Source organism: Lytechinus variegatus, chromosome 15, assembly GCF_018143015.1.
Source record: "Lytechinus variegatus isolate NC3 chromosome 15, Lvar_3.0, whole genome shotgun sequence".
Classification (NCBI taxonomy): Eukaryota; Metazoa; Echinodermata; class Echinoidea; order Temnopleuroida; family Toxopneustidae; genus Lytechinus; species Lytechinus variegatus.
The window spans coordinates 23,730,777-23,802,865 of record NC_054754.1 but is presented as its reverse complement, the minus strand read 5'-3'; the positions used below and the strand labels follow the sequence as shown (position 1 = coordinate 23,802,865).

Here is a 72,089-nt window from a genome sequence, read left to right as displayed (position 1 = left end):
TCAGATCAGAATATCAATAATTTTCTGCTTGCGGTTCACGACCACATTATTAGTGTAGGAATATACCCAATTTCCCACCAGTTTTCATGATTTACATGAAAAAAGTGTCCCGTTTTTAGGTCTAAATTTTTTTTTTCGCTCGCGCTTCGCACTCGCATCAAAAATTGTCAAGTTATATACCTATTCCTTTCGTGATAACAAAAAGTGCTAAGAATGGCCATTTCTTTTAGGGCGGAATGTCACAAAAATTTCAGCTCGCGCTTCGCGCTCGCATTATTCAATTGATGAAATATGTATCGCCTTCATGGGTTGACTGCAAACTTAACAGGTCTCTTTTCGATCAGGCCAGAACGTTTATTAAAAATTTCTGCTCGCGCTTGGCCCTCGCAGTAATTATCTAGTTACATACGCTTAAGACTTACGAGATTATTTCATATTTATGTTGTTTTATTAGAATAAAGCTTAAAAGTGCCTGTGAGGACTACCCCTTCAAATAAACAAACAAAAATCTACTTTGAGCGGCCAATAGGGAAAAATGTGGGTGAAAAATTGCCCCCCCCCCCCATTTGGCGATAGCTGGATATGCCCTTTTGACACATACACACACAGAAAAAAAGCAAGGATCCCCAGTGCCTCTCCCTCCCCCCCCCGGGAAAAAACAAATCATAGCTACCGTGACGCAATTGGGAGGGGACCTTGAGGAAAAGGATGAGATACATAATTATTATTCTTGCTAAAAAGGCTGATATGGAGCTTAATGTATCAAGTTTTGAAGTCAGTACACAAAACATATTTTAGTTCCGACATCGAACTTTTATTGTATTGTTTTATTTTACAAGTTGATATTTCTGAGCATCAACATTTTCAAGTCGCGGTGCACGCTCCCATTATTTGAATTGGCAAGAACGTATTCTCTTCTTAGAATGTCCAAATTATAGGTCAAAATATCAATTTTTTCAGCTCGCGCTTTGCGCTCGCATAAAATATTTTGTTAAATATCGATTCTATTCATGATTACCAAAAGTGCCTAGAATGTCAAGATTTCATGTCAGAATATCAAAACTTTTCAGCTCGCGCTTCGCGCTCTCATCACTGTTGTTTAGATGTATACCCATCCTTTTCATGATTATCAATGTCCAAATTTTAGGTCTGACTTTCAATATTTTTCAGCTCGCGCTTCGCGCTCGCATCACTTTTTTTTTAAAAAGACAGATACCCATCCTCTTTAAGGTCACAAACAGTGCTGAGAATCAACATTTTTCACGCTACGCGCTGGCATTATTTGATTAGGTAGGTATCCATCCTTTTCATGATTACCAAAAGTGCTTCGAATGTCCACATTTTAGGTCTAAATATTAATATTTTCAGATCGCTCTTCGCTCTCGTATTAATTGTTTAGATAGATACCCATCCCTGTTTACGGTCACAAAAAGTGCTTAGAATCATAAGTTTTTAGTCGGAATATCAAAAATTTTCAGCTCGCACTTCGTGCACGCCCAAGATCTTTATTTAGATACCCATCTTGTTCATAATGATTAAAAGTTTCCAATTTTAGGTCATTTTTTTTTCAGCTCACGCTTTGCGCTCAGATATTAATTGTTTTGTTAGATACCCACCCTGTTCATGATTACCAAAAGTGCTTTAAATTTCAACATTTTAGTTCAGAAAATCAAAAATTTTCAGCTCGCACTTCGCACTCGCATCAATTATTTAGATAGATACCCATATTTTTCATGACCATCAAAAGTGTTTACACTGTCAAAATTCTAGGTCTTCACATCAATATTTTCAGCCCGCACTTCGCGCTTGTATCAATAGTTTAGATAGTTATATACCTATCCAGTTAAGGGTCACAAAACGTGCTTAGAATCACAAGTTTTGAGTAGGAATATGAAAAAAAAATCATCATAAATTAATGATTATTAAGATCCCATGCATCCTTTTGCGAGAAATACAAAGGGGCACCAAATCAAGTCGGGCCCTGTATACAAAATCATGGATACACGCCTGCCTTATTTGACATGAAATCTTGTTTGTAAATAAAAAAAAAAAACAAGATTTACTTTAGCGAGGACTATACCCCTAAATAAAAAAAATAGAAATCAGGTTTATATGAAATCCCCCTCCCCCCCCGCTAAATTTCGACGCTTCCGCCGCCAATGCCCGGTCCTAGGTCGAAATAATAATAATGAAAATATCAGTCGCGCTTTGCATCATTGATAAAATATTCCCCTCACAATTTTCCTACTCAAAGCTTGAATTAGCGCTTAAATTAATCCTATTTCAGATCGGAATATCAAATATGTTAAGCTCGCATTATTGATTTTCCATGATAAAAATTATTAAGAATGCCCTGATACTAGGTCGCTAAATCTAAAACACTCACATGCATGTTTATTGAGATACGCAGCTTGTTCGTTATTTAAAACATGCTCACAATATCCAGTTTCAGATCAGAATATATAAACAGTTTTCTGCTCGCGCTTCGCATTCTTAATGTAGGAAGACACCAAATTATCCGTTTTTTTATGATTCACAAAACATGAATATAGTGGCTGTATTAGGGCTAAATTTATTTTTTTCCCGCATTGTTTAGTTATATGCCTATCCTGTTCATGATTTTAAAAAGTGCTTAGAATGTCAATTTTTTAGGTCAGAATGTCAAAAATTTTGAGCTCGCATTATTTGATGATCAGCTATAGGCCTACGCATCTTGTTCAGGACCACAAACATTGCCCAGAATGTTCAATTTTTAGGATAAAATACATGAAATTTCAAAAAAATATATATTGCTCGCGCTTTGCGCTCGCACTTTTTAAATAGGGCTCGAGAGATTATTTTTTATATTTCGTTGTTTTATAAGAATATAGCTAAGAACTGATTATTACGAATACCACTTCCAAGCAACAAACAAAAATTAACTTTGAACGGCCGATCGGCCAAAATATGGGTGATTTTTTCACGCCCCCCCCCCCCATGGCGAAAGCCGGATCGGCCCCTGAAGCCCAACCCCTTCAGTTATGGCTAACATATACAAGTTGCAGTGATCTGAAGTCGGATTTATTTATTGGCCCAACCGTCATGACTCTCTCCTGGGCATTGGCTTTGACATGACAAAGAAGGAGTGGGGTTAAAACTCGGCTTGTCAAAACTTACCCCTCTTCCTTCGATGTAAGCCTGCAGCCGAAAGACAAGAGGTAGACAAGAAGCAACACAATCTGCCATGGCGATGTTACAAATGAATATGTTCTGTTTCTTTCTCAGCTTCTTGATTGCGATGATAGCAACAATCGTAATGATATTTAGAAGGACACTCAAAAAGTTTGCAATGAAGAGAGAAATGTTTGTTTCTATCCATCCCATGGTTATATGTTGGCTGTCAATTGTCCGATTACCAGTCCCTTTTTTTCTTCCAAGGAGATTTATCTGGGGATAAATGCAACTCAACTGTTGAGAGACTGAAAGAAAATGTTACTTTTATATCAAAATCGTATGTATTTGAAAGCAGTAGTCCTATCATGCCTATTCGAAGACAAGTCGGTTTCAATAGTTTGCGGAAAAAAACAAAATGGTCTTTTAATACCATAAAGGGTTCTTACTTTGCCTGTCAAGGGCGCGCGTGGGCAAGTTTCAGCATGGGGAGGTGCACATCTTGAGGAGGTGGAACAAAAGTTTGGAAAATCAGCCGTTGAAAGCATAAGAAGGGGTGCAAATTTTGTTTTGCTTTCCAGTGTCGTTTCTGCACACTTAGTCAAACAAATCGGTCAATTTGACTAGACCAGTACTAGTAGTCAGCTGGGTGCAACTGATATGGTAATCACTGATAGATCTAGTCACATTTATGACATCTATTCTAGTCAGAAATAACTCTGTTCTAGTAAATCGACTAGAGAAATAGTCAAATATGACTAGAATAAGAGTTGCACCCAGCTGACTACATTATACCTATATAGCTTGTCATTTTTGACTGATTTGATATTAGAGTGTGCCTCAGCGGGAGTGTGCACGCGCACCCAAGCCTACACCACATATTAAATTGTTTGGTTAATGTTCAAACCTGAATTAAAAAAATACATTTTCTACAAACATCAGACGCATTGGTGGCGGAAGCCAAAAAATTTAGGAGGGGACAACCCAACAACCCAAGAAAAAAAATTGACAAGCAAAAAAAAAAAAAAAAAAAACACACACACAAAAAAAAGGTCATCAACTACAAATTTAGGGGGGGGACCGTCCCCCCTCCTCAAATTTAGGGGGGACACGTCCCCCCCCCCCCCCCCCCCCCCCCCCCCCCCCCCCGCTTCCGCCGCCTATGATCAGACTTCATGCTTAAACTCTTATCTTCGTAAGAGAAAGCTAGATCCTGATCTTTCCATGGAAAGGAAATGAACGGTAGTTATAATAATAATAATACAATCTTTTACCTTCAAGAAGATTTTTTCTTTAATAATTCATCAGAATTTCTCTCAGCATGGTCACTATCTCTCTTCTTTATTGTTAATTCTTTCAACTGGAAGATAATTTCGTGTAAGATGCAGACTCTGCTAGATGCTTTATTATAGTACAACGATCTTTGTCCGTCGCCCAAATCCTCGAGATTTTATAACGTAGTTTTTTTTTCATCTTTGGTAATTATCTAGAGATCAATATTGCCATATCTTTTAATTTGAAGAGCTTGTTCCAAAAGGAGCTAAAAAATCTATTTTGACCAAAATTGCTTTTTTGATACCGGCAAATATGCAACTTAGACGTGGAAATGCAACATAATCCATTTGATTTTTTTTTTGAAAGGTTCGTAAAAATTGATTGCAAGTTTGAGTTTAGTTCCAAGAGGAGCTAAATCCACTCTGCGGTTATTTTAAACTGGTCATTTTTCCTATTTTAAATTAGGTTATGCATTCAATTATCAGTTACATGATGTGGATACAAGTTTACACCATCAGTTCACATTTTGCTGAAAATTTTCTTTTGATAAGCAAAAACATTGATTTTCTATCAATCATGATAGAAAATCAACGACGTCACGTCGGTGCGCTATATTCACTAACATTTTCAACTATTTGCAACATTTTTTGATATTCTTGTATCATATTCTCGAGAACGCCGGTAATATTCATTATCTTGGTAAGCTACATCTGGTGTTATGAACCTCCAAGTAGCGTAATTCTACAAGAAATGTCGAATAAAACCGCCACCAAGAAGAGCAGAAGAAGAGATCTTACGAAGACACGAAACCGAGCCGATAACATAGCCGGTGACTCTGGTGAAGAAAATAGCGACGACGATGGTGGACATGATAACACAATTTCAGCTGGTCACTCAACTGTAGCGGATGAATCCAGGGGCCAGCTCCTTGATAGCACACTGAAGAAAGCTATTGAAAAACAGATTGCCCATTCACTACGTTCATCGAGCCTGATCAAACGCCTAGCAGATGATGTATATGACGTTATAGCTGCAAAGTTGGAAGAACAAGTTGTGGATAAGGTGTACAAAGCTGTCAACCTGGACTTGAAGAAGTACATGGATGAAGTCGAAACTATGAAAAAGAAAATGTCTGAAATGAAGAAGGAAACGAAAATGCTTCAAGACGAGAATGAAGAGGCAGAACAATACAGCAGAAGAAACTGTCTACGACTTTATGGCATTCCTGAAGGACCAGAAGAAAAGACTGACGAGCTCATCCTGGATGTTTTTAACAGCAAACTTGGTCTTACAGTTCCACCAGATGCGATTGATCGCAGTCATCGCATCTCTCCACGTCCGAGGCAAGGTGATGAACAGAGACACGAATCGTCATCATACGCAACTGCTTCAAGGAGGAATCAGCCGAGACCGATAATAGTGAAGTTTAGCAGGTACAACATCCGGAATGACGTCTACAAGGCGAGAACGAAATTGAAAAATGCCAACGGACCGAAAATATGGCTAAAGGAGGATCTCACAGCCAGGCGAGCCAACCTCTTCTGGGAACTTGTCAATAGCAAGAAGTCTAAGTCTTGTTGGACCCAAGATGGAATCATCTTTGCTATCAGATCAAGGGATTCAAAGAAAATCAGGATCAGATCAAGACTCGACTTTGAGAACTTGTAAGAAAACTCAGTTTACACGTTTTTATATATTTTTTATTTATTGCTTATCTTTATTTTATGTCTTCTATTAATTCTGCAAACTTTCCTACACGTGCAGCCACCAGGAATATGAAGTATCCATGTCTAACCTGTTCGAAAGAAGTTAGATCGAATCAAAATGCTTTATTGTGCATATCTTACAAAAGATGGGCCCATCTTGATTGTTCTATGGCAACTCGTGAAATCTTTCTGTCTAATTCAAATTGGATATGTATCCCTTGTATATTTGATGAACTACCTAAAGACATAAATTTTGATAATGATAATGCCGTTGAACACACTAGATTGCCAAACCAAGCCGAACTTCCATTACCTAATTATCATTCTCCCGATGACATTTTCATGAAAGTCAAGTCATTGTCCGGTATCAATATTGCCCACCTTAATATATGTTCATTATTGAAAAACATTGATGAAGTTCGTAATATCTTATCTAGGCAAAATATTCAAATATTATGTCTCTGTGAAACAAGATTAGACTCATCTGTATTTAATAGTGAGATCGATGTTCAAGGTTATAGAGTTGTTAGAACGGATAGAAACCGAAACGGAGGTGGGATTTTGATCTACATTAAAGAAAATATTTTGTTTAATATCAAATGTGACCTTATTGTTGATGGTTTAGAATTGATATGCGTTGAAATATGCATTGATAAGCAAAAACCTTTTATCGTTGTGTATTGGTACAGACCACCAAACTCTCAAAGTGCTGTTTTTGATTTGTTTGAGAAGATACTTGAATCTATTGAATCTTTGTCTAAAGATCTCATCCTTTTAGGAGATCTGAATTGTGACATTGCTAAGGAGCCACCCACTTGCCAAACAAAACGATTGTTGAACTTAGTAGAAGAATACAATTTAAAAACAATTTGTTGATAAGCCAACGAGGATAACACAGACATCTGCAACACTTATTGATGTCATATATTCCTCAAATCATAACAAAATTACTTTTTGTGATGTCATTCCACTAGGCATGAGCGATCACTACATGGTGATCTGCTCATTAGGAAAGCACAAATCCCCATCTGTGTGTCATAAATATGTGTATTCAAGGAATCTAAAGAAAATGAATATAAGCGATTTTAAGAACGATTTAAGCGATGTATGTTGGCAAGATGTTCTTTCTGAAACAGACGCTAATATTGCCTATGAAATTTGGTCCAGTAAATTTTGTTCAGTTTTGAATAAACACGCACCTCTTAGGAAAAAAAGAGTGCGACAAAAAGAAACTCCATGGATAAATAGTGACATATTGACCAAGATAAGGAAAGGAATGAAATAAAAAACCGTGCTAAATCTTCGAAATCTGACAGTGACTGGATATTATACAGAAAACTTAGAAATACTGTCACAGATATGATACGAAAGGCAAAAAAGCAATATATTTCAGAGATAATCTTGATCAACAAAGGGAATAGTTCTGCTATGTGGAAATCTTTACGATGTATGCTTCCTAATAAAAAACACAAGAAGTTAATTCAGAAACTGTCTTTTAATGGTAAAGATATTTTGGGATTTAAGGAAATTGCCACACGCTTAAATGATCACTTCGTTGACCTGGCAGCTAAACGCAAAGAAAGGTTTACCTTCGAAGACAATATGGATCAATACTTAAACAAAGCATCAACCACTTTCAGTTTTAAGCCGATCTCAAGTCGAGATGTTAAAAAACACATCAATGAAATTGCAAGTAATAAGGCCACTGGCCTGGATCAAATTCCAGCACATGTAATTAAAGAAGGTATTGACTACATCATTGCGCCATTGACACATATTGTCAATACTTCTCTGTCCACAGGGAGGATTCCTGATGCATGGAAAAGGGCTCGTGTAACGCCAATCTTCAAAAGTGGTGACAATACTAATCCGTCTAACTATAGACCAATCTCAGTACTCCCGGTTTTGTCTAAAGTCTTAGAAAAGATTGTGTTTAATCAAGTGTATAACTACCTGTCAAACAATAGTTTGCTTGATCCATGCCAGCATGGTTTTCGTCCAGGCCACTCAACAACCACTGCCTTGTTAAATATTACTGATGATTTTGCTAACAAAATTGATCAAGGTTACGTTATTGGTATGGTCACTATAGACCTGGAGAAGGCATTTGATTTAATATCGTCTGAATTACTGTTAAAGAAATTATTTTACTTTGGATTTGATCAGGATGCAGTAAAATGGTTTCGCAATTATTTCTATGGTAGGCAGCAATCAACGGTTGTCAATGGTAATATGTCAGGTTTTCGTACTGTTGAAAGCGGAGTGCCTCAGGGGAGTATCCTAGGCCCCCTCCTCTTTATAATCACTCTAAATGATTTGGTCAGATCTGTAGAACAATGCTCCCTCTCTTTATATGCAGACGACACATGCATTTACTTTGCATCTAAAGAGCCCAGAAATTTAGAAATGACTATTAATAGAGATTTGAAGTTAATTTCTAAATGGTTTTCTAATAATGAACTATTAATTAACATCGATAAGTGTCAATTCATGTTATTAGGATCTAAAGCAAAACTCCGTCTATTTGATAATATAAAAATACAAATGCAAAATTACGAATTGCAAAGGGTAAGCCAATGTAAATATCTTGGTGTAATAATAGACAGCTCCCTAACCTGGACCCCCAAATTGACAGTGTTCGGAAGAAAGTTTTACAGACATTTTATTCTTTAAAACGCATTCGATGTTATATACCCCAAAACACAGCTCTTATGTTGTATAAGGCTTTAATCCAACCGATATTTGACTATTGTTGTACAATCTGGAGAAATGGCAATAAAAGCCAACTAAATCGTCTCCAAGTTCTACAAAACAGGGCACTGAAATCTGTATTAGAAGTAAACAGTAGATTTAGTACAGCGAATATATATGCCATTTTAAAGGTTGATCAACTCAACAAGAGATGGAACAATCAGTCAATCTTCACCATTTTTAAATTGGTCAATAATCTAGCTCCATCTATCCTTTGTTCTCGAATCACACTTAAATCACGAAAATATCTTTTAAGAAACATAGACCGACAAATTCAATTACCGAAGCCTCATTCTAATTATCTAAAGAACAGTCCCATTTATTCAGCTTCTAAATTATTCAATAACTTACCCGCAACAACCCGATTAGAAAAAAACCCGGCTACATTTGCACGTCTCATATCACTTTCTTAATTTAATTCTCCACCCCGATTCACCCTTGATGATACCGCATTATATATCTTCATTTTTTATGTTTAATTTTGACATAACTTTGTATATTATTTTCGTCTATTTATTTTTCATTTTTGTTTACTCCAATTTTACTTTTGCCAATTGTATTTTACCCATGCTTTGATATATTTTTGTTTTTCGTTTTTATTTGTGTATGCTTGTTTTATGTTGATATTATTTGTTATTATCATTTGTCCACGGCCTTGCTGAAAAGCAGCTTCTAGCTGAAAGCAGGCTTTTTAACCGTGATTAAATAAATAAAATACAAAAATAAAATACAAATACAAAATAACAGAATTTTACAATTTTTATTAATATTTTTGGATTTTTCTCCTTTTGGAATTAGATATGGAAAAGATGGCAAAATATTTGTTTTTCTTTTGATAATTTTCAATGGATAAACAAAAGAAAAGATGTGGAATGTACTCTGCTAACCATATTTATGTGTTTCGTGTTCAAATTTACATTTTACTAGGGTTTTGGTTCAAAAGGATCTAAATCCATGACAAATTAAATTTCAAAAATTCTTTAAAAATGAATGAATGCTAGATTTTTGAATTCATGACTTGATTAATCTAAGATGGTGGTACTATCATCTATATATCAAATTAAAACAGCAATGGCTAAGGGAAAATGGTGAATTAAAAACACCAAAAGTGGATTTAGCTCCTTTTGGAACAGAACTCTTCATTTGTCTACGACGATTGTATTTGCATCGTATATAACAATAATTCTCCCAAGATTCCCTGTCTAACCGTAAGACAAGACGGTCGAGTTATAAAGAGAAACTTAAAATGACCTATCAAAGATATCGTTCACTTCCTTTGGCTATTTATATCTAACATTGAATACTCCTTTTAGTGACTCGAAACGAGCATCGTATTATTAAAAAAAATCTTGCATGATAAAGAGAAACGAAACAGACGATGTAATATCAAAAGAAAATATGGTACGAGTTACAAACTGTCACCATTGTCACAGACAGTAATAAATATGAGCATAACAACATGAGGTTGACTGCGATGAAATGAACGATCATTTTGCGAAAATGATAGTAAACAATTTTCTTAAAAGTCTTTGAATGGAAACATCTTCGAATTTAAAATTGTTTTGATTGACAAAAAGCTGATCCTTTCAAAAGGTTTTTCTTCAATATAGTGGATTGCAATTCAAAATGATTTTCATGATAGATCGCCAAACTTTGTATATATCATTAAACTTCACGCATTTTTAAAAAGTCTATTATGATTTAATTCAATTCAATTCAATTAAACATTTATTTTCTTCCGAACGGATTATCATTGCACAGATTATATCCAATATCATATGAAATAACCAGATCAGCAATATAGCAATGAATGTAAATACAGCTATAGGTGCTTGTGTTGGGATACGCCTGTAAGAGTATCCAACTAAACAAAATAATAACAAAAGAAAGGGCTAAAAAAGGTTGAAAAATAGAAGAGAGGAGAAAAAAGAGGCGAGCAAGTAGAAGTACAGTGGGCATAACTGGATGACTTACTTTTCAAACAATATTATTGATGCGAGCGCGTAGCGCTAGCTGAAAATTTTTGACTTATGAAAATTATGAATACGCAGGATGTATATCTCGCTAATACAAATAATGAAAACTCTAATCACGAGAAGCATATTGATTTGAACATGGGATTTTTAAGTACCATGTGAACAGATTATTTATCTCAGTCAGCATTTACTGCGAGCGCGTAGCGCAAACGACATTTTTAATTCGATGATTATAATGACCTGAAAGACTTATGTTAGTGACAAAGATTGTTGGGAACTAACAGTGATTGATGGATGAGAAAATATTCAAAATTTGAAGAACATAAAAGCTGTTTTGAAGCACTTTGCAGCTTTAGTAGGATACTTATGACAACATTTATCCCGTGCCTCCCCATTGGTGCCGCCACTAGTCTGGGGCGGAGCCCCGGGACCTCGTGATATTTTTAAACATTGCAGATGGCCACTTTTTTTTATCAAATCGCGGGTATATACACAACACAGTTGTGGATAATAAACAAAATATTTTGAAGCAGCACTGCTATCTGGTAATATTAGTAAAATCACCAACGAGCGAAACGAGCCAGAAAAATTTGGCCTTTTAAACTGATTTTGAAATTAAATTCTTATTATGTGATAGTAGCTTTAGAAATTTAGCCAAATTAAACATTAAGAGGCTTTTTACTGCAAATCTAGCCAGCACCAAGCTTTACCTCGGTAACTATATAAGGATGTAATATAGGGGGTATACCTAGCCCTTGGCTAACCCTCGGCTAAAGATTTTTTTGGACCTGCCGATTGCGACCATTATTGCATAAAATTAGCAAGCTTATAATAGACGCCATCCACCTTTCTTCTCGTTCTTTATATTTTTCAATCATTGGCAGCCCGGTCGTGTTATTAAGTTCTTTTCTTTTTCTTGCCCCTTTTCTTCATATTCTGATTTTCCATTTTCCCCCATTTCCTGTTTCTTTTTGCCCTTTTCTCTCATTATGCCGCCATTCTTTCAGAATACGAATTTGGAGGTCTATTAGCGCTCCATTAAATGGGTAATTCATGTGAGGAAACTTATGAGACTTTTCAGAATACACCCCCCCCCCTGCTCCATATATGAAGTTTAAGCATTTTTACACCTTTCTGGGAAAAATCGGTCAAACATTGAGGGGTGCCGCCCCCCCCAAAAAAAACACGATATGGTTCAAAAAGGTCATTGACCCCCACCCATTTTCGTCAAAATTGTATATCTCGGCTTTTGCATAAGCTATTTTGATACTTTTATGTCTTTTTCTATGTTAGTTTGGACAAGAAATTTATTTTAACAATGAAAGGAGTATTAAGGTCTTTGGACTCGAAATCTAACCCTTATTTAACTGGGGAGAAGGTAAAAACCGGGTCAGTTTGATCTCTCTCCCCTTCACAAATTTCGTCACTACGCCGCCGCAAGAATTTGTTTTACCTCGCCACTCAGTGACTCCTTACTATATTTACTTTTCTTGGTTTAAATCGATTTATTGTACGCTATTTATGATTAAAAAAACGGTCCCCAAGAAACATGCACAAAAAATTTCCAAAAATATGATAAATTCCCAGTGTATTTTATTGTTTTTAAAACAAAGAAATACACAAGAAGAAAAACCAATAAAATACATATAGGAAATTGATTATGTTTTCGCAATTTATTTTGTCGATGTTTGTTGGAAACCATTTTGCAATCATAGATTGCATAAAATAAATGTATTTAAACCATACATATATGAATTTGGGGTTAAAAACACAATTTGCATTGACTTTGTACAGAGAATCACGTTTTTGAACAATTTGTGGTCTGACATGCACTTAAAAATGTTGCGTAATTTTGAAAACGCGTAACAGGCGTCATAAATTTTGTTTGAAGAGATGTGCAAGGTTTGAAAGAAAATGTCACTGAGCAGCAAAGTAAAACATTTTCTTGCGCCTTTGTAGTGACAAATTCGTCAAGGGGGGGGGGGGTCAAATTGAATTAAACAAGGGTTAAAATCTAGTAAGAAAGACAACATTTATTCATCTTTTTATTATTAAAAATGAATCCCTTCTCCAAAATAACATAGAAATTGATACAAAAATCATTAAAATAAGCTATGCAGAAACCGAGATTTTGACGAAAATGGGTGGGGGTCAATGACCTTTTTGCCCTTAATCATTTTTGGGCGGCATCCCCTCATTGTTTGACCGATTCTTCCGAAGAAGGTGCTAAAATGCTCAGGAGTATAAGCTGCATCTTTGGAGCTGGTGCTCTCTGTGATCTGAACCTTCATGCTATATTGAAATACTAATGGGTACAAAAAATGCATTCAGTGCCTTCTACGCTTTGAAAGGCTGTAATGTTCGACGAGACTCGGGTAGAGTTTACATGGCCCTGTAAGGCCTTGAAGTTGAAAGCATTGCTGTTGACCATTAGCAAGGTTCATAAAGAGAATAACTTAGGAAATAACTTTACCATCTTAAATTTTTTCACCAAATTCAAGATATGTTGGTTATTTAAAGATAGCATGCATAGATGTAGTAATAACGGCGAGCAGAAAACAGCCGTTTTAACATTTTTATTTTTGTATAATAGCTGCATATTACATATAGGGGGGTTGAATAAAAATGAATAAAACGGCTGTTTTCGACTCGCCGTACGGCCGACGTAGGGGAAATGTGACTGCAGCAGTGCGGCGATCCTGGGGGGTGCTGGCGGGGGCATAGTCCCCCCCCCCAAATTTTTTTGACGCACTGAAAAGTGCCCTTTTTACGCAAGAAAAATGCCCCCTCACGAACGAGTACCGTGCCCCTTTCACCTGAGAAGGACCCGTTTTATGCCTTTAGCAAGTGCCCTTTTGTTTTCTAGTAGGTGCCCTTTCACGTATCAGTGCCCCTTACGAAGGTGTTCTGTGCCCCTTTCCCTTGAGAAGGACCTGTTTTATGTGTAAGCAAGTGTCCCTTGCCTTCTTGCAAGTGCCCTTTCTTGAATCAGTGCCCCTTTTTACCCAAGAAAAGTGCCCCTCATGTACGTTGGGTTCTGTGCCCCTTTTATACATTTTGCAAGTGCCCTTTTACCTTTTAATAGGTGCCCTTTCTCGTATCAGTGCCCCTCACGAACGTGTTCTGTGCCCTTTTCACCTGAGAAGGACCTGTTTTTATTTGTTCACGAGTTCCCTTTAAGAACAAGAAAAACAATATTCTTGTTTTTTTTAAATATATGTTACTACCTATGAAGGAAATAAAAACATGTGTGGGCAAGTGCCCCTTGCCTTATTGTAAGTGCCCTTTCTTGAATCAGTGCCCCTTTTTTGCCAAGAAAAGTGTCCCTCGCTAACGTGTTCTGTGCCCCTTTCATACCTGAGAATGACCCGTTTCATGCCGTTAGCAAGTGCCTTTTGCCTTCTAATAGGTGCCCTTTTTACTAGTAGGTCCATGCCCTCAAGAATATGTTCTGCATCCCTTTCACCAGGACCAGTTTTTATGTGTTAACGAGTTCCCTTTCAGAACAAGAAAAACAATATTCTAATTTTTAAATATGTTATTACTTATGATGAAAAAAAACCTCGCAATAATCCCACGTGCCTGAAGTTTCACGAGTCATGTGAGTGGGGTAGATAAGCATATGGTGGAGGGAGCTTGGGGGCTCTTCCCCCCCAAAAAAAAAATAATAATAAATCACGACCAAGAAAAAAAAGAGAAAGGAGAGTTGAAATATCACATTTTTTTAATATGTCAAAATCTATCAAAAAAATTGGATTTTCGTTATAAAAATTTCAAAAAATTGTCTCGCTTGCAAACAACTTCCTAATAAGACATCTAGCCGCCTGAAAATATTTGGCTCATTATGCCACTGTAAATAAGTTGATTTCTTTGTTTAAAGATAGTGCCCCTTTTGAATTTTTTTTTCTTCAAGAGAGGAAATTATTACAAATTACATGAAAGAATAAAAAATGATAATAGGCATTTATACAGTGCCATCTATCTAGAAATATTCTGAGGCGTGATCTTAGTATCATTATCCCGGCTTTAGCTCTAGCTACTTTTCAGCGCTCATGCATTCAAGGTATTAATCCTTCCGGGTAGTCGGGTACCCATTCACCTCACCTGGGTTGAGTGCAGCACAATGTGGATAAATTTCTTGCTGAAGTAAATTACGCCATGGCTGGGATTCAAACCCTCGACCCTCTGTTTCAAAGTAAGAAGACTAATCCACTGGGCCACAACGCTCCACACAGAATAAAAAATGACACTTATACACTGTAATTTTCAATTGTAATATATGACATTTATATATATTTTCTAAATAGGGTGTACTGATAAATGTTGACACAATAAAAACAAACATACATTCTGTATATATTCTAACATAAATCATAGTCCATCCGATATATTGCAACCTGGGGCGTCATAACAAATAAATCTTAACTGTGATTTTTTTTTTCAAATAAAAACATGAAAGTCTGATAACAAATTGGTTTTCTTGAGCAGAGATAGTTTCTATCATGCCCAAATTGATTTATCCCTCGTCTAGGAAGATACAACCTTAAAAAAACATACCCGGTACAACCAATATCAACCAAGGTAGTTTCAGGAGACACGTGAATATAAGTTGAACATTTTCAAAAAATTAAAGATAGAGAAAAAAAAAGTTGATTCACCAGTGGTGATCAGAGTTAACAAATCTAAACAGAATGGTCTATTCTCTACTGCAGGGGTTCTCAAACTTTTTCTTTGAAGGGCCAGATGAGACACCAAGTAAACCTGAAAGGGCCTGGGTGAAGTGGATACTAAGAAAAAATGTGCGCGAAGCGCAAAGACCCTTGTGGTCGGGATCCTAGATGCTCTCTTGTGCAATATGGACCTTATTTTGGGAGCATTTAATCCAACAACTTTATAACAGTTTCATATGGAACGTAGGCAAAATTAGAAAAGACTTCAAAATACAGCGAGAGTCAATATAAATGATAACAAATTTGTAGTACTTTGTTAAAAGGAATCTAGATTGTACCTGTAAATACCTGGTATTGGGGAGACAGATAATATTTGAAGTAACATTATTTTTTTGAAGTCAAAGAAGAATGAATGATAAAGCATGTCTATAGAAGTCTCTAACAAGGATGTCAGTCTCCTAATCACTTTCAATATGGAAAAATTGACAGTCTGTCAGCAACAAGTTGCTTGAACCTTGGCACAAACGGTGCAATTGCCAGACGAAGGCACTGGTGCAAATGTTCACTGGTCAAGCAGGGGCCGCAGAAGCGGGGGGGGGGGGGGCTTCAGCCCCCCACTTTTTTCCAAAACCATGAACAAAAACGTAAAAATTACCATATGATTGTGATTTTTTTGGCATGGCCAGCCCCCCCCCCCCCCGCACGTTGAAAACCGTTTCGCGGCCCCTCTCAAGGTACTTCGGTATGAGTTAGTTCTTTAAAAATGTTAATTGTGGAAAATGCACTTTCGCACCTGGATGTAGATCCAAACATGGTGAGAACAGCGCTGTTCATCTAATAAGAAAGTAGATCGAACAGACAGAATAAGTCCACTAAACTTTGTTTAAAAGTCAATTAATTTGACTGCCATTACTTTTATTACGGTTAGGTCTACACAATGTAACCATATTGAGCCATGTTACATATTGTGACTTAAAAGTGATTTTAAAAAATCCAGCGGAGTCTCGCGGGCCGGATTGGGAAGCTCTGCGGGCCGGATCCGGCCCGCGGGCCGTAGTTTGAGAACCCCTGCTCTACTGAGAAGATATAAACTGATTAAAACTAACTCATGTCAGTCCTAATAGCAACATGTAAAATGACTATACTGTATCTTAAACTGATTAAATGTGAAGTCAAATAGTCTGCCTCTAAGATGGATGTGGCATGTGAGAGATCATATGGCATTTCAGTCATCTCCTCTAGTGTGTGAACTCATATTTCACGGTAAATTTCAAGCATATTGTTTCAGCCCGTCACTCGAACAACTTTTAAACAGATATTTAAAGTTTTAACAACTTGTCGTTAGATTCGAAGCCTGAAAAAACTTGCTATTTTTTTTTTTTTACCGAGTAGCACCATTTCAAATTGTCTTCTGAATTACTATATACCCCTGGGTGTATGGCATGCAAAAACACAACCATTTTGTATTTTATGTGGTGTACATACTAAAGTTTCATTCAAAGTAAATTGCCTGACAAGAGTTTTGATCCATCCATACCTTGTATTATAATAGGGCACCTAATCCTACATACATGCATGATAAGTTCATCAATGTTTGCCCTTCTTTCATAAATCTCCAGGAGGAAATAAATTCACAGTAAACATACTGGCCCGTATTCTGAAGTCGGGTTTAACTTAAACTCAGGTTTAAACCTGTGGTTTAAGTGTGAGAGGCCAAAAGTATCAAAATTTTATAAGTTGTATGTTTCTCATGTTTACTGTGCTCTTTCCTGATTCATCGATGGTGAAGTCAATCATCTATTTGTATTTCTTACACAATTATGAATGAATCGAGAGCCGAATGAGCTGAAGTATGATATCTCTACTGTTTAGTGATTATGTAACAATTGGCTGTCCATACTTAAACCACAACTTTAAACCTAAGTTTAAGTTAAACCCGACTTCAGAATACGGGCCACTGACTCTATCTGCTCCTCACTAGCTACAAGTAAACCAAGAATCTTTCAATTTTCTTTTTCAGTCCTATTGAAAATTGAATTCAGTTGTATTGGAATGTTACAAACACTTAAAGTTGACTTGGTACTCAAATAGATCTACAACAGAAAGGAAAAGAAAATGACAAACAACAGGGCTACAATGTACATGTATGTATACAGTTTCTTCACCTTCCTCCTACTGCCAAATTAGAATAGATGTATTTTTTAAAAACTGGAGGATTTGAGAAGTGTCATCAACTGTCATGGCATATACATATAAAGATAGAGGTCTTCTTTTCTTCATCAAACAGGTACCTGCTCTCATTGAGAAGGGGTCCACGAGACACTAAGGATGAGATTGCATGCACTCTTAACATGAGTACAGGTGAACTTATTTCCTGTACATGTCAATAATGAATTTAATGTAATTTACAAATGCCAGTTGTCGTGATGACTAGGCTTTAGTGATGACCTAAAAATTAGAGTAAAACAAAATTTCCAACAGTGTAGAGAATGTACATATGAATTAATAAAATGGTGCAAAATTACTCTGTTACATGTAAATGTGTAATTGCTGAAAACTTGACAATGTAAGCATCAGATGCTCAGTCCCTTTCCAATCAACAATAATACACTACCCCACATATGCTTATATACAATGTATGTTGGTGACCTTCAGGGAAGTTATTCTTTGCTAATATTTCAGGAATTCATAGCATTACTTGGAAATATATGTAATATACCAAATCTAGATCTTCCATGATATGGTGAGAATTGACCTTGATTTCAACGACTTTCTCCTGAAAGTGCCGTTTGCTACAACTACACATACTTAAAACAATGCAGCACTTAGAACTCCAATAAAAAATAATTGGAAAAAGAAAACAAATTGTCTCAAGTGCTGGTAAATGTAATTGACAAATCTTTGCAAAAAAGAATGGTAGAGAACCTACATTTCCAAATAATGTTGAAAATTCTATTCGACTGTTGGTTACATGTTTGACATTGATATAATCAAAAGGAAGTTACAAGTTGCATCATATGCTTGTTGGTCTGCCTCATCCAGTACAACAGAATTGATTTGCTGTAGTTCCTATGTATCGCTCATCTCATCATGAAACATGCCCCATATCATCCTGATACTACACATGAACACATATGATGAAAATCAGTATTCGACCTTTCTATTACTTAACCAAGACTTTCAGATTTTGATTTCATGTGACCTTGATACTCCTTGCTGAATTACAAAAGCAGAGCCTTGTGTCCGTTCTGCTTTGTTATTGGAAGGAACATGGCCAACATTTAACATGAGAAACATTATCTGTAGTTGATTAAAAGCCATATCTTTGTATATTTGCTGAATGATGCCATCCTTTTCCAAAAAATTTCAAGAGAACTACTAACCTATACAAACTAATATAAAGAGGAAACATGGACACAAACAAAATCAACCATATGTATTATGTATATCTTTCATATAAAGTTTAAAGATCTAAAGCCAAATCATTGTGGGGTTTTTTTTATGACCAGTAAGCGCCCATAATTTTTTTTGGCAAAAAAATGGTGGACCATTAAAATAAAGAAATACAAAAGAATTACGTATTTCTTTACTTCAGCGGTCCACCAGTATAGAAGAAATCGCACAGGTGACCGGCAGCATCAGTCAGTGACCGGTGGACTGCCCACATGGACTTGCACTCATTACAACCCTAATGCCAATAAGCAGCCAATCTACTGGCTGCTATTGCTTCAAGCAGATTCTTTATTATAACAGCTGGCCACTGTATTTTACCAAACCTACTACAGTATATCACATGCTTTATGTATGATTTCATGATCAGTCTTTGTCAGTATTATTAATCACTTCGATTGTCACATTTAAAATGTATTCATTCATATTTTTGTTACTATGTGAAAATGTTAATACATTGATTTATGAATAAATTGCAGAAAAAATGCAAATATTAAAAAAAAAATGCTGGACTTTTTGAGATTGAATTTTTATTCACATGCCTGGTTTTCAGGGTGAGTTCCTCTTATATGGATCTTCAGAAGTGAATGCAATCTTATTGCAATGTCATAAAAGATACATTTATGTATCTTTTATGACATTGCAAATTTGCAATAAGATTGCTATTTCTCATCACAAGTAATATTCACAAACAAGCATGGGTAAATGTGCTCAGTCTGCATGGGAGAGGCCTATGAGTATAAAAGTTAGATTTAATTATCAGAAGAGAAAAATGTCCATGAAATATCTGGATATCAACCCATTGCTTAAACACTAGTTACATTCTAAATACGCACATGTATTGCATACCACAAAATCAAAGGACTCAGAGTACTTATCATTTCCAACATCTTGGCCAAATAGGTGAAATAATCAAATACTAAAGGATAATCAATATACTAATCAAACTTGAAGGTTCTGATGTAGCTCTGGTTTGATGTCAAAGACCATGTTGAATAGATCATTTAGGACCTGCCCTCTAGTTTGGCCCACTCTCTGGTTAATCTCTTGGATCTTAGCAGCGGTCTGGATCTCAATCTCACGTGCCTGATCTCCTTTGGAGCCCAAGTACTGAAAAAAAAAATGAAAAAAAGTTTTATCTTGCATAGCCAGACACCAAAAAGTGGTATGAAAATTAATGCTACATCCATAAAGATATTTGGATCCCTTACAAAGTCTTTTATTCACCTGTAAATATCAAACCTTCCACTGTTAGGAGATATGAATCCTCACAAAAAAAGAGTGTTGCTAAGGCGAGCACACAATACGCCAGCCTGTAATGTGGAAAATGGAGTTATTGGTCAAGCAAGAAAAGTGGAAGGTGGCGACTTCACCTTTGACCTTCTGACCTCAAAATCGATAGAATTGCTGATATCTATGCTAGTATCATACACACCAAATCATATGAGCCTAAAGTTAAACTGAAATTATCGTGTTTACAAGCACTGCAGAAGGGCAAGATGAAAATATGTCACTGTGACTTTGACCTTTGACCTCAAAATCGGATGGACGGACAGACACCGAGCGTGATACCATAGTACTGTACATCCCGTCTAGGATGGGCGTTAAAAAGCCACCATGTCATTTAAAACCTCATCCATTGTCTTAAACTGCACATGTACATAAGCACTGCAAGTGATTTTTAAATCTTTCTCTATTACTGCAGTATATGTAATTTCATCTCTTGCACTCTCCATTTTCTTTCAGAATTACCTTTTGTTGAATTTCTTCAAATTGTGTCTCCCTCTCCTTCTTGTATGCTTCTATTTCCTGTTGTGCTTCTTCTTTGGCTTGTTTTAATCTCCTGGCTTTTCCTGTATACCAAATATGAAAGGAAATACATGTACAAGTTAGTATGTGTACAGGATGACATGACAAAATACATGTATAATACTGAATCTATAAAGCATTGATTATCATGTTTTATTACGCTCAAAGTCAAACACTACTTTTATTTGAATTATCATGTTCATTTCGATTATCGTATGATGCAATGTCTCAATTTTATACATGTATGCAGGCGAGACGAACGTCTTAGAAGGATTTGAATAGAAAATATTACCAAAAAGATTCTTTTTCATGAGTCATGAAAGTATGGTAATTAGTAAATATCTGTTGCTTAGTAATATGCTACAGTTAGACTGTTCTGTTCAATGTGTACACATTGTCAGCCATCCAGAAGGAGTGATCAGTGAGTGTTCCCAAGGCAATACTCATTCAATGCAAGGAATTTGACGTTACAAGTGACTATCAAACGTAATATGGACCTCTGTCAGAAATCTTGCAAGCAAATATACAAGTACATGTAGAGAAATTTGATAAGCCATTTCCAATAATGGATCAAATAAAATCCATTCAATACCTATTGGTATTACTTGGTCTACTTTATCAGATGAATGTGATCACTGAATACACCAGTCACAATTCTTTGACTCACTGTTACCTGTTAAAACCAGAGAACAATAGATTCGGTCCACTGAATCTATTGTTCTCTGGTTTTAACAGGTAATTAGTGAGTCAAAGATATAATGCAGAACAAGCAAATATTTGATTCTTGACAATCCAGTAATAAATATATTAATTCATATCATCTGCATTATAACATTAGCTAAACAGATTGAATTCGTACCATTGCATATGTAGGCCTACATATACACATACCAGGTATTTATTAAGTAATAATACAAAACAAGATGAGGTCAAGCACTTGTTCCCTGCTACCACCCTGCCTGTGGGGAATCTACAGGTAGGACTATGGTATGCCAATGTTGTACAGAGCACACACTTTAAAAAATCATTAAAATATCACTTTTGTGACCAAAATTACTAATTTCCATACAGTTGCAATTTATTTTTCATTAGCAACTTGTGAATAATTTTTGTATTCACCAGAGCGCTCAAAAACTTGAATTTGGGGCATATTTTTTGGTACGCCCTCTATTGGTGGAAAGTAATATGGCAAGAAAATTTTCATTTTTTGATCTCTATTTCTAATTAAGAAAAAAATAATTTAAAGAATCAAATTTGAATAAGAGTCAAGTTGTATGAATAATAGGTGTAATGGAGACTGGCAGTGTAAAAAAATCAAGCATTTGCCCCAAAGAAAAAGAGAAAATAAGCCAAACATTGCCACCCTTATTTTGCCACACGTGGAGATATAAGTGAGAACAAGGTTATATTATAACCTTGTTCATTGAATGAGTGAGGTCAAGTTACTTTACACTCACTTTATAATACTCAATATTTTTTGTCTTACATTTGCAAACAATACTTTGACTCTAATTTTGCATTTTTTTTATTTGACTATGATATTATTATACTTCACACCTCTATCTTATCCATGGCATTGTCATCTTTTCATTCTCTCCTTGACCTTCATTCTTTCATTCACCCTCCCTTCAAATTCTTTATATTTTTTCACAAGTCTAAGTTACTAGTACACTACACTGTGTAGCCTACTTTGACTTTGTTGATCTTTTTAAAATTAAGACCTGGCTCGGTCGATCTGCTCATCCTCATGCAGCGTTCTTTGTTGATTGTCACATATTTCATTTTGTGAAATCTGGTCACCCTGCTTCGAAGGTCTGTGGCAGCCTGCGGCGACCTTCTGGGCTCCGGCCCACGGGCCGGAACTCCGTACTGCCTCCTGGTACAGTGGATCCTCACCTGTCCCAGTCATACACCGTACACGGTCATGACGGTCAAGAAATTTCTTGACCAACGAAAATCATAAAAACATCACGAATATTACAGTTTCAGTTAATTACTAACCTATTCTATCGTATCTGTATTTAAAATGGAATAAAAACTTACGTTTTCTGGCCTCTGCAACTCTCTCGGCGGCCCTCTTTTCTGCCTGTAATAGCTGTTGTATTCCTGGAGTCTGTGCAGCCATTTTTTATTTTATGAATAAACGACTAGTCGTACCGTATAATACTCGTACGTACATCGTACAACCATATGATCACATGATAGCCTTCCATACACAAGACCGGTATTACGCAATCAATTATCGATCTCGCGTCCTGTTAAAAAAAAGGTTTTTAATATATAGGCCTACCGGTATTTAAAAAGGAAGTATGAAATAGACCTCAACAAACTCAGCATTAGTAGGCATACGGAGAGAAACTACCGTTTTACGTCACGTTTCCTGATGGAGTCAGACCTGTTGGAAATATTGGCGTACATATGAGCTTAATTGGGGGTAATGGGGTCCCCCCAGCACTCCCTAAAAAAATCATTTTAAAATTGAATAGATGAAGAAATGGAAAGGAAAGGGGAGAAATATGATATAATTTTCTTAAACTATGTTAAAATCTATATAGGCCTACTTATAAAGCCCTCTAGAAATTTCTGCTCACTCGCAGCATATGTGCTATGCCTGGCCCCTCAAAATTTTGGCTCGTTGCTCTCCTGGTTGGAAAAGACCTTGATCAGAGATGCGGGGGCAGCCTGATCGAGTGCGAGTACGCGAGTTACTAAGCAAGCCCCCTCCCGGCCTCCCCCCTCCCTACCAACTAAGGATGGGTGCGTGACTGATATATATTTTTTTCCAAATCACCATAGATACAACAATTTATTTTACACACATCGAAAAATGCAACTAGAGGTCAAACCTACTTATTATTGGAGTGGTAATCTGAAAATTCTTGTAATAAATTTTTCCTCATAACTCGATCCCCAGAAATCCCCAATGATTGGGCATCCCCCGCCCCCCCCAAAAAAAAATGTCGTGAGTACTTGCAAAAAGCCAAGATTGTACATTATAAAAGCTGTTTGTTTGTATAAGCTGAGCAGGCTACTCTGGATAAAGATTTGTAATTAATAAATAAAAATTGAATAAATTAACAAGCTGGGGTCTTCAGGCATAGACTATATCAATGGAATCATAAATATTTCATTTAAAAGGGACGGATTGGAGAAAAAGAAAGAAAGGATGAGGAAAATTGTAATGAAATAATATGAAAATAATATGATAATAATCTACTCAAGATGTTAACACCCCGTTTTTAATTCATAATGATGCGCAATGTGTTCTGCTCGGGACTCGAGTTTCTGTTCAATTATGTTACAAAAATAATTGTGTTAAGAATGTCCCGTTTTAGCAAACAATGAGGGCGCGAAGCCCAAGCTGAAATTATTGTACATATTGATCAATAGGGAACACTTCAAGGACTCTTCCAGCAATTCACGAAGAGCAACGTTGTCTCGATGGTCACATAATGCGAGCGCGAAGCGCGGGCCAGATATTTTGAAATATAGAATTAGGCCTAAATGCAGCCTAAATTTTTTGTAAAATGAATACGTATCTCATTAATCAAATTTTGTGGAAAATGGCTGAAATGCGACGTTTTAAGAACTGTTTGTCGAAATTCATGAACAGCATACATATTTAAAGCTAGAACAACTCCATCCCACCAAAAAGATTATATTCAGACTTTGAAAGGTGTTAATCATGAAAAAGATGCGTATTATGTCACTAGATAAAACCAAAAATAAAAAGCTCTATAAGAGCGAAAAATATTTGTTGCATATTTATCTGGAAACAGCTAGACGCCATTTAATTATCACGAAAGGGATTATGTATCTCATGAACAGACAATGTAAGCATGGGGTGTGATAGGCCCTATAAGCAAATTATGTTTCATCAAAATTATTAAAATATATTTCTGATATTAACAGTAAATCTTTTCAAAATGAATGAATCTTTGTTCATTTTTCTTCAAATATTCATCATGTTCACTCCACAATATTTATTTCACATTTTTGCACGTAACAACCACTTTTATGACTTGTTCTCTCATCTACACATTCTCTCCAATCACTCTATTTAATGACTATTGGCAATTCAATGTATGTTTGCAAGTCTATAACAATAAAAGAAACAAACGGAAACAGCATTTCAATTAATACAACCATTTAATAGGAAAAACAGATCAAATAAATATATCATACAAATCTATTTCAATTGTACGGATTAGTTCATCCTGCTGATACAAGGATTAATTTATCTTCATTTTAAAACTACATTAGGATAAATTTATCTTAATTTCAAGGCCACATGAGGATAAATTTATCTTAATTTCAAGGCTACATGAGGATAAATTTATCCTAATTTCAAGGCTACATGAGGATAAATTTATCTTAATTTCAAACCTACATGAGGATAAATTTATCCTAATTTCAAACCTACATGAGGATAAATTTATCCTCATGTAGCCTTGATAAAATTAGGATAAATTTATCCTAATTTCAAACCTACATGAGGATAAATTTATCTTAATATCAAGGCTACATGAGGATTAATTTATCCTAATTTAAAACCTACATGAGGATAAATTTATCCTAATTTAAAACCTACATGAGGATAAATTTATCTTAATTTCAAGGCTACACGAGGATAAATTTATCCTAACTTCAAGGCTACACAAGGATAAATTTATCTTAATTTCAAGACTACATAAGGATAAATTTATCCTAATTTCAAACCTACATGAGGATAAATTTATCCTAATTTCAAACCTACATGAGGATAAATTTATCCTAATATCAAGGCTACATGAGGATAAATTTATCCTAATTTCAAACCTACATGAGGATAAATTTATCCTAATTTAAAACCTACATGAGGATAAATTTATCTTAATTTCAAGGCTACACGAGGATAAATTTATCCTAACTTCAAGGCTACACGAGGATAAATTTATCTTAATATCAAGGCTGCATGAGGATAAATTTATCCTAATTACAAGGATACACGAGGATAAATTTATCCTAATTACAAGGATACACAAGGATAAATTTATCCTAATTACAAGGATACACGAGGATAAATTTATCCTAATTTCAAGGCTACATGAGGATAAATTTATCCTAATTTAAAACCTACATGAGGATAAATTTATCCTAATATCAAGGCTACATGAGGATAAATTTATCCTAATTTCAAACCTACATGAGGATAAATTTATCTTAATATCAAGGCTACATGAGGATTAATTTATCCTAATTTAAAACCTACATGAGGATAAATTTATCCTAATTTCAAACCTACATGAGGATAAATTTATCTTAATTTCAAGGCTACACGAGGATAAATTTATCCTAACTTCAAGGCTACACAAGGATAAATTTATCTTAATTTCAAGACTACATGAGGATAAATTTATCTTAATTTCAAACCTACATGAGGATAAATTTATCCTAATTTAAAACCTACATGAGGATTAATTTATCCTAATTTAAAACCTACATGAGGATAAATTTATCCTAATTTAAAACCTACATGAGGATAAATTTATCCTAACTTCAAGGCTACACGAGGATAAATTTATCTTAATATCAAGGCTGCATGAGGATAAATTTATCCTAATTACAAGGATACACGAGGATAAATTTATCCTAATTACAAGGATACACGAGGATAAATTTATCCTAATTACAAGGATACACGAGGATAAATTTATCCTAATTTCAAACCTACATGAGGATAAATTTATCTTAATATCAAGGCTACATGAGGATTAATTTATCCTAATTTAAAACCTACACGAGGATAAATTTATCTTAATATCAAGGCTGCATGAGGATAAATTTATCCTAACTTCAAGGCTACACGAGGATAAATTTATCTTAATATCAAGGCTGCATGAGGATAAATTTATCCTAATTACAAGGATACACGAGGATAAATTTATCCTAATTACAAGGATACACGAGGATAAATTTATCCTAATTACAAGGATACACGAGGATAAATTTATCCTAATTTCAAACCTACATGAGGATAAATTTATCTTAATATCAAGGCTACATGAGGATTAATTTATCCTAATTTAAAACCTACACGAGGATAAATTTATCTTAATATCAAGGCTGCATGAGGATAAATTTATCCTAACTTCAAGGCTACACGAGGATAAATTTATCTTAATATCAAGGCTGCATGAGGATAAATTTATCCTAATTACAAGGATACACGAGGATAAATTTATCCTAATTACAAGGATACACGGGGATAAATTTATCCTAATTACAAGGATACACGAGGATAAATTCATCCTAATTTCAAGGCTACATGAGGATAAATTTATCCTAATTTAAAACCTACATGAGGATAAATTTATCCTTATTTCAAGGCCACATGAGGATAAATTTATCCTAATTTCAAGGCTACATGAGGATAAAATTATCTTAATTTCAAGGCTTCATGAGGATAAATTTATCCTAATTTCAAGGCTACATGAGGATAAATTTATCTTAATTTCAAACCTACACGAGGATAAATTTATCTTAATTTCAAGGCTACACGAGGATAAATTTATCCTAACTTCAAGGCTACACGAGGATAAATTTATCTTAATTTCAAGACTACATGAGGATAAATTTATCCTTATTTCAAGAATACATGAGGAAAAATTCATCTTAAAACCTACATGAGGATAAATTTATCTTAATCTAAAACCTACATGAGGATAAATTTATCTTAATTTCAAGGCTACATGAGGATAAATTTATCCTAATTACAAGGATACACGAGGATAAATTTATCCTAATTACAAGGATACACGAGGATAAATTTATCCTAATTTCAAGGCTACACGAGTATAAATTTATCCTAATTACAAGGATACACGAGGATTAATTTATCCTAATTACAAGGCTACAGGAGGATAATATTATCCTTTTTTCAAGGCTACAAAGGATAAATTTATCTTAATTTCAAGGCTATATGAGGATAAATTTATCTTAATTCCAAGGGTACACAAGGATAAATTTATCCTAATTTCAAGGCTACACGAGGATTATTTTATCTTAATTTCAAAACTGCAAGAGGATAAATTTATCCTAATTTCAAAGCTATAGGAGGATAAATTAGCTACACGATAAATTTATCTAAATTTCAAAGCTACACAAGGATAAATTGGTCTTAATTTCAAAGCGGCAAGAAGATAAATTAATCTCATTAAAAGTTCAAGGCTACACAAGGATAAATTATCTTAATTTCAAAGCCACAGCAATTACACAATTCACCTTAAAATATTTGACAATTGGTTATGTTATTGGGTGGCAACTGACATTTATGATTAAATTTGCATTGGATTTGTAGACAAGAGTAAGTTTTTTTATTAAAGGTCAAGTCTAACCCAGGAAAATACTGACTTAAATCAATAGAGAAAAATCAAACTAGCATAGTGCTGAAAATTTCATAAAAATCGGAAGGAAAATAAGAAAACTATGACATTTTAAAGTTTTGCTTATTTTTTACAAAACAGTGATATGCACGACTAGGTGAGTCAGTCGATGATGTCCATCCATTATACAACATTTCTTTTTTAGATTTGACAATAAGGACCAACTTGACTGAACCATAAACAGTGCTAATTCCACATGTTCAGGGAGGAATTAATCGTTGTATCACTTGACAATGAGAAAATTAGAATATTTCATATAATAAAATACAAAAGAAATAGTGAGTGGATGACATCATGGTCTCCTCATTTGCATACCCGCCAGGATGTGCATATAACTGTTTTTGTGAAATTAAGCTAAACTTTCAAATGTCGTAACTTTTTTTATTTTACATCCAAGTTTGATGAAATTTTCAATGTTATGCTTGTTGGATTTTTCTCGTTTTATACAAACAACTTAATTCCTCCCTGTAGGGATGGACTTGTCGTTTAACTTGTGGCCTGTGGTGCATGTTCAAAATTATGTAAACAACATGAATGCAGCTAGTTCAGTACCTGGTATAACAAATTTGTAAAATAATATGTGACAGCTCTCCTGTCCTGGGCGTTGTGGCTTGCGCCTGTAATCCAATCTGTGGGGAAGTTACAAATTGATGCAGAGTTTCGAGCCCTGGTCACGTCTTTCAGATTGTGATGTAAAAGGTCGGTCCCAGACGTAAATAATCTGATTGATACACATCTGACAAAACTCAAATGCACACACATCTCCTGTCCTCCAGAGACTTCTCACTGTCCTTCCCAATTCAGTTGTTGTACTTCTGGGTTCTGTAATGACATTTAAGAAAAAAAATATTTTAACTCTATACAGCAATTATTTTTTATGTCAAATTTTGAAATGCAAAGGTTTTTCATGATCTGTACTGATGGTAACCAATTTTATTTACATCACATTCACTGTTATTAGTGTTAACCTTAAGATGGGCTCTTGTGGCTACTCCATGGCCAGATGTTTGTATACCCCACCCCCCCAAAAAAATGCAGTTGAACGAGCACAAAATTTCAACAACGGTAGTGTGAGATGTATTCTGCAAAGCGATTTTCTAAACTAAGACAAGGCATAGTATTGATATAGGCGATTTTGTGTCTCACATTATCATCACACATTATCATTAAAATGTACAATAACTCACCTCCATGATCTCTTTGTTTCGCCGGACGGAAACGACAGGCCTGTTGTACACTTCCCCAGTCCTCTCCGATTGAGCAAGTTGCCCGTTGACTTGTAGAAACAAAGTGTAGACTCCGAGTTCATTGTCCCTTTATGGTGTACTCGTCGCTTTCACTCGAACTGCTTGGCTGGCTCTGCAGCTGGGACGGCCGCGCCCGGGTCCCGGGCGGGAGCGAGTAACCACGGACAGTGAACGAGTACGGCACTACGTACCACTACCAACTGAAGAAGATGAAACTCCTAGTTTTAACTCGTAATTAAAAATGTCAATAATAACGCGTAAGAGAACTTCTGAAGAGAGAAACACTCAAACAGTAGCCAAAACGTGATCCAAAACAAAAACAATGTCGAGAAGAGCTATTTTGGCTTAAACAAGGACCTGGTGATCGAGAGCGGTTTGTAATGTCACGATGTGAATGGTGAAAAGGCAAATACCGGTGTACGTGTACGTACGTACCGTACGCTGCCCAATTCTCGCTCACCCTCACAAGCGCGATGCGCACGCTGCTTATTTTGATTATCATTTTAAATTCGTCCCAAATTCCTTATTGTTTTGTATACTCGAATAATTAAGCACCTAAGAGGAGACCATTACATGAAAAAACAAAGTGTGGAAAAATAAAATTAATCCCTTCATAAATCATCGTGAAATACTGCGTTAAAGTGTAAAGTAACCCGATAACTGTTTGAACTTCGATCAATTGCACCGAAACTGCACCAGATTAAGGTTTTTTCAATCACTTTAAAAACTCCTAAAAACAAGTAAAATTGTTATAATTTTATGATGAATGAAAATGTGTGAGTCGCAAGTGAGAGAGGTCCTAGATATGTCAACATGACAAATTCTAAGGAATGAATATTTGCTGTGTGAATGAATTAGCGAGGGCATACCTTGAGATAGAAGCCTGCCCTAACTCCGCTCACCCTGATTGTATATGATAATCATGATTAGAGTATAGGGCCTATATATATAAACGGAATCGTCATATTTTTCAAGTAGACATTTCTTTAGAATCTGATATTTTTGTGTCATTTCCTTTATTTTGAGGGTGCTGAACCAATCCGCTTGTTGCCAGTTTTATACATGCCTCCTTCCGCCGTTGCCATGGCAACGGATTAATATGTTTAAAAAAATAACATATTGAGCCTATATGGTATATTCCCCTGTCAATATTTAAATGGTCCAATCATCATTCTTAGCCTTCCAAAATCAATTTCTAGATATATGCCTATCAAGTCAACAAAGTATTAGTTGCAAAAGATCCATTGTCATGGTAACGGCTTATCTTTCTCGCAGAAAAATACAATTGTTTTAATGTCTGCAGAGACAGGGCGCCGCTTTTTCCGACGTCGACGCGAGGGCAGCGTCGTAAACATTGAAATCTCAAAACAGGATAAGGTTTTCAAATTCATAAGTTTGTAGTAGGCCTATTGATTTCTATAGCTATCATGAAACTTAGAAATAAGGGAGTCAGTGAAAATCCTATAGTGAGTTCCGGTCATGCCACGGTCAAAGGTAATTTAAGGTCAATGAACTTTGGCCCTGTACGTTGGGGGCATTTATTGAATTGTCATCATAAATCAACATTATGGTGGGAAAAGATGAATGGTGGAAAATGCCAAAATCTATATTCGACCAACTCATTTAAATTAAATTTCGAACACAACAGAGTGTTCTGCATGGATAAATTCATTTGAATGCATGGTAATGGTAAGTTGCCACATGGTAACACCTGATTACTTTACTTATTCAACTCGTGAATCTAATATGAAATGAAAATTAAATGTAAACAATGTAGGAATGTCTGAGTTTATTTCAGGTCATAATTCAGTATAGGCCTAGCTAGGGCAGATTATAACTGCATATACGTGAAAAAAAAGAGATCGAGTTTCATATAAATTCAGTCATGAACAAAATTCACAGAGTATTATATTCAGAGAAAAAACGAGACATTTTAAGCACTTTTGTAATGATGTTTTAACTTGCAAACCGAGAATGACTTGAAAACAAGACATGAATAATGAAACAAGCGGGCAATGCGGCGCGAAGCGCGAGCTGAATAGTTATTTTGTTCCAAATGAAATGTATTTGTCGGTCCCCAACTCTCATTTTCGTCTTGTCTTCTTCCTTTTATTTTCCTTCCTATTTTTTTTCATTTTATTATTTTCCTATTCCGGCCTCGATTGATATCCCTTCCGTTGTTGTCCTTTTTGCGACGCGGCCATTTTGTCTTCTTTATACTCTTACATTTTCCTCTCTCACTTCTCCTTCATTTTTTTCTCCCCCTCTCTCTTCCGCTTTTCCTTTAGCTGAGGGTGACGGCAAATAAAAGCCCCTCGGTCGTCAAAGATTTATCATGCTGGAGCAGGCAGATAAGCTGACGTTTACAGAAATGTTGAAGGATAATCAAAAGAATTTGTCAATTATTTCAACACTGTTCACCAGAGGTATCTCGAGATTTAATTGTAATCATTGCCCGGGCCCAAAGTGTTTTGGAAAAGGTTTTACAAAAATTATCTTGCTCTATAACGAATCGTAGGGTCATCAATGCTAAAAAATGAGACTTCGATGTATATCAATTTCAACTCTTATTAAAGACTGCATACCGACGTACAAACAACTTAGAGACATTGATAGGGATAGTTTTGTTTTGTTCGGGATGAAGCCCCTCCCTGGTTCCGCGGCCCCTGCAAGTCTATATTATCGATCGTTATGCTGTTTTTATGTGGCCTATTCATATTTTGATGATTATGATTACTTACTCTGAGTATGAAATTTAGGGATAATTTAATTGGAATTAAACAAGGATTTGATACACGTCACATCAAATAGATGTGCAATTAGGCCTTTGTGATAGCTTATGAGCCTAATGATACGTATATTTCATGTTATAGGCCCATTATCTGTAGGCCTATTTGATTCATATAAATAAAATAAAGAATTTAAATGAATATAAGAAAATGTATCCCGTTAATAGGCCTATAGAAGCCAACTCGGTCAGTAGTTTCCTGATTGATTTGAATAGATGAAACCGTTGTCATGTTTCTGGAGATTTCCTTGTTTTTATTTAAATTGACAAATATATTTTGAACAAATCGAATTATAGAGTGTCTTTTTCTCCCTCCGATTATCTACATTGAATGTGAACTTAAACCAGCGAGTTGATTAAATATTAATTGTTGTTTTTCAAGATGAGCTTTTTTTAAAATGAAAGTCAGTATTAGGGAATCCCCCCCCCCAAAAAAAAGAAATATATATATATATTTATTATCGGACTTCAGTGTTCAAGGTTTATTCACATCAACATTTCACATTTTCAAAAAATCAACAATTCAATACAAACAATAATATTATACAATAAAAGTTTTCATAGATAAAACAAAATATCGTAAAAATATATAATACAAGTATAAAAAAAGTACTAAATGTATTCTTGTAATTGGTTCTAAAATAATGACAAAGAAAGAAAATGAGAGTTGTGGATATGAGGGAGCTAAACGTAAAAGCAAAGCTTGTTGGTTGAAGGCTCCAAATTGAGAATATGCAATATCAATACCACAAGAAAAAGTAGGAAAATAATTATAAGAGTAAACGAAAAGTAAACAAAAAAGGGGATACACGAATACATACTTGTAAATAATGAGTCAAGACAGTGTAAAATCAAAAAATTGGAATTAGAACCTGAAGGACTATGCAAATAATTATTTCTAATAGTAAACAAAAATAATGGAAATCAATGGTAAATAGCATCAGGGGGCAATGAGCGGAAGGGACGAAATGGGGAGGGGGGACTCAAGTTGATTTCTTTGAATGGTGAATGTGAAAAGAGCTTTATAGCGTTTTATTTATAAGATGTAAATTATCAATAATGATATTCTAAGTTAACTTGACTATATTCTATTATATATATTGTTCTTTAAAGCTTTTTGTTCATGCTGACTCTTTTTATCCGCTTCCGATTTTATGTAAGAACTGGACAGGGTCAAATGGTCTTTATTGACTACAGTAATTTATTTGATCCTATCAGTCCAATGGGTGCTCAATCTATACTCTGTTATTATGTTCCACTGAATTTCATATACGTTTCATTTCCGAAATAAATAGATAGATAATTATACACTCATAAAATTCATGAATAGATTAGAATCATATTCATATAATTAGACAATTTGTAATCAGTGAAAAAATTGTCGGGAAAGGTTTTTTTTAATATATTTTATAAAAAATACGGAATATAGTTTGAAGGATAAAAAAAAATGATATAGGCGTAGATCAGTAACAAAAAGCAACAAAAACCCTGAAAATAATTGCACTTGGTGAAAGGAACATTTTATACAGTGTATAGTAATAAAAAATGTAAACGATACATTTTATCACAACAAAACTACACACTTTTTCACTCAGAAGTGCAAGTAAAAAAGGTAGAAAAAAGAAAAGACGGCCTTATAAACTACATGTATGAATGCGCGCGCTAAGTGAGCGGGGTTAGGGCAGTCGTGAGCGGCAATGGGGCAGGCGCAAGGGGTGACGAAAACGGCGAATTACACAGCGGTGCTTTGAAGACATATAATTATTATTCTATGAAACAATTTTCCAGTATTTTTTCTTTCAGATGACATATAGAATTAAGGGTATCGTAGCTAATTGAATGAAACATAAAGGAAAATACGTAAACTGAGCGACGATTGGGCAGCGTACGGTACGTGTAGCTAGCTAGCTAGCTAGGGGCGTTCTTGCGTGACACATCCCCTATTGTTAGAGCGAGAAGGGCTATTATTCTGCTGGTCTCAATAAACTTTTAATCTCCATTCCCTGACTGTGGCTTTTGTTTTGCAATTGCAATGCTACTGCTAGGGTTGCAGCTATTCTACGAACCGAGACCCTTAAGTAATTACAGTATGTCAAATTATTTCTGATATTGCAAAAAATATATACGGTATATACATGTATAGCGATATTCCTTTGCTAATGACTTGAGTATATCCCGAAATCATAATGTGAAAAATGAATTAATATAATATCAACTAAACTACAAGTTTGGGTAACAGTTATAGGCTATCGGCCTATAGCATGGTGCGCCAGAAGAAATTAATATAAGAAATTTACCTTTGGAAAATCATGATATAATATATCATTATTTTCCAATTTCCAAAGTGAAATCTAGTACGAGACATGTTTTGCATATGGCATAATTCTCGGGCGCGTTCAAAATTTTGGGGAAAATTTTTGCTTTTAACGCCTAGGCTCGATCCCGGGGGGGGCACTCGACCAAAAAAGTGGTAGGGGTGTGCCGCGGGCGAGACAAAAAACGGGGGCCCCGGAGCGGGCTTATTGTAAAAAGGAGGGTCCTCGGAACGGGCTTCGGAACTACAATTTTGTGAAAACGGGGGTCCTTGGAACGGATCGCCAGCAAATGAGTACGTGCATAGTGCACCCCTATGGAATGGGCAAGCGTGCATGATGCAGCTAGCGCGGCCTCCGCCGGGAGTGCTCGCACAGAGACGATGGTCGGACAGCGCTCGGCGGCCGCTTTTCACCAAAATCGCAGCAGATCAATGCGACCGGAACGGCGTAACGAAAAATATGCGAAGCTTTGGAGCGGATTTCTGTCTTATTTTTTTCTCGATAAGAAGAAAATGGTATGCCTTGGAGCGGCTTCCTCTGTTCTTTTTCTCAATAAGACAAAAATGCTATGCCTTGGAACGGAAATTTGAGTGTAAAAATGGGGGTCCCCTCCGCGGCACATACCCACTATGCATTATATACTGAGTGCCCCCCCCGGGGCTCGATCGAGAACCCATAGTCGTATTAGGCCTATATCATGATCTGCATCATAAAGATGACATGCGTATATATACGTAGATAGGCCTATGAGCTGTATACATTCTTTGTATTTGAATGTCCGGCTAACTGGCCTACTTTTCACAGTAACATTTTGTTTTACCTAAATACATGCATGAGGCACTAGCGTACCTACGGGGGGGGGGGGGGTCGAGCCGGGGGCACTCTGCCACCCTGACGAGTCACAGCCTATGCAAAGGACGTATCCTTATCCCTGCCCCCCCATCCTCTGACGGCTTGATCGAAAACCTTTTTGGCCCCCTGACGAGCTTAAAACCTTTTTTTTTTTGCTTATCAATTTTTTTTTCTGGTACGAAATCCTTTTTTTGTGATTGAAGACATTTTTATTTGCTTGTCAACTTTTGTGGCGGACGGTTTTGCCCCCCCCCCCCCCCGGCTGTGGAAAATCCTAGGTACGCCACATGTTTTGTGGATGATCTGGAATAAATAATTTAACGGCAATTCGCTTGTGCTCGAGTATAAATGCGTCTGTGTATACATCATACTACTAGTATTGTCAATGTGCCCCGAACTTGTGTTCATGATAGATAGCATATATGACCGTGAGTATGGAAAATGAAATACTGGGCATTAATATTGACCGTCCTTGAAAAAAAATGGCACTGGTAAAAAAAAGGGTTTGTTCAAAAGAGTAAATCCGTGGTCTTGTGATGTTTAAGGGTGATATCTATCATCTCTGACATTAACGTTTTATCATTTTTTATTGTTATTAAAACAAACCTGTGCCACTATTACTTTAGTCATGCAAATTACATGACATTGTCAATCTTCCATATTTTGCCTTTATTCCTTACAATCGAATGGATAAAACCACGGAGTTGGAGTAGATGAACTGCTATATAGCTAGCCTATATACTTTAAAATCTAAATTGTTGACTCGTCCTTCTACATTCAGATCTTTGCATGGGTGTCGATCCCGGAGGTGTGGGTATTAACCCCCCCCCCCCCGTCGTATATCATATACAACGGGGGGGGGGCTATATATCTTGTAGTCTTATAAGGATTGCAACCTCTACAGGCGTGCATGATGTTGGGCTATATATTAGGGACCATGGAAGAAAAGGGGTGAATTTGATCAATATAGGCCCTATATTTATGTCAAAATTTGTTACAAAATTAAATTCTTGCAGTAAAAAGGTGATGTTTGCTCGCTCGCTTCGCCTATTCATTGTTTTCTAAAATAGATTTTGCCTCATAATGTTATGTCTGGACCGCGCAAAATTTACGCATCCCCCCGGCTCTATCAAACTAACAAAAAATCCCTCACAGAGAACAAAAGTTTGGTCTGTCATTCCATTGCCCTCGAAGCAGTGGAGGGGGGGGGGGGGTACTTCCTCGATCCCTACAAAAATGAATAGGGCCTACCGAAAATGTTCTACTTAGGAAATTGGAAATTGAAACAAAATCAATCATAATAATGTGAACAAATACCTTCGATTTCTTTTAGACAATGCCAGAGCGCCCCATGGCATGGACCTAGTCTGCTGGGCAAACCCTTCACTCGAGATAAGGGTCTGAATGTGCAGCCTACTCATGCCTTGTGTACTGAAGGCTGTCTCGCCCTGTATTGGAACAGCAAGTTTTGTATGTGCCAGTCTTTGCGTGGGGACACACTTGTTGATCAAAGTTCGAATCAGGGTCTGTGCCTGCAGACTAGCATGGACCTATCCACGGAGGATTATCTATTGTTTCTGGGGGTGATGTGACAATGCTCAGCACCCCAGTAACAATAGAATACTCCTCCATGGATAGGTCCATGCCCCGTGGCAAGCTCATTCACTCCCTCTCGTTCGAGTTTGTTAAAAAAAAATGTGTACGTTTTTATACCCCTCCCCCGGGAAAAAATATTTACGATCACGGTCATACCACGAACCTTGAACAAAAATCGACACCCAAGACATGGCCCGATTGACAAAACAGCAAAAATTCAAAAGTTTAATGATATCCTGACATTTAAAGATCATCATAAAAAACAAAGAAACATAAGAAAAAAAATAATACAACATAAACATTACATAGTAACAACGAGGTATTAAAAAAAATGAAATATACAAAGAAAAAAACTGCATGCAGTCCTATATGATCCGCAAGTCCGTATGGCCAGGAGGTCCGGGTTCCATCGACCCCCCCCCCTACAAAAATAGGATGAAAAATGTGAAGACAATCGAAGGGAAGGGATTACACTCCCCCTAATGACCCTGCATGGGCCGATCCACAGGTAAGGGAAATTGCCGATCAGCAATTAATAGAAGAGCTATAAAGGTTTTTTTTTTTATTAAATTAGCTTCGTTTATGCTGTTTTGGCAAGTTTGTTTATAGGGAAAGCAGCAATTGAGGGTTGAGCCAGAGTTATCCTGAAACGTTTATCTGATATTCTTTATATTATAACCTTGACGCATTAAATTTTGTAGCGCATTTTATTAATTTTGTATCGCGGATGCTATTATTTCATAGGGGGACCTCAGGCTCTTGGTCAGGGGCCGCGGAACGGTTTTCAAAGTGGGGAGGGGGGCTGAGCCAAAAGTGGGAGGGCTGACCATGCAAAAAATCACAATCTTATGGTCATTTTTACATTTGTGTACACAGTTTTGGGAAAAAGTGCCCCCCCCCCCCCGCTTCCGCGGCCCCTGTTGGTATAGCTTTTACATAGCAGGCCTACTTTACGTTATTCAGATGAGACGTGGATGAATTATATTGCTTGCAAATCATATTAAATCATATTTGATCATTAAATCATATTAAAAAAAATATTAGCCATCGAAAAAATTGTGAAAGGCCTCAACTCTCATCACCAAAATACGGGAAGAGATATACGCTGTGTGCATGGTAGGTCACGAATATGTGACTATTCAAATTAAGAATTGCTATTATAGCTTACATGTCATGTTCAGTCAAAATTTACGCCACATATGGGCTGAGTATTCTTTCACGCCCCTTCGCAAAGCATTTTTGTTCGTCCTTTCGATCAGTTCCACAAACTTAACTGAGCGCACATCTTGTCATCAGACTGTCTTCACCTAAGGAATGAGTATTTCCCCCTAAGTAAGGCATTCAATTTTTTGACGCCTGTTTTGACACTAAAATGAGTTAATTATCTTTTGGTTAAAAATGATAGGCCTTGAGGAAGTTCCTTCAAAATGGCTGTGATATCATGAAGAACTTAAATCAGAGCAGAAAAGATATATTAATACTTTGGTTTAGGGGGCAAAAATTGTGTTTCTCGTGTAAAGGGAGACCTTAAAATGCAAAATTTCCATTTGCAGTACTCTAGAAACTTCAGCGCACGTTATTTTTATTGTGCATTTCAGAAAGAGTGGTCATAATGCAAGTCAGTAATCCATTTAGCAAATCAAATAATTTTTTGAGAACTTAATGCCGAAAAAATACTTTTCAATGTTTCTGATGTAAATAGAAAATAGTAAATATTTTACAAGTGTACTTTGAAGTGGACACTTAATGTTTAAATAGAAACCACAGATAATACATAAATTAAGTAGAAATTTTAGCAATAACATAAAATAAGATTTAATTGAAGCAATGCATGTCACAACGTAATATTTGGGGGGTCACCAAAATCATCTACGAAATACAATAATGGCCATACTTTTCATTATTTTTTATGTTATTGCTAATCATTCTTTCTAAGCATAATACTATGTAATGGCTACCAGAAAAAATTCTTTAGAAAGATAATATGGATTCTACACCCAAAAGTCGGTGTTTCCCATGTAAGCCATTTGGGGGACACCAAACCTTACATGGTATATAGTAACAATATCTTTTGTTTGTCATTTTCTCTGAAAAACGGGTTATTCTGTACCTTTTTCGTATCAATAGGCAAATCATTTTTTAGATTGCTCGTTGGGCCTGATAGCGCCATCATAAAATGATAAAAAGTGTCCCATGACTGACACATACACACCCGATCACGAAAAGAAAACAAATATAAGTTAGAAATAAAAAATGAAAGTCATGTATTTTATATCAACTGCGTAGACAAGATTTAATTTTGGAGGGGCTGTAAGTGCACGCGAAGCGCACTCTCGAAGGAACTTGAGGGTGTAGGGAGGGGAAAGTTCTTGATATCTGAAAGAAGACGTCTCTTGCATCTCTAGTTTCCTTATCAACTCGCCCCACTTGCTGTGATTAAAACAAATGTATTTGAAAGATACGAGCGTCCCCTAAATGGGAAAAGATTTTTAAAACCGTTGAATGAAATAATACCGCACGAAGCGCTGAACGGCTAAAACGTTTTTAAGAACAGATATAGCATAAAATGCCCACCTTGGTCGCATCATGTTTGATGATAAAAACTTTAGCCACCTTAGATGACTTTAAATCACAGTAGTATAGAAGACGGATATGCAAGGCCAGTAAATATTCCTTCCGGCGCGAATGGTTTTGAAGTTCTGAATTGAAACTTTAACCTGCTCTTATTTTGATATTTCTTAGATAATAAATGGATTACGAAGAAAAAGGGAGCTCAAAATGTGAAAGGGCCTGATGCAAGCCAGAAGAGGGACTTTTCATTTCCCTTCCACGCGAAACATGGTAACATCTGTGATTTATTTCGGGAGAAAAAAAGGTGTAATAAAGTCACTCATTATTAAGCGCTTTATTTTGTATGATTTAGAAAGTTCAGTGATATTCAAAATTTCAAATAAATCGTACCAAACAAGATCAAAGAAGGGTGTAAAAGCAATACAGAATAAAGTTTCATCGTATATAGCACGGCACGAATTTATAATGCCTCGAGCCCCTTTTGAGCAGATACTTTGCCACAAATTACTCACTGAAAAGTGGAAGATATCTGGGAACTCTGGGAGTGGCAGGAGTGTTGACCCGCTCCGAACAGTTCTAAGAGCCGACGGAAATTTTGCGTCAATTATGCAATTTAAAAAAAGAATCATATTTTTTTCTTAAATTCATGTATACTCTACGATTTATGGCACGAATATACAAATCCCATAAATGGGAAGGGGAAAAACCGTATCATAGTTTGGATAGAGCGCGAAAGCAAAATTTTGTATGAATTATAAAAGAACGTCTCATTTAGGTTTTTATTCTTTTGACAAAAAAAATAAAATAGAAAACATTAGGGCTGTACCCATCTTCCCTCTCTTCGCTTTTCCTTTTTCTTTCTTCCTCCCTTTCCCCTCTTTCATTTTGGTGCGGTTTTTTTTTTTGTTGCCGAGGGCGACCGCCCCCATCGCTTCCCCCTAGCTGGCTACGCGCCTGTTTTATTATGGTGCTCCTCGTTTGAGGTGAATCTTAAACGGAATTCCTCAAACCTTCACCAATTTTTAGTACTACTTTTTACAACAAACTTTTCTTCAGGGTGAACTTTCCCTTCTTTTAAAAAGGTATACACTTTAACACACACCCCACCCCGCTCCCATCTATTACGGACATGCCCATACAATACATGAACGGAACCGTACATCGTATAGCTCCATGATGGGCCCGTTGCAGAAAGAGTTGCAATCAAACGGAACTCTAAAAATTACGCGCAACTTGATTTTCAACCAATCAACATCGCGCATTTTTGACTTGCAAATGATTTTTTGACTCTTTCTGCAACGGACCCCAGACCAGTAACATAACAAAGAAAAAAATACGAGACACGATACACAAACGCACCCTTACACACACACCATGGACCTCTATGTCCAGCACACAAAACACACACAGGACCTGTCCAGCATTTACACCCTATGCCGCCCTATGGCTATAGCTATGCCTACGGCCAGTGCAAGAAATTTGATTTCGCAATCAATCGCACATGTGTGTTGTTTGTACACAAAGCTGACGCTGAGCACGTGTGTAATTCTACCACACATCTCGAACAGTCGAACTACACATTTGCAATGTGAACTTAATTTAAACGAAGAAGAATTTCCGATGGCGACGAAGCGCGACAGCTTTTCAAAGCTCTCTATTTTACAGAAGAGGAAAATGCTGCAACAAATGAAGAGGCCACCAGTCTACTACGAGCCGGAGTACGGCTCCAGGCCAGCGCCAGGCCCAGTCCCACTCTCAGTCTCAGTCTGATTATTGAGTCGAGTTTTGGCGATTTGACATCAGCTACGGGTTCGAAGATTGCAGCAAGCAACGACGTTGTGTTCGAGCAGATCCCGTTGGTGCAGAGAGAGGTAAGGCGCGCCTAAGGCTAAGCCTAGGCTTTATTTTTAGTTTATACTAAAAACTTTGGTCTCTGTTAAATTGGTTGTTCCGCCACCAATTACTGTTTAGTGTTGGGCCTGTGGCTGTGACAGTGTGAGTGTTGGCTCGATCCACTTACAGAGAAATTAAAAAAAATATTTTTACACTTAGTTTCCATTACTTTTAGGGGTCATTCTGGCAACAACTTGTTTAGGGCCCAAAATGTGTAAATGATGCCTGTGTAAAACTTGTTTAGGGGGTGTCTGGAAATACATGTAATTTGGTCACGCAGATGTATAGCAATACATTTGACTGCCCCCCCCCTGGTGATATTGTTCATAGACATCAGCGGCATGAGTTTTTGACTACATTTGGAACGAGTTGAATTAGAGTCCCAAGCAAGGTAAGCAACACTAGCTTTATATTGGGAGGAGAGAGCTACAGGTCACAGTGATTCAGTTCGGTTACAGCCCGATAGACCGCGGGTCCGATAGACCGCGGGTCCGAAAGACCGCAGGTCCAATAGTCCGCGGTGTGTGTAAAATTATGATCAGGACAACATAGTGAAATCCATGTCATCAATAGGTCAAAAGGTCATTGATACGAGTCCATGATGGGGTTCTATAACGATGACCCACAGGACAAATCGCCCCTGACGTCTACTTCAAGGAAATATCTCCATATTTTTATCGTCGGGGACTACACCCCCCCCCCCCCCCGGAAAAATGCCCTCTTGACGCCATACGGAGCCTCTAAAATGCCATCGACTTGACGACATGGCGAGATACTTTATCTTGCCATGTCGACTAAATAAGCTTATTATGTCCGCATGGCGAGATACGTTATCCTGCCAAGTCAGTCCACTTATAAAAAGTTATATGTCAACATGGCGAGATATTGTATCTTGCCAAGTCGACTTAATTATGTTACATGTCAACATGGCGATATATCGGGATTCTAGCTTGCCGGAAATTGTACACTTCATATCTCGCCATGTGGACATATCGACTTGACAAGATAGAATATATCGCTATGTCGAAATAATAAGCTTATCAATTACTTTAATAGGCGGCGGAAGCGGGGGGGGGGAGGGCTTTCCCCCCTAAATTTGAGGTGGGAGGACGGTCCCCCCTAAATTTTTAGTTGAGAACCTTTTTTGGTCGTCAATTTCTTTTCTACGCCCCCCCCCCCCTAAATTGAGGTAGACCACCCTAGAATATTTTTGCCCCCCCCCTAATTTTGGTTGATAACCTTCTTTTTTTTTTCCTTGTCAAAATATTTTGGTGGTCCCTCCTAAAATTTTGGTTGATTTGCTTGTCAATTTTTTACCTGTGTCCATCCCAAAATTTCAGGTGGATCCCCTAAATGTTTTGCCTTCGGCCGCCAATGATTAATTAAAACATGGTAAGTACCACGCCATGTCGTCACGTTGAGGCATTTTCACAATGATTATTTTCATATTATCTGGGGTTAAAAAAAATTTATTGTATGGAGAGTAAATCTCTGGGGGGGGGGTAACAGTCCCCGGCGTTAAAAAATATGGGGATAATGTTTTCCTTGAAGTAGTTGTCAGTGGGTGATTGCCCTAATTGGGTTATTGTTATAGAACCCATGCAGGCGCGGATCCAGGATTTCAAGGGGAGGGAGGGGGAGCAAATTTGACCTGATGTATGGCGCCCATGTGTACTTTTCGAAAAATGGCGCCCACTCCCTCCCGGCCAGGCTAACTTAAATTATCTTATAATCACATAAAAAAAAATAAAGACCACTTTTTAATGTGTTCTTGAAAAAAAAATCTATGAATACAAAAATACCAAAAGGTAGGGGGACACAGGGGCGGTTCCAGCCTTCGCCAATAGGGGGGCAGGGGGTGGGGCGGAAATTTGTTTCAGCCATATTTTCCCCGATCGGCAGCTCGAAGATAATTTTTGTTTGTTTCTTTGAAGGGGTAGTCCTCATTAGTCACTTCTTGGCTTTATTCTTATAGATTAATACATAATATCATAATCCTCATTTATATGATGCGAGCGCGAAGCGCGAGCTAATTTTTGGGGATATTTTATGTATTTTTTTCCTAAAATTCGAACTGATTCTGGGCAATGTTTGTTATCATGAAAAAGACATGTATGCAACTTAATAATAACTACGAACGCAAAGCGCGAGGGGAAATGAACTGATGAAAAAGATACCTGTTAAAGTAGCATTTAACAATCAAACAATGCAAGCGCAAAGCGCGAGCTGAATCTTTTTGAAATTTTCACCCAAAGAAAGGAAATTCTAAGCACTTTTTTAAACTCAAGCAGAATAGGTATATGAGTAAACGATTAAAGCAAGCGCGAAGCGCGAGCGGAAAATTTCTAGATTTAGTCCTATAATATTTACTGAACGAGACACTCTATTCATGATTTGTAAATCTTAAAAAATATGAGCATTAATAATGCGAGCGCAAAGCGCGAGCAAAAAAAAATTATACGTTTTAAACTGGTACCTGTTAAGGACTGCTTGCACTTGCCATGAAGGCGTCACACAACAATCAAAAAATGCGAGCGCGAAGCGCGAGCTGAACATTTTTGAACTTTTTAAAAGAAAGAATGGAAATTTTCAATCAGTTTTTGTAATCGTGAACAGGATAGCTATGTAATTTAACGAATGATGCGAGCGCGAAGCGCGAGAAGAAAAAAAATCGAGATTTTGACCTAAAAGTGGGCCACTCTGTTCATGTTTTGTAAATCATCAAAAGGATGAGTAATATGGCGTATTCCTAGAATCCTACATTAATAATGCGAGCACAAAGTGCGAGCAGAAAATTTTTGATATTGTGATCTGACACTAGATGATTTAAATTACAGAACAAGTTGGGTATCTGAATAAACATGCGCGAGCGTGTTTCATATTTAGACCTAGAATCTAGACATTCTAAATATTTAATCATGAAAATCATGAAACTTTGAGAGTCCGATCTGAAAAAAAAGTCAATTTCAGCTTTATATTTCTAGCACTTTGTAGAAAAATTGTAAGGTGGATATGGATCGCACTTAAAAAAGAGCTGATATTATTATTACTTTGAGTTTTGACATAGGACCGGGGGTAACCCGACACATGCTCCGGCGACGATTGCTCCGGTAACAAATGCTCCCCAAAATGCGACATATGCTCCGCGACATTTGCTCCTCGACATTTGCTCCGCCGACATTTGCTCCGCCGATATTTGCTCCGCCGACTGTTGCTCCGCCGACAGTTGCTCCGCCGACTGTTGCTCCGCCGACAGCTGCTCCGCCGACAGTTGCTCCACCGACAATTGCTCCGCCGACAGTTACTCCGCCGACAGTTGCTCCACCGACAATTGCTCCACATTTAGCGACAAAAGCTCCGGCGATAAATGCTCCGCATGTAGGGACAAATGCTCCTCAGATAATAGCTCCGCCGAAAATGCTATCCACTGAAAAATTATTTTTTTTTGTAAAACTAACAACATTCTTCTCCAAAGCTGTATGGTTTTTATCATTATTCTATACATTTTTAACATTCCTAATTGAATTGCTCAGCGAAAAGAAATAGTTTGGCTGAACTTAAATTTCCCATCAGCGCTTTTATCTCGATTATTTCTCCCTTTCTTTCCTTGAAAACCACTTTCTCCCCCGTCCCTCTCTCCTCCTGTACTAACAATTTTTTTCTCTCTCTTTACATTCATGACTTCTGTTCCTTGTTTCTTTTACAACCTCTCACATCTTCTCCTATCTCTTTCTTAAGCTAATATGCCTAAGTAGGGCACGAAATCATGGCCTGAAACCAGACATTTCAAGAACTTTGGTAATTATGAATAAGATGAATGAGTGAATACATTTTAACAATTAATGCAAGCGCAAATCGCGAGCCGAAACTTTTGATAGACTGTCACGAAATGTGGATTGTAAGAAGCTTGTTGTATAATCAATATTGAGACATACATTACTTGCCAATCAAAATGCGAGCGTGCAGCGCTAGCTGATACGTTTTGACTATCAGACCTGCAAAGGGATACTTTGAAAACGTTATGGAATACACGAAATTAGTAAAGGTAACTGATAAGTTAACATTTGCAAGCGTACAGCACGAGCAGAAAATATTAATGTTCAGATCGTAAAACTAACATTTTTAAAAATCACTTTAAAACAATCAATTTGTAAATCAAACAAAATAATGAAAGTTCGATATCCGCGGCGAAATATCTTTTACATATTGACTTCCAAACTTGATATTTAAGCTCCATATTGAACAAGATAATTATGTAAATCAAACAGGCAATGCGAGCACGAAGTGCGAGCGAAAATTTTATATAGGGATATATGAAGATTCTTTTTATTTTCCAAGTCTTTCACTTGTCTTCCTCTTCTTTTTTCTTCTTTTTCCCCTTTTTCTCTTTTTTTGCTCCGCCAATAGGGGGGACCCGGGCCCCTCGCCCCTGGATCCGCCTATGATATAAAGTGGCACAACAACTTGAATGGTAAAACAAAACAATACAAAAAAGTATGTAACGCAAAAGGATGTAACAAATATTTTCGTCAGAGCAAGTGTCTTGTCTTCTTTTAGGCCTAGTAACTGTCGGTAGAGCAATCGTGAGCAGAGCAATTGTTATTCGAGGAGCATTTGTCGCAGGTATTTTATTTAGGTCTTATATTTATTTTTTTAAAGCAACATGCCGAGAAACTGTCGATGGAGCAATTGTGGACGGAGCAATTATTGGCGGAGCATTTGTCCCTACATGCGGAGCAAATATTGGCGGAGCAATTGTCGCCGGAGCATGTGTCGTTCAGGTAGCATTTGTCGCCGGAGCATTTGTCGCTAAATGTGGAGCAATTGTCGGTGGAGCAACTGTCGGCGGAGCAACTGTCGGCGGAGCAACTGTCGGCGGAGCAACTGTCGGCGGAGCAAATGTCGGCGGAGCAACAGTCGGCGGAGCAACAGTCGGCGGAGCAAATATCGGCGGAGCAAATGTCGGCGGAGCAAATGTCGGCGGAGCAAATGTCGAGGAGCAAATGTCGCGGAGCAAATGTCGCATTTTGGGGAGCATTTGTCACCGGAGCAATCGTCGCCGGAGCATGTGTCATGGATTCAGGACCGGGACATCCTTACGACATGTCATCATATGAAAATGATGACTATCTTCCTATTCATCTTGATAAGCACGAGATGAAATGAAGGGAGAATTTAATTATTATATTGATATCATATTTATTAATGCCTAATAAGGCGCGAAATCTGATGATATCATGGCATAAAACTGGACATTTCACTTTTGTTATTATGAATAGGATGCATCAGTTTATATATTTTTAACCATTAATGCGAGCGCAAGTCGCGAGCTATAATTTTTGATAAACTGTCATGAAAAGGGGATTTTTAGTAGTTTGTTGTATAAACAATATTGAAACATTTATATAACTCGCCAATCAAATTGCGAGCGTGCAGCGCTCTAGCTGATGCGCCTTACAATCAGACCAGAAAAGGGATATTTTGACAACTTTATGGATTACACGAAAATATAGGTACCTGATAAATCAAAATTTGCGAGCGCGTATCGCAAGCAGCAAATGTTAACATTCAAACCATAAAATTTACATTTTTACAGAGCACTTTTTAAAAACCAATTGTAAATTACACAAAATAATGAAAGTTCGATTTCCGAGGTGAAATATGTGTTGTATATTGACTTCCAAACTTGATATTCGAACTCCATATTGAACAAGATATGTAAATCACCTAATAGGCAATGTGAGCGCGAAGCGCGAGCGAAAGTTTTATATAGTTGCACGAAAGATTCTTTTTATTTTCCAAGTCTTCCCCTCATCTTATTTTATGCCTTCGTCGTCCTTCTCTTCCTTTTCTCTTCTCTTTCTCCTCCTTTTTTCCTTCTTTCTTTCCTTTTTTTTCTTTTTTTGCTCCGCCAAGAAGGGGGGGGGGGGGAGCTCGGCCCCCTGGATCCGTCTATGGGGACAAGGGGCGGAAAAAAAGGTTATCAACGCCAAAGTAAGGTCATCTTGTCCCAAAATACATGTTTTATTTCGATTTAGAATGATGTATTTCTATGATTATCAAAGACCAAAATAGTAGGGACATTTGATATTGTGTCCCCCCTACTATTTTGAGTAGGTGCATGGGACACGTCCCCCCTGGGATTTCCGCCCATGATGTAAAATCAATGGGAGCGCGAAGCACGAGTGATTGGGGGGGTGCAATTTGGTTTAACTTCTCACCAGAGTAGGCCCTACTAGAATATTGTGAACGGGAGCTGTAGTTTCTGTACTATTGTTTTAGTATACCCTTCAATATTATCAATGATAACCTCTAGGAAATATGCAATCTCGACTAATTATCCTCATCAGTGGCGTATTTATTCAGCATTGGTGCAGGGGGGGGGGGCCGAGGGCACCAAGATAAAAAAAATAAATGAAATGGGGTGGGGGTAGACGTTAAAGAAAATCTGAGATTTTATTCTTAAAAAACACATTGAGGTATCTCACAAGGCCTAAATAAATAATGAGAACGCGAAGCGTGATCGGATTTTTTTTTTTTCCTGTATTTTATCCTGAAAGCCTAATTCAGGGGAGGACCCAGCTTCCGCCAATAGGGGAGGGGCCATATTTCTCCCATATTTTCCCCGATCGGCCGCTCAAAGTTGATTTGCCCAAGTGTCGTAATGAGCCAACAATTTCGAGGGGGCTTGATATGGCGTATCGCATAAAATTAATAAGAAGTTGGCAGTGAGCGAAGCGAGCAAGCAAATATGTTGACACTTTTATTACAAAAATACAAGGTTGTGATAGATTTTGACATAATATTCGGAAAATAATAGTATATTTCATCCTAATCCCTTTCCTTTTCTCTCTATTTTTTCTTAGCCTTGATTCTCTCTTTTTTTTGTTGGGGGGGGGGCAAACGCCCATGTCCTAACAGTCATTTCCTAGATTTACTTTATAAGCAACGTAAATGTGTTATAATCTCATAAGCCATATGCAAGCTAAAAATTAAATTTCATGTATATCGTCCTGAAAATTTAACATTCTGGGCAATGTTTGAGAACCTGAACAGGACGCGTATGTAACTAGATAATTACCATGTTAAATACTGGTCGAAAAGTTAGTCATCAAGACGATACATATTTCAACGATTAAACTGAAAATTTTTGATATTCCAACCTAAAAAGATGAGATTTCAAATCCCCCAATGGGACATTCGACATTCATTTCCATCTCTCCCTTATCTTTCTTCCCATCTTTCTCTCTTTAATATTATTCTCTTCCTATTTTTTCTTCTTCTTTTCCTTTCTTTTCTTTTCTTTCTTTTCCCTCTTCCTCTTTTTCCTCTTTCCCATTTCTTATCCCTCTTTCTTTTTCTTTCCTTTCCCCTTTTTTCTCTTTTATTTTTTTTCTTCTCTCCCTCCCCTTCCACTCTCTCTCTGTTTATTCTCTCCTTTTCCCCTCTTCCTCTATCTCTCTTTTTTCTTATCTTTCTTCCCATCTTCCTCTCTATTTAAATATTCTTCTCTTCCTTCCTCTTTTCTTTTCTTCTTCTTTTTCCTCCTATTCCTTTCTCCTAGCTTTCTTTTCTTCTCTTCCTTTTCCCTCCTCTCTTTTTTCTCTTCTTTCTCCCTGTTCTTCTCCCTTTTTCTTTGTCTTTCCTTTCCCCTCGTACTCTCTTTTCTATTATCTTCTTTTCCCATCTTCCTCTCTCTTTTTATTCTCTCCTTTTCCCCTCTCCCCCTCTTTTTCTTGAGCGGGGGGGGGGGGGGGGATGGGTGAGGCAGTTCCCCCTCGCCCCCCCTTGGATCCGCACCTGATAGAACCCCATGGTCTCGTATCATTTGACCTTTGGACCGCTCGATGACATTTGATATATCTGATCATAATTTGACACGCACTGCGGATTATCGGACCCGCGGTCTATCGGACCCGCGGTCTAACGAACCCGTGGACTATCGGACCAGCGGTCTATCGGACCCGCGGACTATCGGACCCGCGGTCTATCGGACCCGCGGTCTATCGGGATGTCCCCTTCAGTTCACTGTTAGACTACCAGCAGTACCAGGCATGGCACAGCTAGGTGATGCCAAGCAAATGATAATAACATTAAAAAATCAATAGATAAATTTGAAGTGAATGAACGAGAAGTCTAAATACTTGTTATTTTTGGTGTAGGGTGCATAGGGAACTCTTTCCATTTTTTATTTCAAAAGTGATATTTCAAGGAATGAAAAAAAAAACTGTAATGCGAGTGATCTACACAGGATTTTTATAAACTGGGAGTTTTATACCGGTGAAACAGTTTTAGGCCTAGAGGGATCTATTCTCTACTCTGTGTTCTAATTCTATGACTATGTGTGTCTTAATGAATGAAATAGATTTGTGCAATGGAAAAGTCAAGCAATCAATGTAAAATCTGATAATGTAAAATTAGATAATGTAAAATTAGCATATTTATCAAATAACATTCAAACAATTTTTTAAGATTATATCTGACCTTAACACCACAACTATTTTGGGGGAAGATAATCTTGTAATGATATGAAATGGGGTCTAGAGGCATTCCCTTTGGGGAGATGAACCAAGCTGAAGATAAGCTTTACATGCTTTTCCTTTGTTTATCATATTTAGAAAGTTACACATTACGTACAGGTTTTAATTACCTACCACATGCATGCAAAAGTGAATGCATGGTTAGAATTACATTAACTATATCCCAGGTAAATCAAGTTATCGCCTTATATTAACTGGAATGAACCTATAGCCTGAATATTTGCATACTTTTATACATAGGTAAGCATAGTATTAAAAGAAAGAAGAAGGTTAGCCTTGGTCCTACCTAGGCTACATGTACCGGTACATTGTATGATGTAATTATTCTAATTTTCCTTTCTGAAGTCTGGATTTTTTTATCTTTTGTCAGGTGGAACTTGAAGTGTTCAGTGAAAGCAGTGTTGTTCAAAGAGAGAAAGTACATCCATGTACACTACAACATGAACCCCATGCAAGTGAAGTTGAGATTCAAGCAGGTATATTATACGTTTTGAGTAGTTTACAAATCCATATAAAATTACCTCCTGAAATGTGGCATCAAGGGCAAGCAAACTCAAACAAAAATCGATTTTAAAAAGACGGAGGTTGATATTAGGTAAATTTAACATGTTGTAAACATTGTATTTATGGAAGCAATTTAGTTGTTTTTAATTTTATATGGTCTTAAGTGAAGTTGAAGGATTTAGATGATTTCTTTTCCCCTTTAAACTTTTATTAAACAAAAGGTACTGATGCAATTATTTGCATATTATAGAGCCCTCTCTGATTTATATTCTTTATGATGTTCCACCTCTTTAAAATTCTGCTAACATTTATTGGAGGACTATCTCTAAATGAATGATGGGTGAAAGGTTTGATCTAAAAATGATTGAATTTGTTGTTTAATTTTTGGTTCTTTAAACATGCTTACAGGTGGCCCTTCAACAGAAGTAGATTTCCCTTTCAAAAAGTCGGATTGTTACATTTCTGAAGTCGATATTAACTTTAATTCACCAGGTATGTCTTTGAAAACTTTTTCATGAAGATCGATACAATTACAAAGTACATTTGCATATACATGCAGTGATTGCAGTCTATAGTTTGCATGATATATGTGCATGAATTTGTATTTCATTTTTGGAGCCTGCCAATTTCCTGAAGACTCTTGTAAACATGAGTTTCTCCCATTGGTACCCACCACTAGCTTCAGGGAAAAAATTAGTTCATATTTTATCTTCGCCGGATATTTTTTGAAGAAATTGAAAATTAAAGGAAAGGTTAGAATAATAAAGTTTCCATGTGCACTGTGACCTATATAGCTGCCATCTAGGATTTTTCAAAATGGTCGCCCAAAACAGAGTTTTTTACTCAGCTTCTGAGTAATCTAGAATCATGATTTTGACACCAAATCCATCTATTATGAGGTCAAGAAATCTATTCATATGAAAATAATCAACTTAATTCAAGAAAGAAAATCATTTTCATGATATTTTCTGCCTTTTCTATTTAGCTGCATGAGGTTCACAAACTTCAACAAAGAATTTTGACTAGAAAATAACTTAAAATTGGTAATTTATTCAAAATTAATTCATTATCACCAAGAAATGCTTTATTAGTTGGTCAACTTTTTATTTTTTTCCTACATCTGGTGGAGCTACATGAGAGTCACCAAACTTCCACACAGAATTTTAAAATGTTGACTAGAAAATAATGCTAGTTTATGTGATATTTATGCAAAATTTAATAATAAATCACAAAAAACACTTATTTCTCCTTCATTTGTCAATTTCAATTTTGTTTGCTTTATATGATAGCTCTAGGTGGGGGATGCAAAATTAGAAACTCATTAAATATGCTACATGTTTTTCATGCATGTTTTTCAAAACTCAAGAAACCGAATTTGAATTTTTTTGTTCCGTCTGATAGCTACATGGGGTTCACCAAGGTTTTACACAGAATTCAAAAATTTTGACTAAAAAATTATTTATGCTTTATTTACAATTTTTTTTCACAAATCACAAAAAATGATTTTTTCATTTATTCATCAATTTCAATTCTGTTTCCTCAATTTATGTCGCCAATACAGTGACGTACCTAGGATTTTCCACAGGGGGGGGGGGGTAAAACCGTCCGCCAAAAAAATTGACAAGCAAAAAAAAGGTCTTCAATTACAAATAAAGGATTTCGTACCAGAAAAAAATTGACAGGCAAAAAAAAAGAGATCTTCAAGCTCATCAGGGGGGCAAGGATACGTCCTTTGCATGGGTTGTGGCTTGTAGGTACATGTATGCTAGTGCACCAATATAATTCACTACATTGTCAACTGGGCTGAAGTTAAAAATTGTGTTAAATTTCTTTGCGAGTTGGCGGATGAGCTCCACATCATTGATGTGCTAGTATTGTATTAATTTACCTTTTTAAAGTCAATGATTAAGCCCACCAGTTGCTGAAGTAACCTTATTTTATGATTTGGCCTGATAACATGTAATACAACTACTACTACAGTACTACTAAGTACTAGCATCATTAGTGTATGAAAAGTAGGAATGGAAATATTTCCAAAAAAAAATAAGGGAATAGTCTTGTGTATCATTTGACAGAAACCCAGATTCATTAAGTTGTGTATGTGGTATTAATGACCATGTGCCATCCATTGACCACCCATTAACAAAATAGATGTATCAAATAAACCCATATTGATGTTCTGAAAGTATTATTTAGACAGATATTTGTCTCTAAATTATTTTGGAATTTGTTCTTCCTGAAATGCAAAACAAGAGTATTTTCCTAATTTTGTATTCAAGGAAATTTAAAACTTGATAAAACCTTTCATTGATACTTCTCTGCAATCAAGACAGGAAGTGCCTAATTACTGTGTCAAAGTTGCTCTAAGCTGATTTGAATGAGTTCTAATCCTCTTTTTGTCACCTTGTACAATAGTGTGAGGGTAAGTGTGCCTCAATAGACTCCCAAATTTAATCCCTCTTTTGTCAAAAGTAAACATCTGTGGGAGTCAAAGTTCTTCTCTTGGTAATGATGTTGAAAACATCCAATACTCATATCTTCAGATTCAGATTCATTTATTATTGATCCATGATAATTGGCTCCACTTTATATGTTTGTCATTTTGCCTCCGAAGAAGATTCTGCTAGGATCAAAAGTTTAAGCCCCTTTTGACTCTCCATGATAAAATACATAGAAATTTGGCCTCCACTGGCTGTACATACAAATGATATAAATTGTACAAACACAAATGATAAAGTGGGCGAATATATTGGAAAAAAAATACACATAAACAATTCAAACATATATTGCAATACGACATAGAAGGGAGATGTCAAATATATATATATATATCATTATGAAGCTAAGTTTCCCCTATTTCTGTTGGCATATTCAACTGAAAATTTATTTCTGGTGATTTTTGTGGGGTTTGTACTTTGTAGCAATGTCAAAATTGATATTTCCCCAAATATTACCATTTCACTAAGCTACATAAATTTAAAGTGAGTTTAAGGATATTACTTAATTTCATACACTTATTTGTATGATTAATTCTTAGAAAATATTTGGTTATATTTCTCCAGTTTATAGCACCTTCCAGAATTCCAGGGGTGCTGCCTGTGGAGAATAATAAATGAATCACTCCAAGGCAAATCTAGCACCTCTGCTTCCCAGGGCCATGGCATCATAATGCTTTTTTTGTTCAGTAGAAAAATGCTCTTTGAGAGGTTTGAAGGCAAGGGGGTTAAGATCAGTGCAAATACAAATGGAAATCTATCCTTAAATTGTTTAAGGCAGGTTTTTAGAATGCTTAGTTAATAGGTTACCAAAACCTAGTTGATATCATAGGGATCTCTGAATGAATGATTAAGCCCACTAAACCATACAGTAGATCTGAAGCTTTAGGCAATAATTTTGTTAGACTTCTTTCAACAGTTCTGAGATCTACTGAAGTATTAATAAGTGATTTTAATTTGTATTTTATCTATTCAAGGTCAACCCTGAGGAAGAAAACGTCAGATGGTATGTTTTGCTGACATAGAGACAGAGTCTGACTCCTCTCATTGCTCTGAAGCTGTATCATGTACGTGTAGAAGGAACTTCAGCAAAAGTAAGCTATTTTTAAATTAAAATTTCACATAATGATCATTTTATGTTACATTTTGCTATTTTTTTTACCTGTACAAACCACAATGTAACTTGTAAGGTAATGACGATAACAGCAGGGCCCGCAGGGAGATCAGGTTTTGGAACTGCATGAGAGGCTACCCTACATGTAGTTATTAAATGAGCTACTATGGGCTAAGGAACGAATGAGAGCATTTGTCGTTTGATAAATCAATTGGAATCTTAATTTGTAACTGTCAATCTAGATTTAACCGTATGTTAGACTGACAAGAGTAATCTTGATTTGGTAGTCATTGCATTTTCATATTTATGTTGTCACAACACTTGGGAAATTAATTTTAAACTATGTCCATGTCACAATATCACAATTTAAGGTCATTTCAGGTTAACTCGCATTTAACGGGGGGGGGGGGACTTGGAGGGTGTCCCCAACAATTTTTTTTCACTATGCAGAGCTTTGCGCAATTTTTTTACTGCGCTGCTCCCTGACTTTTTCTTTTAAATATTGCACATCTTTTGTGATGCCTGGGTATGCGGTTGAGAAATAACACAACATTTTGAAAGCACATACATGTAAGACCTTCAATTGCTAACATAAATGTATGCACATTTTTCTTTTGTTAATGTTTTCTGCTATTATTGATTGTGAAAGGGTCAGGGTTGGCTAATTTAAATCACTTTGATTTAAATCATGATTTAAATCACTTCCATTGAAACGTGTACAAATGATTGACAATTTTTTTATTTGTGGCTATTTTCTTTTTACCGGTAATCAAAATTGAAAGATTTTATCAACTTCATATCATCAAGACATGAATAAATCCTTCATATCTACTCTCCAAACAATTGAAATCATGTCATTAAAATCAGGATAATATTGCATTATAGCCTATAAAGTGATGAACACTCGCCCCCTACTCCACTTGCACTATGATTTTTAAAAAATCATTGATTTTAAATAACTTACATTGAAACATGTACAGATGATTGACATGTGGCAGTAATATTTTTTTACTCAAATTAGAAAGATTTTATCAACGTTATATCATCAAAACAAAATCCTTCATATCTACTCAAAACAATTGAAATCATATGTTTAAGACTGGTTGATCATGCAATATAGCCTATATTGGTTAAAGGACAAGTCCACCCCAACAAAAACTTGATTTGAATAAAAAGAGAAAAATTGAACAAGCATAACACTGAAAATTTCATCAAAATTGGATGTAAAATAAGAAAGTTATGGCATTTTAAAGTTTCGCTTCATTTCACAAAAACCTGCACATCTCGGTCGGTATGCAAATGAGGAACTGATGACGTCACTCACTATTTCTTTTGTATTTTATTATATGAATATGAAATATTTTAATTTTCTTGTCATTGTCATGTGAAATGAAGTTTCATTCCTCCCTGAACACGTGGAATTCCGTTATTTTAACATTTTGTGCTTCAGGCAAGGAGGTCCTTACCGTTAAATTCGTACAAATCGAAATATTGTATAATTCAAACAATAAAAAACAAAAGAAATAGTGAGTGAGTGACATCATCGACTCTCTCATTTTGATGTAACTGGCTCGTTCATATAACTATTTTGTTAAAAATAAGCGAAACTTTGAAATGTCATAACTTTCTTATTTTACATCCGATTTTGATGAAATTTTCAGCATAGTGCTTGTCTGATATTTCTCTATTGATTCAAATCAACATTTTTCTGAGGTGGACTTGACCTTTAACACTTTATACGCAGCTGTACACCCGCAGCAATAATGGTACTCCAGAACAAAAAAATATAAAAAAAAGGAATTCAAAATAGTAAAAACTTAATGTATACTATCCTGCCTGAATAGCCAAGGCCTGTTCAGACTTTCTGTACAATTGTGCTCATTCAGCAGGTACACTGAGAAAGGTTCAATAATGCACAGAAAATGCTCCTGCCAATCTTCAAAATCATGGCAACAACCATATAGATCTAGTGCCCTTTGCCACAAATGAGCATTTACTTTTATACATTTCTCATTGAATGTGTTGAATTGAGTGCAATTATACACAAAATCTGCATTGTCCTTGGTTTTTGTCTCACCTGCATAGCAGAGTGAGACTATAGGCGCCGCTTTTCCGACTGCGGCGGCGGTGGCGGCGGCGTCAACATCAAATCTTAACCTGAGGTTAAGTTTTTGAAATGACATCATAACTTAGAAAGTATATGGACCTAGTTCATGAAACTTGGCCATAAGGTCAATCAAGTATTACTGAACATCCTATTAGAGTTTCATGTCACATGACCAAGGTCAAAGGTCATTTAGGGTCAATGAACTTAGACCATGATGGGGGAATCAACATCAAAATCTTAACCTGAGGTTAAGTTTTTGAAATGTCATCATCATAACTTAGAAAATATATGGACCTAGTTCATGAAACTTGGACATAAGGTGGATAAAGTATTACTGAACATCCTGGTACATTCATGCCCTGATGTTTTTGATGATTTTACAGAGCGAAATGCAGCCTGTCTGGAATCAGCGGCAATACTGAGAATGAAATGCTGCAGAAGTTATTGTCTTCATAAGATATAAAGAATAGATGCAAGGCCCGCAGAGGATTTCAGAACAAGACTCTAGCAGATCAGAGGCTATGGATTTTGCAGTACCTTATTGAACATCACAACTTTGTAAACATGGATGGAGACTCATCCTTGGGATTACTATGACCCGCTTATGGAAGATGGAGTCAGGGTTAGCAGGTAAATGTTTCAAGAGGTATCCTTAAAAGGTCAAGTCCATCTCAGAAAAATGTTGATTTGAATCAATAGAGAAAAATCAGACAAACACAATGCTGAAAATTTCATCAAAATCGGATGTAAAAGAAGAAAGTTATGACATTTTAAAGTTTCGCTTTTTTTCAACAAAATAGTTATATGAACGAGCCAGTTACATCAAAATGAGAGAGTAGATGATGTCACTCACTCACTATTTCTTTTGTTTTTTATTGTTTGAATTATACAATATTTCAATTTTTACGAATTTGTGACAATTAGGACCTCCTTGCCTGAAGCACAAAATGTTAAAATAATGGAATTCCATGTGTTCAGGGAGGAGTGAAACTTCATTTCACATGACAATGATGAGAAAATCAAAATATTTCATTTTTCATATAATAAAATACAAAAGAAATAGTGAGTGAGTGATGTGATCAGTTCCCTCATTTGCATACTGACCAAGATGTGCATATAACTGTTTTGTGAAATGAAGCGAACCTTTAAAGTGTCATTGCTTTCTTATTTTACATCCGATTTTGATGATATTTTCAGTGTTTGCTTGTGGATTTTCTCTTTTTATTCTAATCAAGTTTTAATTGGGGTGGACTTGTCCTTTAACATGACTAGTACCATTCTTGTAAAATTAAATCATCATACGTACTTTAAACTTTCTTTTTTTTCACTTAATTTATTTATAAGGGATTATAGTTTTACATGTTGTCTCTTAGGATCTGGTTCTGCTATTATCATTGGTGCAGGAGCTAAACCCAGCAAGCTTATAGAGGACAATTTTTTGGTTCACTTGATAGTCACAGATGTCTTTTCCCAAACATTACAATTATTCAAGCACAAATTCAATGTGAAAAATGGGTCTCTGTGCTCATTTAGGAGATGGGGAAGGGGAGTCTGCTTGTTTTAATCTCAAACAAGTCCTTAACTTATTGTTATATGTGCATGCTGGAAAGAAAGATACATGTACATGTAATGAAGAGGAGTGCTGATATGATAAGACAACTGCAGGAGGCTTGATTGTGGGGATACAGAAAGTCAAAATCCTCCTTACAATGAAAGGTGCATTAATATCAAATTTTTCGACAAATACTGGTCTAAAAAATGGACTTTAAAGCATTGAAATTGGACATATATAAGACCTTGGATATCAAAATTTAGTACACCCAACATTTCACCACCAGAAATGTGGTCACCTATTTCTTAACTCGGTCTTTCCATTGCTTGGCTTGGAATTTAGAACGTAGATAATTCACCCAAATAGAATTTCAAAGGGTAAAAATGACCAAGTACATGTACAAGTGTTACCAAGTTCAAATACGTGGAGGCAGGATATGATTGAAGGATCAAAGGTAATCAGAATTAATTGATTACATTTTAAAGTGATCACAATTTTAAAGCGATAGTGATTGTTGTACATGTGACCAGTGTAAATTTAGCTCAGGAAATAATATGATTATGTTTCTATTGATAATAATATTGTAGAAGATACATATTTATAGTTTCCTTTGCTTTAAATGTACCACCTCGGTATTTATTTAACCTTCAGAAGGATTGGTGACATCTCGTCCATCAAATCACCATCGTAAAGGACTTTGTTCTTTGTCTGTGATGATGTCAATGGTGTGGCTTAGTGAATTTGTCGATAAGTTTGGAGAGAAACTGCCAACCAACAACAAAATCCATCTTCTTCATGCCTTATACATGGAAATGTGTATCGGATTATGAAGGAGGATGTAGAAGAGCAAGGAGGTTCTGTTTGTAGTCAGCAATACTTCTTCCGCAAATGGAGAATGGAAATGTCTCATGTTACCATTCCAAAGGTAGGTGATTCTCGTGAGTATTTGCACTGTATATTTACTAATATTAACTATTATACCTTTAACCATAAATAACTGGGCTATTTTGATACCTAAGAAGACTGGGGTGGGGCTGATTCAGCCACTCCCCCATATGATCTTGGCCATTGATCGCAATGAAAATCTGCACTCACATTACACATGGCATAATCTAAAAAATGGTAAAATCTAATTTCAAAAATATTACGTTGCTAATAAATACTGCCAATTTATTATGCTAATTTATGCATAAAATAAAAACCTTTCTTCTAACTATCTAAATAAGGCCCTTAAATTTTGCTAAAAATTATTGAATATCGCAATTATTATTTTTGTATATATCATTTCCAGAATTCTGATTGATTTCTTTGTTTTTTATTGATTTTTATGATGGAAATCTTTATTACACTGATCATGGACAACATGATATTTATTATGTTTAATCAGTGAAAGGAAAGTTGGTAATACATTTTTATAAATTTGGGCTAAAAACACTATTTGCATTGGATTTGAACAAAAATTCATGTTTTGGGGTTTGTATGCACTTACAAAATATTGGGTAATTTTGGAACCATGTATTCAGGGGTTGCAAGTTTATTCTCAAAAGTTGTGTGAGACTTAAAAATAAAAATTTAGTCAATGGCGCAGTCAGAAAATTTCGCATGGCAGATATATCACAAAAAAATGTTGAGGGGAAATCTGAATCATAGGGTTAATCATAAAACCAGAGATTTTGCATTTTATTGAAAAATTTGAAATAACTTCCTATTTCTATCACATTTCATGAAGCTATTTTGAGACCAAGTAGATTTGATATACTTGACTATGTATTCCCCAACATAAACACAGGTCTTTAGGTGATCTACAATAATAGAGCATACTTTGCTGGCTTTAGCAGTGCAGCTGCTACAATGGTATAGCACCCAACTATGATGATGTTAACTACTGTTCCTCGAAAAACTAAGAAAATATACATTGTGTAATTTTTCTCTTTATTTTATTTGTTCATTCCAGGTGAACCGGTTTTTGAAATGCGACATATGCACCAAACTGAAATCTTGCCTAGAGAAGACAACTGGCAGAGAAGAGAGACAAACTTTACTGCAAGAAAGAGAGTCACACCTTTTCCAGCAAAAGTAAGTTTCAATGAAATATTTAATAGTGTATATGTACATGTATTTAGATTTAATCATCACAGTCTTCCAGGATAAGTATTATTTATATGTCATGGATGTCAGCCCGGAAGACTAGCCTCCACAATTATCAATCTTTATTCACTTGCCATCTTTCTTCCCTCTTCTTTTGTGTAAATGTGGTATTTTCAAAGTATATGCAGAGATACGATGTTGAGGCAATTTAAATTCACATTTCAGTGGTACGCAAAAGTTGCAGGGATGAGAACATTCAACACCATATGTAATCCTGGATGTCCATCATGTAATCTAACAGAATGTATTCTAGAATTTGCAATTCCTATTTCTATCAGAAATTTCATGAAGCTTTTTTGTTTTAATAAGTAGAGAATGATTATCTTTTCTAATTTTGAAAACAAATACAGTTTGGAAGCAACATTGCATAGAGAACCATGTGATCTATGTATCAGTATTGTGCAGGTTAAACGGAAAAAAGTCATACAGTCACAGCGAAAGCAACTTTCCTTTCTTTTCAGTCATTGTTGTAGCTAGAAAATTGGTACTGTAAACAGCAAATGATATATTAACAGGCAAAGAGTAATGAGCTAAAAATTGATATTAAATTTTTTTCTGATGTCTTTTTTAAATTTATTATGTAAAATCTTTGTTTTTTTCAACTTTTTGTTTTGCATCTTCGATGGACATCATCTGCAATTTATTCAGAATATAAAGAAAATATCACTTACTTTTACTGGTAATCAGAAAATGTAGAAATGGTGATATATTTATTGATTTGGCATTACATCACAATTTGCATTGGATCTGTAGAGGAAATCTTGTTTTGGAGCAGTTTTGGGCCTGATGCACACTTTACAAATGTTGTGCGCTGACTAAGGGGTTGCAAATTTGGTTTCAAAAGTTTAGCGAGACTTGAAAAAAACTTTCTTAGAATGAGTCAGCACCAGCTTTTCATGTTACAGATATAATGTAAAATTGTCTGGGAAAGCCCCCCCCCCCCTTTAGGATTAAGTTTTTGCATTTTCAATACAAAAAAAAGTGTACATTCTTATTCCATGAATTATAGAAAAACAAATAGTTATCAAGTATCACTGAAAATATGACATATGAATTCAGGACAATATTTTTCTCAATATTGGGCCGCTATTCTTTGACAATGTTCCATTTAATTATGTTTATTATCTTAACCCTATTTCGCCTGGGCTAATTTAGAATGGCATAGCCCGGGGAGACAGACCTGTTTTTGCTTTCCCCCTTCAAACCTCGGATGTTCATTCCGCTTGATCGCGACAAAAATTTGCATGCACACACGCAAGAAGTAATCTCCACAATTTGATTGTCATTTGTACTAAACTTAATTCAAATTTATGTTTAATCAATTAAATATGTTACCGTAATTAATACATTTAATCATAAGTTGGCTGTGAATCTTTAAAAATACCCACGAAACTGCTAAATTTTGATCTGGGCAGTCTAGACAGGATTATTATGAAATGGTTTAAAAATGGAAATTTTTAAAACTACTGTTTTTCATTGTTTTTCATTGGAAATCATCTGCAATTTTTTTCAGTCATAACTAACATGAATTCTATTGCTTTTAATCAGTAGAAATAAAAATCGTGATACATTTATTAATGTTAGCTGCATGCAGAATTTGCATTTGATTTGTACATGAAATCACATTTTTAAGCAAATTTTGTTCTTACATACACTTAATGTTTACGTAACATCGTAATTTTGTCTTAAAAGTTGCATGAGGCTTATTAAAGGAAATAAGTCATGAAACATCGCAGCACAATATTTTCTAGTAACAGATTTATCATGAAAGATGTTGAGAGGGCAAAAACAAATTATGAACAACAACCTATTTAAGCGGTAAGTAAATGTGTAAAAGTAGCCAAATTAATCCTGCCATTCCCACTTTCCTTAATTTGGGTTGATTGCAGCATAATGTGGTTCAATTTCTTGCTGAAGAAAGTTAACCCATAGCTGGGATTCCAAACACTCAGAATTAATCACTTGTATCCCATAATATGTTCATGTGCACTATACCACTGTTAACTTGTATTGCCTTTGTAATAAATATTTAGACTTTTCTCATTGTAATATTTCAGGTCCATCTAGGTACTAAGCAGAAAAGGCCTCAACATCCATTATTAAAACTGGGAGATACGGTTGCAGTCTACTTAGAAGAGTTCAGTAATGAGTGGCCGCGAGTGAGCAAAGTGTTAGAAATGACTGGAGACAGTGTGAAGCTGCATTAGTACTCAGGATCAGAAACGTCCAAGTGGATATCGCCTACCACATCAGTTCGAGGACAGAAGGGTCAGCCGTACACGGGAGAAGTCTCTCTTCAAGAAGTCATTTCTTTCCCCTACAGTCTCACTAAAACAAACAAATTACCATAGGATATCCAGCGTCACGTGAAGAATACTTTGCATGTTAGGTCTGTATGAACATACACTGTATTCATACCAATTTGGAATGAGTTTGTTTGTCCAGGACTCAAAAGCTGTATGTCTATATGGAAGCCACTTGAATTATGTGTTTTTGTGATATTACAATGTACCTATATTTTTCCACATTGGATATGGGGATAATTTCCAGGGTTTATCTTCACATGAGTTTGATCACCTACATGTATTTAGAAGAGATAAATGCACAATGATTGATAGGGAGTTGGTACCTGAAGTAGGTAATGATTTAACTCTAAATAGACTGGGCTATTTCTACGCCTAAGAAGACTGGGGGGGGGCTGATTCAGCCCCCCTTATGATCTCGGCGGTCGATCGCGCAATCGCGACGAAAATTGGCACACGCATTACCCATGGCATTATCTACAAGACTATAACATCAAATTCTGCCAAAAAACTCATGTCTCATTAATTATGCTAATTTATGCGTAAAATCATAAGTTTGCTCTAATTAATAAAATAATGCCCCTGAAATCCAAATTTTTGTTTCACATACTCGAGATAGGCATCTGATCAAATTTATTTTTAAAAAATTTCAACATCACATTTATTTTCTTATGTATTCTATTGTTTTCTAAATTTCTTATGTATTTCTTTGTTTTTCGACTTTTTGTTTTTTATTGTTTTTTCTATGGAAATTTTTTCGGGGACATTATTTTGACTATAAAAAAGATGAAATTGATTTATTTTAAGCAGTAAAAGGAAAAATAATGATATATTTATGAATTTGGCTTAAAACACTATTTGCATTGGATTTGTACACAAATTCACGTTTTTTGAGTAATTTTGGGTCTGCATGCACTTACGAAATGTTGCGTAATTTCGGAACCGTATACGCGGGGGTCACAATTTTGGTCTCAAAAGTTGCGCGAAACTTGAAAGTAAAAAGTCAGTGAGCCACGCGGTCAAAAAATTTTGTGCGGCGGATTTATCGTGAAAAATGTCGAGGGAGGGGGGCGGAATCAGCCCCCCCCCCCCCGTCTTTTTAGGGTTAAGTTCCACTGCCAATGGAAAGTTTACCCTCCCAGTGCTCAAGAGGTAAAGCTCCTTACCATGGAACTCATTATGCAGCATTTGCGTATACTGAACAGGCACAAATAACAATTTTCTGTTATGGCACATGTCAGTTATCTCTCAAACAAAAATTTAAAGTCAGACTATGTGAGAAAGAAATTATACATCAACTGGAACCATCTGAAATAGCAGAGCAAGACTATAGGCACCGCTTTTCCGACAGCGGCGGCGTCAACATTGAAATCTTAACCAAGGTTAAGTTTTTGAAATGTCATCATAACTTAGAAAGTATATGGGCCTAGTTTATGAAACTTGGACATAAGGGTAATCAAATATGACTGAACATCCTGCTTGAGTTTCAGGTCACATGACCAAAGTCAAATGTCATTAAAGGTCAAGTCCACCTCAGAAAAATGTTGACTTGAATCAATAGAGAAAAATCAGACAAGCACAATGCTGAAAATTTCATCAAAATCGGATGTATAATAAGAAAGTTATGACATTTCAAAATTTCGCTTATTTTTAACAAAATAGTTATATGAACGAGCCAGTTCTCTCCAAATGAGAGAGTCGATTATGTCACTCACTATTTCTTTTGTTTTTATTGTTTGAATTATACAATATTTCAATTTTTACAAATTTGACGATTAGGACCTCCTTGCCTGAAGCACAAAATGTTGAAATAATGGAATTCCACGTGTTCAGGGATTAATGAAACCTTATTTCACATGACGATGACGAGAAAATAAAAATATTTCATATACCCGGTAATAAAATACAAAAGAAATAGTGAGTGAGTGATGTCATCAGTTCCTCATTTGCATACCGACCGAGATGTGCATATAACTGTTTTGTGAAATGAAGCGAAACCTTAAAATGCCATAATTTTCTTATTTTACATCCGATTTTGATGAAGTTTTCAGTGTTTTGCTTGTTGAATTTTTCTCTTTTTATTCAAATCAAGTTTTTGTTGGGTGGACTTGTCCTTTAACCCTATCTAGGCCGGGGGGGGGCCTCGGAGGCCCCCCTCGACGAGTCGCGCGATATTTTCACCGCACAAAAGTTTTTGACAGTGCTGCTCGCTGACTTATTACTTTTAAGTCTTGCGCAACTTTTGAGACCAATTTTGCGTCATCCGGGTTCACGGTTCTGAAATTACGCAACGTTATGTAAGTGCATGTCAGACCAAAAATTGCTCAAAAACAGGATTTCGTGTACAAAGTTAATGTATATTGTGTTTTCAACCAAAAATCATAAATGTAGGATTAATTTGAGTTTTGCTGGCCTAAATGTATGTATTTTATGCTGCTTATGATCTTAGAAGAGTCCCCAATGAATTTCATTGAAAAAAACAATGAAAAACAAAGGGTCCAAAAAACAAAGAAATACATAAGAAATTGCAAAAAACATAATACATAAGAAATTGATCTGATATCAAATTCTTTTCATGTACATTTGCTAAGAACATCACAAAGAGTTTCTATGCCAAAAATTAGAACATTTGGAGCTTTATTTATGGAGTTCGAGGAAAAAGTATGATTTCGCATACTAATTACGCATAAATTAGCATGATTACGTAATAACAATTCACATGAAATAAATTGCTATACACTTTTGTAGATTATATCCTAGACAACCTGCCTGCGGTCGACGGCCGAGATCTCAAGGGGGGGGCCTGGGAAACCCCCCCCTCCAGGCCATATGAACTCCCAAAATACCCCAGCCTAGATAGGGTTAAAGAGAAATTCCAGTAGTTGCAGTAAACACTGATTTCATGAGAAAGTCTGTAAAACAAGGCTTAATTGTCAGTATATCATCGAGGATCTAGATCTGGTACAGTTACATTAACTGAACTTTGTGAAATCTTGAAATCTATGCTGAAAAATGTTCACACCGAAGATCCCCAACACAGATAAGCCCACGTGGGACAATGTATAATTATTGCTTAGGGCGTCCTACCCGATTCCTGTGCTTATTTGCTGATTTCTCAGCAATTACACAATTTCTTCCAGAATTCTTTGGCACATGCGTTTTATTTATACAAACAGACACTTTGGTGGTCATTTCATTGGATTCTGTACGAACTCATTTTGATATCGTTACCAAAACTAGCATTTACCTTTAAGGGTCAATGAAATTAGACCATGTTGGGGGAATCAATATCGAAATTTTAACCAAGGTCCAGTTTTTGAAATGTCATAACTTGACCTAGGTCATAAAACTTAGACATAAGGGTAATAGTGTATCACTGAAGATCTTCCTTGAGTTTCAGGTCACATGATTGAGGTCAAAGGTCACTTAGGGTCAAACTATGGCCATGTTGGGGTTATTTGAGGAATTATCATAACTTTAAAACTTTATAGATCTAGTTAATGAAACTTGGACATAAGAGCAACCGTGTATCCCTGAATATTATGTGTGAGTTTCAGGTCACATGACCAAGGTCAAAGGTCACTTAGGGTCAACAAACTTTGGCCATATTGGGGGTATAGGAGGAATTGCCATCATCCTAAGAAGACGGGGGGGGGGGGCTGATTCACCCCCTCGACATTTTTCGCGATAAATCCCTCACTCGAAATTTTTTGACCACGTCGTTCGCTGACTTTTTACTTTCAAGTCTCGTGCAACTTTTGAGACCAAAATTGTGACCCTGGGAACGCGGTTCCGAAATTACGCAAGATTTCGTAAGTGCATGCAGGCCCAAAATTACTTAAAACGTGAATTTGTGTACAAATCCAATGCAAATAATGTTTTTAGCCCAAAATTCATAAAATGTATCATTATTTTTCCTTTTACTGCTTAAAATCAATTAATTTTATCTTGTTTATGGTCAAAATAAAGTCCCCGATAATTTCCATTGACAAAACAATAAAAAATAAAGTCGAAAAACAAAAAATACATAAGAAATTTAGAAAACAATAGAATATATATATATATATATTTGTATATATATAAGACATATATAAAAAAATACACAAGAAAATAAATGTGATGTTGAAATTTTTGAAAAATAAATTTGATCAGATGCCTATCTAGAGTCTATGAAACAAAAAGTAGAAGTTTAGGGGAATTATTTCATTAATTAGAGCAACTTATGATTTTGAATTAGCATAATTAATGAGCAGTGAGACTTTTGACAGAATTTGATATTATAGTTTTGTAGATAATGCCATGGGTAATGCGCGTGCTAATTTGCATTCCGATCGCGCGTTCGGCGGCTGAGATCATAAGGGGGGCTGGATGAGCCTCCCCCGTCTTTTTAGGCGTCGAAATAGCCCAGTCTATTTAGGGTTAAAAGTCTATGGATCTAATTCATGAAACTTTGTGTGTGTTCCAGGAACATGGCCAAGATCAAAGGTCATTCAAAGGTTAATGAACTCTGGCCGTGTTGGGAGTATGTGTTGAATTGGCATCATAACTTAGGAAATTTATGTATCTAGCTCATGAAACATCGACAGAAGGGTAATCAAGTATGAATGATTGTTTTGCACATTTCTTATGTCACATGATCATGGTCAAATGTCATTTTGGGTCAATGGACATAGTGTTTTTATATAATTTTGGTGTTTTCTTCTGTGAATAACTATTCATTAGCTGTTTTCAAAGGAAGAACTGCTGCTATATCGAATTGCGATGCAGGCGAGACTGCCAGAGGCGTTCCACTCGTTGAAATGTCATCATAACTTACAAAGTGTGTAGACCCAGTTCATGAAACTTGGATATAAGGGCAATCAAGTATTACTGAGCATCCTGACTGAGTTTCAGGTCACATGACCAGGGTCAAAGGTCATTTAGTGTCAATGAACTTAGACCATGTTGGGGGAATCAATATCGAAATCTTAACCTCAAGTATTTAAATATTTATTTCTTCTGTTTTTCATTGTTATTGATGTAGATGATGTGATGGTGTAGCTTTGAAATTAAGATAAATTTATCCTCGAGTAGCTTTGAAATTAAGATAAATTTATCCTCGTGTAGCTTTGAAATGAAGATAAATGTATCCTTGTGTAGTTTTCAAGTCAAGATTAATTTATCATGTAGCCTTGAAATTAAGATAAATTTATCCTCGTGTAGCCTTGAAATTAAGATAAATTAATCCTCGTGTATCCTTGTAATTAGGATAAATTTATCCTCGTGTAGCCTTGAAATTAGGATAAATTTATCCTTGTGTAGCCTTGAAATTAGGATAAATTTATCCTCGTGTATCCTTGTAATTAGGATAAATTTATCCTCGTGTATCCTTGTATTTAGGATAAATTTATCCTCATACAGCCTTGAAATTAAGATAAATTTATCCTCATGTAGCCTTGAAATTAAGATAAATTTATCCTCATGTAACCTTGAAATTAGGATAAATTTATCCTCATCCAGCCTTGAAATTAAGATAAATTTATCCTCATGTAGCCTTGAAATTAAGATGAATTTATCCTCATGTAACCTTGAAATTAGGATAAATTTATCCTCATGCAGCCTTGAAATTAAGATAAATTAATCCTCGTGTATCCTTGTAATTAGGATAAATTTATCCTCGTGTAGCCTTGAAATTAGGATAAATTTATCCTTGCGTAGCCTTGAAATTAGGATAAATTTATCCTCGTGTATCCTTGTAATTAGGATAAATTTATCCTCGTGTATCCTTGTAATTAGGATAAATTTATCCTCATGCAGCCTTGAAATTAAGATAAATTAATCCTCGTGTATCCTTGTAATTAGGATAAATTTATCCTAGTGTAGCCTTGAAATTAGGATAAATTTATCCTCGTGTATCCTTGTAATTAGGATAAATTTATCCTCGTGTATCATTGTAATTAGGATAAATTTATCCTCATGCAGCCTTGATATTAAGATAAATTTATCCTCGTGTAGCCTTGAAGTTAGGATAAATTTATCCTCGTGTAGCCTTGAAATTAAGATAAATTTATCCTCATGTAGGTTTTAAATTAGGATAAATTTATCCTCATGTAGGTTTTAAATTAGGATAAATTAATCCTCATTTAGCCTTGATATTAAGATAAATTTATCCTCATGTAGTCTTGAAATTAAGATAAATTTATCCTCGTGTAGCCTTGAAGTTAGGATAAATTTATCCTCGTGTAGCCTTGAAATTAAGATAAATTTATCCTCGTGTAGGTTTGAAATTAAGATAAATTTATCCTCATGTAGCCTTGAAATTAGGATAAATTTATCCTTGTGTATCCTTGTAATTAGGATAAATTTATCCTCGTGTATCCTTGTAATTAGGATAAATTTATCCTCGTGTATCCTTGTAATTAGGATAAATTTATCCTCATGCAGCCTTGATATTAAGATAAATTTATCCTCGTGTTGCCTTGAAGTTAGGATAAATTTATCCTCGTGTAGCCTTGAAATTAAGATAAATTTATCCTCATGTAGGTTCTAAATTAGGATAAATTTATCCTTGTGTAGGTTTTAAATTAGGATAAATTAATCCTCATGTAGCCTTGATATTAAGATAAATTTATCCTCATGTAGGTTTGAAATTAGGATAAATTTATCCTCATGTAGCCTTGATATTAGGATAAATTTATCCTCATGTAGTCTTGAAATTAAGATAAATTTATCCTCGTGTAGCCTTGAAGTTAGGATAAATTTATCCTCGTGTAGCCTTGAAATTAAGATAAATTTATCCTCGTGTAGGTTTGAAATTAAGATAAATTTATCCTCATGTAGCCTTGAAATTAGGATAAATTTATCCTCATGAAGCCTTGAAATTAAGATAAATTTATCCTCATGTAGCCTTGAAATTAGGATAAATTTATCCTCATGTGGCCTTGAAATAAGGATAAATTTATCCTCATGTAGGTTTTAAATTAGGATAAATTTATCCTCATGTAGCCTTGAAATTAGGATAAATTTATCCTTGTGTATCCTTGTAATTAGGATAAATTTATCCTCGTGTATCCTTGTAATTAGGATAAATTTATCCTTGTGTAGCCTTGAAGTTAGGATAAATTTATCCTCGTGTAGCCTTGAAATTAAGATAAATTTATCCTCATGTAGGTTCTAAATTAGGATAAATTTATCCTTGTGTAGGTTTTAAATTAGGATAAATTAATCCTCATGTAGCCTTGATATTAAGATAAATTTATCCTCATGTAGGTTTGAAATTAGGATAAATTTATCCTCATGTAGCCTTGATATTAGGATAAATTTATCCTCATGTAGGTTTGAAATTAAGATAAATTTATCCTCATGTAGTCTTGAAATTAAGATAAATTTATCCTCATGTAGCCTTGAAATTAGGATAAATTTATCCTCTTGTATCCTTGTAATTAGGATAAATTTATCCTCGTGTATCCTTGTAATTAGGATAAATTTATCCTCGTGTAGCCTTGAAATTAAGATAAATTTATCCTCATGTAGGTTTTAAATTAGGATAAATTTATCCTCATGTAGGTTTGAAATTAGGATAAATTAATCCTCATGTAGCCTTGATATTAAGATAAATTTATCCTCATGTAGGTTTGAAATTAAGATAAATTTATCCTCATGTAGCCTTGAAATTAAGATAAATTTATCCTCATGTAGCCTTGAAATTAGGATAAATTTATTCTCGTGTATCCTTGTAATTAGGATAAATTTATCCTCATGTAGGTTTGAAATTAGGATAAATTTATCCTTATGTAGTCTTGAAATTAAGATAAATTTATCCTTGTGTAGCCTTGAAGTTAGGATAAATTTATCCTCGTGTAGCCTTGAAATTAAGATAAATTTATCCTCATGTAGGTTTTAAATTAGGATAAATTTATCCTCATGTAGGTTTTAAATTAGGATAAATTAATCCTCATGTAGCCTTGATATTAAGATAAATTTATCCTCATGTAGGTTTGAAATTAGGATAAATTTATCCTAATTTTATCAAGGCTACATGAGGATAAATTTATCCTCATGTAGGTTTGAAATTAGGATAAATTTATCCTCATGTAGGTTTGAAATTAAGATAAATTTATCCTCATGTAGCCTTGAAATTAGGATAAATTTATCCTCATGTAGCCTTGAAATTAAGATAAATTTATCCTCATGTGGCCTTGAAATTAAGATAAATTTATCCTAATGTAGTTTTAAAATGAAGATAAATTAATCCTTGTATCAGCAGGATGAACTAATCCGTACAATTGAAATAGATTTGTATGATATATTTATTTGATCTGTTTTTCCTATTAAATGGTTGTATTAATTGAAATGCTGTTTCCGTTTGTTTCTTTTATTGTTATAGACTTGCAAACATACATTGAATTGCCAATAGTCATTAAATAGAGTGATTGGAGAGAATGTGTAGATGAGAGAACAAGTCATAAAAGTGGTTGTTACGTGCAAAAATGTGAAATAAATATTGTGGAGTGAACATGATGAATATTTGAAGAAAAATGAACAAAGATTCATTCATTTTGAAAAGATTTACTGTTAATTCCCCTTTTTCTTCTTCCCTATGTCTCCCTTTCTTTCTTTCTTTCTTTCTTTCTTTCATGCTCTTTCTATCCCCTATTTTATTTTCCTTTTTTTACCAGCAGATTTTTTTGGGGAGGGGGGCACGTGCCCCCCCCCCCGTATTTACGCCACTGTTGAAATGCACAATCAAATCGTGCTTAAAAATAATGTTTCATATTTAGGTCGGAATATCAACAAATTGACTCGCGCTTCGCCCTTGAATTGATTCTTTAGGCTATTGAGTGTTCATACAAGACTATAGTAGGGGCAGCGTGTCGAAGTTTAAAGTGGGGGGGGGGGGGGGCAAAGGAAAAAAGGGTACTTTTCTTTCGAAAATGGCACCATCCCTTAGAACAAATTAAATGACTTATCTACCCCATTCACAGGACTCATGAAACTTAAGGCACGTAGGATTATTCTTACAAGTTTTTTCTTTATAATAATGAGAATATTATTTTCTTGTTTCTTACCAATCAAGCTGTTTCTTTACAGGAATTAATGCTAAAGTATTGCAAACGCTGCCGTTCCTGTCGACAATTTGTTTGATAATGGCTGTGTTTTATGTGAAATTCACCAATTCAAAATGTGTGTTTTTCTGTTGGATGTAGTTTCGCCCTCCACGGTCCGTTACCAGGGGGGCGTTCATCAATATTTTTGTCCGACAAGTTGTCAGATCTGACAACTTTCCTGGATTTTGATTGGTTGAGAAGCACTGTTACTATATAGTAACTGTTGGATAAAACACGACTTGTCGGATCAAAACGTCTGACAGAAACGTTCCCCGGGTGTTGGGCCCTTGGGTCGACCTCGTTTTCTCCTTCCTTCGGGGGTCCCGGGGAGGGGGTCCATTGCAGTGCTGTAAGTCATTCGCTTCTTTTCTTAATACATGTCCGATCCATCTCCACCTCCTTTTCATACTTCGTCCATATCTCTTGTCAGCTTTCATATTAATTCTTCAATGACAAAAATATAACAGAACATGAAAGGAGATGGGTATTAATCTCAATGACACCCCTGAATATTACGAGGGACTGTGGTGACCAGGGAGACAATATTTGAAGTGAAACTTTACACTAGCTAGAGCACTTTATGAACTTAAAAGAAGAGAGGAAAATCTGCAACATCATTTAATTAATGAACGGGATACTCGCCATGCACATATTGGCTGCAAATTGATACTACCCACTGATCACTGCTCTGCAAAACACAAAAGTATACTTTTTAGACGGGATGTTAGAGTAGTGTAGAGATGGAGCGGGGGCAAAGAGGTAATCGC

At 35.9% G+C, this 72,089-nt stretch overlaps 2 protein-coding genes and 1 long non-coding RNA gene across 5 annotated transcripts; 2 read left to right on the top strand and 1 right to left on the bottom strand.

Moving 5' to 3' along the window:
* Positions 1-5,026: 5,026 nt before the first annotated feature.
* On the top strand, positions 5,027-8,003 carry LOC121429234. The gene is made up of 2 exons (XM_041626197.1): positions 5,027-6,089; positions 7,933-8,003. Exons 1-2 carry the CDS (start codon positions 5,176-5,178, stop codon positions 7,943-7,945), a joined length of 927 nt encoding a protein of 308 aa, XP_041482131.1. The 5' UTR covers positions 5,027-5,175; the 3' UTR covers positions 7,946-8,003.
* Positions 8,004-19,689: 11,686 nt separating this feature from the next.
* On the bottom strand, positions 19,690-22,958 carry LOC121428633 (V-type proton ATPase subunit G-like). The gene is made up of 3 exons (XM_041625398.1): positions 22,831-22,958; positions 20,731-20,831; positions 19,690-20,088 (listed from the first exon to the last, which is right to left on the bottom strand). The coding sequence occupies exons 1-3, from the start codon at positions 22,910-22,912 to the stop codon at positions 19,921-19,923; spliced, it is 351 nt and encodes a 116-aa protein (XP_041481332.1). The 5' UTR covers positions 22,913-22,958; the 3' UTR covers positions 19,690-19,920.
* Positions 22,959-40,860: 17,902 nt separating this feature from the next.
* Positions 40,861-62,533, top strand: LOC121428899. Of its 3 annotated transcripts, none has more exons than XR_005971853.1 (8): positions 40,861-41,451; positions 50,384-50,489; positions 50,926-51,009; positions 53,990-54,106; positions 56,617-56,863; positions 58,437-58,723; positions 59,740-59,861; positions 61,991-62,533. It is a non-coding gene; the product is annotated as an uncharacterized LOC121428899 (long non-coding RNA). The 3 variants fall into 3 exon arrangements; XR_005971851.1 differs by having other exon boundaries at positions 40,865-41,451; positions 58,437-58,710; positions 61,991-62,532; XR_005971852.1 differs by lacking the exon at positions 50,926-51,009 and having other exon boundaries at positions 40,867-41,451; positions 58,437-58,710; positions 61,991-62,532.
* Positions 62,534-72,089: the final 9,556 nt, after the last annotated feature.

What these genes read in the sequence shown, in the direction of transcription:
- LOC121428633 (XM_041625398.1), bottom strand. Translation starts at nt 22,912, where the DNA reads ATGGCTGCACAGACTCCAGGAATACAACAGCTATTACAGGCAGAAAAG. An exon ending in AGTTGCAGAGGCCAGAAAAC is followed by an intron (nt 20,832 to 22,830) that starts GTAAGTTTTTAT and finishes TTTGGTATACAG; the next exon opens with GAAAAGCCAGGAGATTAAAA. An exon ending in TTGAAGAAATTCAACAAAAG is followed by an intron (nt 20,089 to 20,730) that starts GTAATTCTGAAA and finishes TTTTTTTTTCAG; the next exon opens with TACTTGGGCTCCAAAGGAGA.
- LOC121429234 (XM_041626197.1), top strand. Translation starts at nt 5,176, where the DNA reads ATGTCGAATAAAACCGCCACCAAGAAGAGCAGAAGAAGAGATCTTACG.